This window comes from Emys orbicularis, chromosome 5 (genome assembly GCF_028017835.1).
Source record: "Emys orbicularis isolate rEmyOrb1 chromosome 5, rEmyOrb1.hap1, whole genome shotgun sequence".
In the NCBI taxonomy this organism is placed as follows: domain Eukaryota; kingdom Metazoa; phylum Chordata; order Testudines; family Emydidae; genus Emys; species Emys orbicularis.
In genome coordinates this window covers 110,316,537-110,382,696 of record NC_088687.1, presented here as the reverse complement: position 1 = coordinate 110,382,696, position 66,160 = coordinate 110,316,537, and the positions used below count along the sequence as shown (strand labels likewise).

Below are 66,160 nucleotides of genomic sequence, written 5' to 3'. Positions count from 1 at the left end.
GCCCGATGCCAACTCTGTCCACATATCTATTCAAGTGACACCATCATAGGGCCTAATCACATCAGCTATACCATCAGGGGCTCGTTCACCTGCACATCTACCAATGTGATATATGCCATCATGTGCCAGCAATGCCCCTCTGCCATGTACATTGGCCAAACCGGACAGTCTCTACGCAAAAGAATTAATGGACACAAATCTGACATCAGGAACCATAATACTCAAAAACCAGTGGGAGAACACTTTAACCTGTCTGGCCATTCTTTGACAGACCTGCGGGTGGCTATCTTAAAACAGAAAAACTTCAAAAACAGACTCCAACGAGAGACTGCTGAGCTGGAATTGATATGCAAACTAGACACAATCAACTCAGGGCTAAATAGGGATTGGGAATGGCTGAGCCATTACAAACATTGAATCTATCTCCCCTTGTAAGTATTCTCACACTTGCTTCTTATCAAACTGTCTGTACTGGGCTATCTTGATTATCACTTCAAAAGTTTTTTTTTTTTCTCTTACTTAATTGGCCTCTCAGAGTTGGTAAGACAACTCCCACCATGCTCTCTGTATGTGTGTATATATATCTCCTCAATATATGTTTCACTCTATATGCATCCGAAGAAGTGGGTTGTAGCCCACGAAAGCTTATGCTCTAATAAATTTGTTAGTCTCTAAGGTGCCACAAGTACTCCTGTTATTTTTGAGGATACAGACTAACACGGCTGCTACTCTGAAAACTAAAATGTAACTCCACCGATGTAACTCACCCACTACACCTTCTTACACTTACTTAACTCCATCTCTATGAGAGGCGTAGTGCTTAAGTCTATGTAGTTAGGTCAACGCAGTGTCAGTGTCGACACTGCGTTTCTTACATTGATGCCTCTCAGAAACTATCCTGCGATGCCCCACATTGGCAATTAAATCAGTTCAAGCGCTTCTAGTGAGGATGCACGCTGCTGATACCAGGAACGTAGTGTGGACATGTAAAACCGATTCAATTACTGCGGCTATACATCAATGTAACTTAGGTTGACTTTTGTAATGCAGACGTGCCCTCACCCAGCTCAAATTGCATTCTAGATCTCACACCAAAGACAATACTGAGAGCCAATTCTATTGTTACCTGGGGTCTTGCTGAACCCAAAGTTCTTGGGAACTTTACTCTTTGCGAGGCAGAGGCAGGAAATAATCAATGGGAACATGGCTGTTTGACCAATAGATAGTTGATGCAAGCAGGCAAACATAAGTGCTTTCATGCAAAGCTTCTACTTTATTTAGTCTCCAGCACTTAAATATGTCTTACAAATTACCCCCTAGATTCATATTTACCCAGGGTCATGAGGAGGTCTCGATAAATGCAAATGTCCAGTGGCTGGCTTTCCGTCTGCAGGGGAACTTGAGAGGTGTCTGAACATTCAAGTGTCCAGATTTCTTCCTGCTCAGCAGAAGCTATGTTAAGTGTGGAGTTTTCCAGTCTGTCAGGCAGGGAATTTTCCATTAGTTAACAAGCTGTATTTCACATAGCAATAGTTAACTATTGCCAGAATTTCCATCTTGCAAAACCATATACTTTGGAAAAAGCTCAATCAGAAGGGCACAGGGTCATGTTTACTCCTCTTGGTCATTCACTTCCCTCCCCCCCCCCCCCCCTTCCTGGTCTGTTAATTGTGCTAAGGCTTCAGAAAGGCCTCAACAGTCTGAGGTTTTCACCCAACATGTCACCCTCATTCTAACCTCGCTACCTCTATCAAAGCAACATGCTGGCAATGCTGAGTGAGCCAGATAGTGTGTGTGCATTAGGTTCTTACCCTCTGTTCAGCTGAGCCACTAAGGCTTCAGATTTCTAGTACAAGAGTTGACCAATAAATTCTCCTAAGGGAGATGTTCCACCTACAGGAGGAAGAGGAGGGGGAAGTATTTTCCTGTAAAAAGGGATTCAAGGGTTGCTTTATGAAGAATTTTATACAGAAGATAGTAAGAATTAAGGTGCAAATGCCCAGTCATTCCCTCTGCACATGAAAGGAGGAAGATTAATAGCACTGGGTAGGAACCCGCCTTAGGACAACAAGAAACACTGGCATAGCAGGCCTGATTTGTATTTCCTTCCTACCCCTCTTCAAATGCAAGTCAGCATAGAGGTTCAATACTGCCTACTATTTTGAGCCTACTCGAAATGAGGCCTACATAGGGCTGGTCTACACTAACCCCCCCACTTCGGACTAAGGTACGCAAATTCAGCTACGTTAATAACGTAGCTGAATTCGAAGTACCTTAGTCCGAAGTTACCGCGGTCCAGACGCGGCAGGAAGGCTCCCCCGTCGATGCTGCGTACTCCGCTCGCCGAGCTGGAGTACCAGCGTCGAAGGCGAGCACTTCCGGGATCGATTTATCGCGTCTTAACCAGACGCGATAAATCGAACTCAGAAAATCGATTGCTTACATCCGGACCCGGATGTAAGTGAAGACGTACCCATAGATAGGCTCATTAGCTCTCTTCATCACCCCACCTCTTATAACCCTCCCTACTTCCAAAAACGCCACCCTAAACTATTAGCAGGCTAGACCTTGCAAAGTTTTACCCCAAACCAGAAAGAGGAAACCTTATTCTACCCAGCAGCCATTGCTGCCCCAGCACACACATACTTTCATTTCTGTTCACATGTTCTTATTTGTGCCGCAAAGCTCACCGATGTAAAGCCTTCTCCCTTATTCTTGGACCGCTGTATCAAGTTATGGTGACCACCACTGACCTGCATAACTCTGCCTCTCTCTGAACAAGCATTAAGCTGGGAGCTTAACAACACGTTTCAATTTAAGGCTCCGTCTGATCAACTCTTTCCTCAGTCTCCTTGGCATGTTTCCTTCCCCACTATCCCCATCCTTGTTTACTTATGCCAAGTCCTGCAGTGCTTCAATTGGCACTAGATTCACTGGGAGAGAAATGGAGTGCACCGTTAGGGTGACCAGACGTCCCGATAAAATCGGGACCGTCCCGATATTTAGGTATTTGTCCCGCGTCCCGATCGATCTTCGGTCGGGACGCTGCACTCCACTTTTTTTTTTTTTCTCCGCCGGCAGCACTCGGCTGTTCTCGGCTTTTTTTTTTTTTTTTTTTTTTTTCCCCTCCGTCTCCTCTGACTGCCGGCAGCCCTCAGCTGTTCTCGGTTGGTTTTTTCCCCCCCTCTCCTGAAAACCAGAGGCTGAAGGTATGCATAGCTAAGGGAGGGTGCATAATCTCCTCTGACTGCCCGCAGCACTCGGCTGTTCTCGGGTTAAGCTCCCAATGCCTGATGGAGCAAAAACTTTGTCGCGGGTGGTTTTGGGTACATGTCGTCAGGCCCCCCTCCCTCCCTCCTTCTTTCCGTGAAAGCAATGGCAGACAATCGTTTTGCGCCTTTTTTCCAGAGTCCCGTCCGCCAGACCCGCTCAGCCCGCTGCCTGCCTGGATGATCGGAACCCCAGGCAGGCAGTGGGCTGTGGGCTGAGCGGGGCCAGCGGACGGAGCCCCAGACTGACAGCGGGCTGAGCGGCTCAGCCCGCTGCCAGTCTGGGGCTCCGTCCGCCGGCTCCTGCCAGCCAGGGTCCCGCTCAGCCCCATTCAGCTGGCAGACCTTGGTGAGGTCGATCTAGGGTGACCAGACATCCCGATTTTATCAGGACTGTCCCGATATTTGCTTGTTTGTCCCACGTCCCGACCAATGTTAGGTCGGGACACTGGACAAACAAGCAAGGCTCCCGCGCACAGGCGGAGCCCGGAAGGGCTCACGCCCCCCCGCCCCGACTCCGCCCCCTCCTTCCCCCATTGGATCCCTCCCCAAATCCCCGCCTCTTCCCAAGCACGCCATGCCCGGGAGACGCAGGGGAGCGCGGGGCCGGGGTGAGTATGAGTTTGGCCTGGCCCTGAGCAGGCAGGACTCAGGCGCGGTACCTGGAGGGAGAGTAGGGGGGCGGCCCGCGGGGCCAGGCGGCGGCTGTTCTCCCCACCTGGGCAGCGGGACTTGGGAGCAGCCGCTGCTGCAGCTCCCACTGCCGCGGGGGGAGGAAGCGGCCAAGAACGTGGCGCTCGGCGGCTGCGGCTCTGGTGCCCGGGCCCGAACCTGAATCCCCCGAGCCCGGGCCTGCTGCAGGAACCCAACAGCGCGCACGCTGCGCCCAGCCCCTGGCCAGTCGCGTCTGGGCTGGCTGCCCAGCTGGTGCAATCCCGCGGGCGGCCCTGGGGCGGAGGCATTGGCAGCCCCGTTCGTTCCCTGGCGGGACCCGAGCAGGATGGGGGGGCTGGGGCCTGCTGCCCCCACTCCGGGGCCGCCCGCGGGATTGCACCAGCTGGGCAGCCAGCCCAGATGTGACTGGCCAGGGGCTGGGCGCAGCGTGCGCGCTGGGTCCCCGCAGCAGGCCCGGGCTCGGGGGGTTCGCGGGCACCAGAACCGCAGCCACCGAGCGCCACGTGCTTGGCCAGCGGCCGCTTCCTCCCCCCGCGGCAGTGGGAGCTGCAGCAGTGGCTGCTCCCGAGTCCCGCTGCCCAGGTGGGGAGAACAGCCGCCGCCTGGCCCCATGGGCCGCCCCCCTACTCTCCCTCCAGGTACCAGGCCCGAGTCCTGCCTGCTCGGGGCCAGGCCGGACTCACACTCACCCCGGCCCCGCACTCCCTTGCGTCTCCCGGGTCTCCCTCCAGCGCTTGCGGAGGGAGGAGGAATTGGGGGGGGGGCGGGGGGGGATGTTTTTGTTTTTGCTCTGCCACCGTTTTTTTTTTCCTCTGCCGCCCTGCCCCCCCCCGCCCGCATCCCGATATTTGACCTGGGTGATCTGGTCATCCTAGGTCGATCGGGGTGCCTCGACAGACATGGTTATCCTCCTCTTAGAGCACCGAATGGGAGTGACTCCAGGTCATTCTCTTCTTTAAGTTTCATCTCATGGAGATTCAGTCCTGCCTGGAACATCATGCGAGCTGGAGGCTTCTGCCTCAGGCTGCTCTCCCAGCCAGTAGCACCGTGCAGTTGCACCTACCCCAGCCTGCCCCTTGCTCCCATGGCTCATGAAGCCTGGACAGTAGTAAGGAGCAGTTCAACTTGTGGAATGACAAATCCAGAACGAAGGATTGCACTCTATGGGTCACGTTAAGATTATTTCAGAGATCTAGATAGCATTTAGTCCCTATAAAAGGCTTCATGAAAATTTCCCCCCGGCCCTAACAAAAATGTTAATTTATCAGAGCAGCCGAAAGGGTAAGGAACCCAGGACTATAACTTAGAGAGAGCTTCTATATTATTTAACTCATAATTGATATAATTCAAAGTAAAATTTCACAGCGCGGTCTGTTCTAAGACTAAAAATGCAGGAGGGGAGTCAGAAAAAGGAACAGTGACCTGTTTCCACCCAGTTTCAAACCAGGGTCGTTTTGCGTGTTAGGTGAATGTGATAACCACTACACTACAAGCTTCTCTTTTTTTTGCCAGACTTTGCCAAATGCATAGGAATGTTTTCTCTAACTACAGAAGCTACCTAATGCAATGTCTAGATCTATGGCCTTCCTACTCACAAAACAGTCATGCCCCCGCCCAAGGCTGACACAGCATGGCATGCATGTGACACAGCAACCTGGCTCGGGCAAGATCGCTAGTGAGGCATGATACTTTTGCCGTTAAGCAACCACAGCAATTCTTTCCTGGCCTCTGCCACTGAATGCCACCATGCATTATGTTGTGCCCTATCAGTACGGGAGGACTGCATGAGCTCGGAAAACATGTAATCGCGAGTGCGGTTTTTTTGCCTTCTAATCTGCGATAACCTCAAGGACGGAGATGATAGGGGAGCGTAGAAACATTTTGGGGGGACTGCTGCGTTCGCCATGCTGGCCAAACAGGAAATGAAATTCAAAAGTTCCCGGGGCTCTTCCTGTGTACCTGACTAGTGCATCTGAGTTCAAAGTGCTGTCCAGAGTGGTCACAATGGAGCACTCTGGGATAGCTCCTGGAGGGCAAAACCGTCTAACTGCATCCACACTACCCCAAATTCGACCCAGCGATGTCAATTTCAGCATTAATCCCCTCATCCGGGAGAAGTACAGAAATCGATTTTAAGGGCCCTTTAAGGGCTGGTCTACACTAACCCCCCCACTTCGGACTAAGGTACACAAATTCAGCTACGTTAATAACGTAGCTGAATTCGAAGTACCTTAGTCCGAAGTTACCGCGGTCCAGACGCGGCAGGAAGGCTCCCCCGTCGATGCTGCGTACTCCGCTCGCCGAGCTGGAGTACCAGCGTCGAAGGCGAGCACTTCCGGGATCGATCCGGGGCACTTCCGGGATCGATCCGGGATCGATTTATCGCGTCTTAACCAGACGCGATAAATCGAACTCAGAAAACCGATTGCTTACATCCGGACCCGGATGTAAGTGAAGACGTACCCTAAGTCGACAAAAATGGCTTTGTCATGTGGACAGGTGCAGGAGTAAATCGATCTAACGCTGCTAAATTCGACCTAAACTCGTAGTGTAGACCAGGGCTTCTACTTGTTCCCAGCTGACTCAAACGAAGCTGCGCAAATCCACTTACACCAAGGGAGGAGCGTCCACACAGGCCGCTGCAGCAGTTGCGTAACCCGGTTTAAATCCCCCCTCCCTTGGGCTGGTATCGCAAGCGCCCCCCCTCCCGAGATAGGGGCTTTCTGTGGCCCGAGCGGCAGCGGAGGGGTCCCCGCCTGGCAGCACAAGGGGGGGCTCGCCCCAGGGCTCTGGCCTTCCACCCGCTCGGGGATGTGAGCGGGCCTTGGCTGGGGCCAGCGACCCCGTGTCCCGGGAGCTGCCCCAGCGCAGGCCTAGGCGTGAGGCGCTGGCGGGTGCCAGGCTCCCCGGCACAGGCGGCTCCTGCGCGCCGCACGGCGGGCTTGGGAGGCGGAGCCCGGCGGCCGCGCGGCGACGAGGGAAGGGCGGCTCGGAACTTGGGAAGGCGGGAGAGCCGGGGCGGAGCTGTCTCTCGTGGGGGCCCTCGCTGTGTTGTGTGGGCACCCGCCCGGTGAACCCGGGGTCTCCGCTGTCTGCTGGCTCCGGGCGCGGAGCGCGGCTGCCCGGGGAAGGGGATGGGGCGGGAAGTGGGGAGGGTTTAAGGGGGACGGAGATCGACGGTGAGAGAAGGGGGCTTCCGAGCAGGCTGTGCCCCGTGCCTGCGGGTGCAGGAGCCGCCCGCCATGCCTGCTTTCCGGCAGGTCGGGGAGAAGCAGCTTCCCCAGGAAATCATCTTCATGGCCTGGTCTCCCAAGAGGGATCTCATCGCCCTTGCCAACAAAGTGGGGGAGGTAAGGCGGGGCCGGGGGGAACGGGGGGCAGCTGGAGGGCCCGGCTCAGCGAGCTGGAAATGGTGGGTAGAGAAACCGCCTCCTTAGACAGGGCTGCTGGGATCTCCCTTGCTGGGGGGAGCGGGGTTCCCTGGCTGACAGTCCGTCTCCGCTCCCAGCGAGGGGCCTGCTGCCTGCCCCCTCCACGAGCCGTTCCCTTAGGGTTCACCACACAGGGCTCCGCTCCGTGGGTCCAGTCCAGTGCCCTGCCTCTGGCAGTGCCCCTACCTGGTACTCCAGAGGGAAAGAACTCTAGTCTCCCACTTGCCAGCTGGGCAGTGCTGTGCCGGGGGGGGGGGGGGGGGTAGCATTGGTTACCCTCAATGGCCATTACTGACATATCCAAAACATGCCTCCTTATTCCTTATGGCCTCTTCAGACACATGAATAGTGGTGCATAGCTGTCTCCAGTCTTAGTGTGGCATGTATCTGTATGAGTGTTGTTGTTTTTTTTTAACCCTTCACATGAGAATGAGTTGTTAAGTGCCCTGGGTTTACCATGTTGGCAGTTCCAAGGCATTTTGTTAACTGTACAGCTAGTTTAGCCAAGAACGGTGTTCTTCCATGCTGGCTGCATGGCACAGTTGCCAACATCTGTTCAGGAGAGACTCAGGTTTACAGTAGCTGCTTGATGTGTGTTGCAAGGCAGAATTTAGTGGAATAGTGGTGTGAAGAATCTGGCACAATGCCTGAACATGCTGTATCTGAATCTATCTCAAATGTTCAGTCTCTGATGACTTTGGGAAGCATCCTGTTTTCCTAAAGTGTTTTTAAAAATTACTTGCTGATTTTCTTCCTGTCTTGTGTTCTCTCACAATCCTGATGTTCTTCAGATGTGTTCTGGAAAAGGGGTATCATTTAAATGTTCATCCCATCACCACAAGATTCTGTACTCATCTTCAAAATGTTCAGGTTAAGATCCCTGGGAGGAACGAGCAATAGTTGCTGCTGGGGGTGAAGTGGGTATATTGTCTCTGTGTGTTTTTTAACTATATATGTGGGCCTTTGTCCACAATATAATAGTTCTTGTATATTGGGCCAAAAATACTTTGTGATAGGAGAATTTTCGCCTTACTTTCTATTTTTTTAACAATCTAAGTAAATGGTAAGTCTCAGCAGAATGCCTGTTTTTGTGTGTGTCCCAGCAGAGTTCTTGTTTTTGTGTGTGATTTAACAAGTGTATAAAAATTAATTTATATTTAAAATAATTTTAAAACCAATAAAAGCATCAAAAACTAGTTAGTGGTGCAGAGGCAGGCTGTATGTCCTGGAACAACATGTTGTATATCTCAGTTTCTTTCTTGAGGTAACGTAATTCAGAGCTTCCCTTGCCAGTTTGCCACATATTGCTTCTGATCTTATGGCAGTGCTGTCCGCTGATGACAGGGTAGGGGGGTTGCTTCGATCAGAGAGCGTTTTTTCTGGTCTCTCTCTCAGTTCCTGTTTTCCTTGTTTCCCTCTCTCCCTCCACAACACATTCTTTTTGTTAAAAACTCCACTGTCTACCAGTGGTTTTCAACCTGTGGTCCACAGACCCATGCGGGTCCGCATAGTATGTCTAAGATTTCCAAAAGGGTCTACACCTCCATTTGAATTTTTTTAGGGTGTCCGCAAATGAAAAAAGATTAAAAACCACTGCTCTACACTTTGGTCTCCTCATGATGAATCTGGCTATGGATGGGAAGATCAACTGCAATGCTTCCACAACACAGTCACTATCTGTGATGGGGAGGCTTCTCTAAATACCATATTATTGGCCAGGTTGATTGTAGACTTCAGGTCTTAACCTAAAACCTCTTTTCATTGCTTCGTAGTAGACAGTATGCCCCAGAACTGTGTGTGTGTATGTATGTAGAATGACTGCTTCCTTGATACAAATAGTTCTAGATCTGACTTTCAGGATGCGGGGATTTATTTAAGTCTAATAAAAAGGCAGGGCCGGCTCCAGGCACCAGCCCACCAAGTTTGTGCTTGGGGCGGCACCTGGAGGGGGGCGGCGCGGCGCTCCGGCCGCCGGCGAGAGCGGGGCCACGGCCGGGCTCGCCGCCCTCCCCCCGGCGCTCTGGCCGCCCTCCCCCCCGGCGCCCTCCCCCCTCTGGCCGCCGGGGGGAGAGCGGAGCCCTGGCCGGGGCTCGCCGCCCTCCTCCCAGGGCTCCGGCCGCCCTCCCACCCTCCCCCCGGGGCTCCGGCCTCGCCCCCCCCCCCCGCGCTGGGCGGGGGGGGGGAAGGAGGGGGGGCGGCCGGAGGCTTTTTTGCCTGCGGCGGCAAAAAAGCCAGAGCCGGCCCTGTAAAAAGGAGTGCATCTTTAGTGGCTGACTTACAAAATATTGTTAAAGGAGGAAGATGTTCAAGTTTCCTACATTTAATCTATCTGCTTTTCAGGTTTTACTTCACCGACTTGCAAACTTTCAACGAGTTTGGAGTTTGCCACCAAATGAAAATACAGGGAAAGAAGTTACAGCCCTTGCTTGGAGACCAGATGGCAAAAGTAATGTTAAATATATGATGCTTTGTGCTGCAATAAAAATGGTGCTGGAAATCAACAGATACCTTTAGTGAACACAGTACCAACTATCTCAAAAAGAAAATACCCACTACAAAATATTAAGAAAAGGGTAGCTTAATTTTATGTAGCAATACTGTTAAAATGATAGTGAAAGGTACCCCTTTGATGTGTGATGTAATGTATAAAGAATGGCCAGATTATTGTGGCACTGAAGTAACAGGTGACATCTAAAATCTGATTGCAATTATGAGAATATTATTATTCAAATTGCATGGCACAATTTTCAACTCTTAATAGTGCAAAGATGTTCCATGTCAATCATCCATCTGCATATGAATGAGCAGAATCTCCAATGAACTGGCATTCGTTGGGAATGAATTAGTTAAAAAAGATGAATATGGTCACGTAAATCCTTATGCAAATATTGCCCAATGAATATTCGTGTCAGTGTTCTAATCAAGTAGGGATGAGTTCTTGTGAGAATCTTAGAATTATGTTATGTTGCAATAAAATATCCTTGCTAATTGAACAGTGTGTCTCAAATGTATTTTTGGCACCAAATTTGCTAAGACTTTTGTCTATGCTTATCTTATGTTTTCTCCCATGAGTAGCAGTAAGCTAAGCATGGACGTAGGTTAAACATGGGCATAAATCTTTGCAGGATCAGGTTATTTGTCAGGTGTGATCCAATATGCCATTTTAAAATAAAAAGATTGACTTCAAGTCTGCTTTTTAGTAAAATGGTTTAAAATTAAAAGTGAAATTAACGTACTATAAATAGAAAAAGAGAAAATTGTATATAGTATTTGGATTTAATGACTGAAGAATCATTACATTTCCTAGCTTGTCGTATGTTTGAAGTAGCTGCAAAGTTTTGTGTGTTGATTGTTTCACATTATTCTGTTACTTCTCTAGTTTTGGCTTTTGGCCTAGCTGATACCAAGCGTGTGATCCTGTGTGATGCAGAAAAGCCTGAAAGCTTACACTCTTTCTCAGTGGATGCTCCTATTACTTACATGCATTGGATGGAAGTAACTGAAGAAAGCAGGTAGCTCTAAAACTTTACAGTTAAATAGTGGAATATAGTAGTTAAGCAAAAAAAAGTAACTTTGTCACACAGCTCAGTCACTTTTCCCACCTCTTCATTAAAAAACTCCCCTTTTTTTGTTTCTAGTGTAGGTTTTACATATATTTATTGATAACAATGCAGTTCTAGTGCTATAAGCCTGATATTTTTGTTTTCTAGTTATAAGAACAAGAACACGTTTAATAAGTATCTTGTGCATCCATTTATTAATTTATAGTTTATTATAGCTTATTTATTTAGATATATGAACTAGTATTGACTTGCATAATTGCTGCTCAGTTTATGTAATGGTGCTGTTCTAATCATCAATCAGTAATCAATATCAAACTTATTGCTGTAATCTGCTTCATTGTACCTCGTCAATGGAAAGTGATAAATTAAAATAATATTTTATCCACATTTTCAAGAATTTTAGTGATTTGTTTATTTTTAATGCATTGATGGAAGACCCATAGCTATTGGAAGTGCTGTCTTCATTACGTTTGTATCTCAGGACATAAGAGTACCCCCATTGTCTTGCAATTTGTGTGGCATTAGTCATAAATTGTGCTTCCGTTCACTCTGACATTCGCACAGATATATGTGCCCTCCATAGTTCCACATGCCATAGAGGAAGATGGGGGCATCCCCGCACACATTTCTGTGTCCTCACAAACCTTTCTACACTGGCTGTATTAAAAATCCAAGAAATTCCATAAACAAAAATTTTGTTTAAAAGGGATTAAGGCTAGGTAAGTGTGACATTCTTCCCCCTCCCCTCAAACACAAACCCTGAACCGGAAAGGAAATATTAAGCTAGGGGATATTTTTTAACCATAGACTAATGCCCTCGTGGCCTGTTTCCACGCTCAGCATCTTCATAAGTAACTTCCTGCAGAATACGTTGTGGGCTTCCTTAATCTCTCTTTACAGTAATCTCTAGATAATTTTAATTGCAGCCTCATGCTTCCAGCATAAACACATAAAATGCTGGACACTTAACTTATGGATATACGTTAACCTGAAATGAGGTAGTAAATAAGGCTTTGCTTTAGACTGAGGAGTCTTTCTGTTGACTTCAGTGGGCTTTGGATCAGACCCATAGACTTGTGCTAGGAAGTATTTAAAGCTCTTCAGAGCAGGATAAATACATACATATATATATATATACATTGTCTAGCACAGTGGAGTCCTGTGCTCCATGATCAGGGCCCCACACACTGTTGGAATGCAAATAATTAATAACGATGGAAGATTTGGGAAGCAAACCACTGAACCAGCAAATATAAACTTGTTCTCCCCCTTTCTATGTGGGAAATGCTAAGCCAAAAGGAGAGGATATAAAAACAAAAAGATAGCACACTAGCCATCTTGTATTGATGTGATTGTGTTTTTAAAAGTGTATATTTAGAAAACAAATGATATGCTTGTGAGATTTGTAACTCTTTGAACATACATGATATGTTAAATCTAAATTACTACCTGGCATTTTATTTTATTTTTTAACTTTTTACTATTTTAAAAGTCTGGCAGCAAAGGCAAAGCCATTCTTAATAATTTCTTCTTTTTCAGTGTTCTCACTTCATTTTATAATGCTGAGGATGAGTCAAATCTTCTCCTGCCTAAATTACCTGCATTGCCAAAAAAGTAGGTGTTAAATTAAAAAGCCTAAATATCTTAATTTGTCATTTGGTGTCATTTTATGGGTTCTTTATGTTTAATAGTACACAACTGTTCTGAAGTAAATAAGAAGACATCTTTACTGAAGGCACTTATTTCTCAAACTTTATTTTGACTTCAATTTAGCTACAGTACCACTGCAAAAATTTTCAGGTAAGAACTGATGACTTCATATGTTTTCTTATAATGATGCTTATGATTGCCTTTGGGTTACCATAAACACATTTTTATATTTTAGTGAAGAAAAATCAGATGAGATTATGAAGCTCTTGGGTGATGTAAGGTAAATATTGTTCTTTGAAATCTGTTTTAAAAAAAACAAAACAAAAAAACCCAGCAAGTTTGGATTTAAAATAATTTGTAACTTTTTTTCTTAATGGTGACCTACAAAAGGGGTGTGACTAATTTCTGTGACTTATTTGTTATCAGGCTAAATGCCCTTGTCCTTGGAGGCAGTTCTGGATTCATCGAGGTTTATGCTTATGGAATGTACAAGATTGCTACAGTAACAGGGGTAAGTGTGTTTTTTTGTTTTTGGTTTTGGTTTTATTTTTAACTTTCTGCGTCATTTCTCCTCTTAAAATACACCTTATTAGTTAACCACAGTTTTTAGTTAATCTTTGGAAGTGTAAAATATTGCAACTTCAGCACTTCAGTATTATTATGCTTAAAACCCAAAGAGAGGGATAGTTGTGTGGTTTTTATTTGTTTTTTTTATTTAGTATTCTGTCTGGAAAACTTCAAATCCTGTATAATTTGAAATAAAGTGCACTAATTTAATACTGATCATCCAAAACAAAACAGTAAGCACACATTTTTGTTTCCTCTCAATAGCTGAGACTTTTTCTCTTTTCAGTTGATATTTACACAGAAATAGAATTCTGTTTCTGTTTGAAATAAGGGCATGTGTTTAGTTAATAGATCAGCGTAGTATATGTACTTGTACTTATGGGCTATTGAGAAAATGAGATACTTTAACCCCTTTACATTGGACTCTTTCAGGTGGCAGGTTCTTGCCTTGGATTATGCTTTTCTAGTGATTTGAAATCACTATCAGTCATTACAGAGGTGCAAGTTTCCCCAGACAGTGCACCGGAGATTACTTATTTCCAGGTGAGTAAAATGGAGACTGCAAGCACACAAATAGTAGTGTTTTCTAAATGTTCTGTTAAATTATTAAAACTATTTATTTTTACTTCTCATATCAAACAATTCTAATATATTGTCCTCATTTCTATTTACATAATGATAAACGTTATTTTTATTTCCACCTTCTCTAAAGTTCATGTAATATTTAGGTTTTTTGGATTCTTCATTTTGACTCAAATTGTTGTAATACGTGACTGACAGTGATGAAACTCTGAAATGTTTGCATTTTTCTGAACAGCAGCCATATTCTAAAGCCTTTTGATATACTGTCTCCTTTCTGCCAAACTAACAACTAAACAGTTGTACTATTCCCTATTATAGTGACTCAGATTGCCAAGCCTTTCCATATTGACACAATTTAACAATACTACACTTAAGATCTCGGTTAGTCTGTGTCTCTTACATTGCCTCTATTCCAGTCAAAACACAAAAAACAAGTATCAGATTTCTAAAATGTATAACAAGGATTGGCATAGATATCTTAAGGAAATGTCTACTTCACCTGTGATCTAAACAACTATTTTATCTGTTGAGTTTAAAAGAGGGAAAATTTAAAATGGAGAATGGACAAGTTTTTCTGGTTTTTGCCTTAATGCACATGATCCAGTCTATTGTAACAGAAAATAAAAAGACCATCCATCTGATTATAACTGTTGCTTGCCTTGCATATTACAGCTGGACACCAGTCTGCTATCAGTTTATTTACCTGAGGTAACTCGAATGGCCAGGAAATTTACTCATATTTCAACTCTGCTACAGGTACATTTTTGTTATGAATTCTTTTTAATACCACAGTTATTGTAGGCATTGGATTTTTTTAACCCTATTTAGGTTGATTTTTAAGTTAATATAGAGCACAGCTTTAGAAATGTAAAGATAAGATTCTTATGAGAACATATGTATGTTTAGTCTGAATTTTAAAAAAGTCACTGCACTAACTTTTATTTGCATTGCAGTATATAAAGTTGTCATTGACATGTATGTGTGAGGCATGGGAAGAAATATTGATGCAGATGGACTCACGTCTAACCAAATTCGTACAGGTATTGTGGTATAAGCAATTATTTGGGGAAGGCAGAGAATGAATAGCTTTCTTATTATATATATATATATATATATATATATATATATATATATATATATAATCAGTTCTGTTTCTTTCATAGAAATCATAGGACTGGAAGGGAACTTGAGAGGTCATCTAGTCCAGTCCCCTGCACTCATGGCAGGACTAAATATTATCTAGACCATCCCTGACAGGTGTTTGTCTAACCTGCTCTTAAAAATCTTCAATGATGGAGATTCCACAACCTCCCTAGGCAATTTATTCCAGTGCTTAACCACCCTGACAGTTAGGAAGTTTTTCCTAATGTCCAACCTAAACCTCCCTTGCTGCAATTTAAGTCCATTGCTTCTTGTCCTATCCTCAGAGGTTAAGAAGAACAATTTTTCTCCCTCCTCCTTGTAACAACCTTTTATGTACTTGAAAACTGTTATCATGTCCCCTCTCAGTCTTCTCTTTCCCAGACTAAACAAACCCAGTTTTTTTCAATCTTCCCTCATAGGTCATGTTTTCTAGACCTTTAATCATTTTTGTTGCTCTTCTCTGGACTTTCTCTTAATTTGTCTATATCTTGTGTAATGAACAGCTATCATAGGATAATGGTCTCTGTAAATTCAGAGGCAAGCTGGAGTCCATTACAAATTAATGTTTGCCAAGTGCTTTGAAGTTGAAAAAGCATTGTTTGAGGGTTCAGTAGTATTATCCTGTGACTTTCTAGTCCGATGATGATGATATACCAATTGACTGTTGTAGATCTCATTATTTTAATGGATTCATGTTCATGCAGTAGTGATGGTTGTCCACTAATTATTGGCTGATAGCCTTCTTATTAGATTTGTGTTTTCTAGCCCACTGAATATACTTCTGTTAGTGATTGACCAGCCTGTCCATGAAAGTGTACAACTTGAGCAGTATGTTTACCCTCTTAATTTGTGAGTGGCTAAAGTTGAATTCCGTTTTTTATAAGCAAATAATTTCCTAGCACAGATTCCAATTATCATAACTATTGAACTGGAGCACCTGCAGCTCGGTTCATCTCACTGTCTTTACGTCAGGTAGGAAAAAGTATAGTAGAATCTGTATAAGGGAGCTATCAATGAGATGCTGTTGGAGTGGCATAAATTTTGTAATCCTTGCTAGTATTTAACAAATTAAAAAAATTGTTTGGTAACATAGATTCTGAATTAATAAAAATAATGTTCAAAACTCTTATCACTAATGGAATAAATGTGAAAGTAGTGAACATTTTTTCCTATTTTAATCATTGAATTTCCAGTGATCAAGAATGCATTTTCAGTGTTCAATGATGTATTTTGTTTCTCTGTATTTTAAATGAGGTGTTTGCAATTCTAATGTCGTAAATTTATTGGTAATTAAATAAAAATCATCAGTTTATTTCAGTAATTTTTGATTAACAGGAAAAGAATACAACCACTTCTGTACAGGATGAGTTTATGCAGCTGCTCTTGTGGGGCAAAGCAAGGTAGTTGCTGCTTGGGTTTTTACATTCCAGTTTCAATTTGTAAATGCATATTCAGATTAAAGAAAGAACACTTATTTTAATTTTTGTCACTTAGCCTTGAACTTCAAGCACTTTTAATGAACCAACTAACAGTAAAGGTATGGTAATGTTTACTGTCTTTAAATGGTCTATTTCAGTATCTTTCATAAGTGTCCTATTAATATACTGTAATGAAGCATGTCTCTTTTCTATCAGGGTTTAAAAAAGCTTGGTCAGTCCATAGAGTCTTCCTACTCCAGTATACAAAAATTAGTCATAAGTCACTTGCAGAGGTAAGTCATAGAACACATAATGAATTACAGAGATAAATTTATTAGTAAACATTCGTTTAAAAGAAACTGAGCCCAACAAAAACATGACCACTTTCTTGTCATGCAGAGTTTAGTCTGTTGTTATTTTGTGACATCAGAAAACTATAAAATGTAATTTGAATATTAACTCTTATCTCCCTAAATACTGTAAGGGAAAAAATACTTGATTTATGTAACTGATTAGTTATAGAAAAGTCTAACACTGTACAGGAAATGTGCTGTAACTGATGTTTGGGGGCTGTGATTAAAAAAAAAGTAGGTAATACTTTTGGACAGAATGCTTGCTTTCTGTAAAATGAGGATAATGATATATTTGAAAGAACTTTACAAAGTAGGGATGAGAAAGTGCTGTATAAGAGTAAGATATTATGTATAAAATATTTGTCAGTTAAACAATGAGTCTCCACTTGATTTAAGAAATTATGCTTTTCTGTAATAGTGGCTCTGAGGCATTATTGTACCATTTGAGTGAACTGAAAGGAATGGCATCATGGAAACAAAAATATGAGTCTCTTGGACTAGACGCAGCAGGAATTGAAGGTACAGTAATTGGCTTACTACTCATCACACTGATGTTCATTTTGAAAACTAAAAATGGTTGCTCTCTTTGCAGATGCTATTACTGCTGTGGGCTCCTTCATCTTGAAAGCAAACGAGCTTCTTCAGTAAGTATTTATTTGGAGAGTTGCAACACAATTTTATTTTCAATAGGGCTGTCGATCAATCGCAGTTAACTCATGCGATTAAACTCAAAAAAATTAATCGCACTGTTTAAACAATAGACTACCAATTGAAATTTATTACATATTTTGGATGTTTTTCTACATTTTCAAATATATTGATTTCAACTACAACGCAGAATACAAAGTGTACAGTGCTCACTTTATATTATTATTTTTCCTTACAAATATTTGCACAGTAAAAATGATAAACAAAAGAAATAGTATTTTTTCAATTCACCTCATACAAGTACTGTAGTGCAATCTCTTTATCATGAAAGTTGAACTTACAAATGTAGAATTACATGTTAAAAATAACTGCATTCAAAAACAAAACAATGTAAAACTTTAGAGCCTACAAGTCCACTCAGTCCTACTTCTTGTTCAGCCAATCTCTAAGACAAACAAGTTTGTTTACGTTTATGGGAGATACTGCTGCCTGCTTCTTATTTACAATGTCACCTGAAAGTGAGAACAGGTGTTCGCATGGCACTTTTGTAGCCAGCGTTGCAAGGTATTTACATGCTAGATATGCTAAACATTCATATGCCCCTTCGTGCTTCGGCCGCCATTCCAGAGGACATGCTTCCATGCTGATGGTGCTCATTAAAAAAATAATGCATTAATTAAATTTGTTACTTAACTCCTTGGGGGAGAATTGTATGTCTCCTGTTCTGTTTTACCCGCATTCTGCCATATATTGCATGTTATTAGCAGTCTCGGATGTTTGTTTTAAGAACACTTTCACAGCAGCTTTGACAAAACGCAAAGAAGGTAACAATGTGAGATTTCTAAAAATAGCTACAGACTCGACCCCAGGTTTTAAGAATCTGAAGTGCCATCCAAAATCTGAGAGGGACGAGGTGTGGAGCATGCTTTCAGAAGTCTTAAAAGAGCAACACTCCAATGCGGAAACTACAGAATCCGAACCACCAAAAAAGAAAATCAATCTTCTGCTGGTGGCATCTGAGTCAGATGCAGAAAATGAACATGTACTGCTTTGGATCGTTATCGAACCTGTCATCAGCATGTTACGCATGTCCTCTGGAATGGTGGTTGAAGCATGAAGGGACATATGAATCTTTAGCACATCTGGTACGTAAATATCTTGCGACTCCAGCTACAACAGTGCCATGCGAACGTCTGTTCTCACTTTCAGGTGATATTGTAAACAAGAAGCGGGCAGCATTATCTCCTGCAAATTGTAACCAAACTTGTTTGTCTGAACGATTGGCTGAAGTAGGACTGAGTGGACTTGTAGGCTGTAAAGTTTTACATTGTTTTATTTTTGAATGCAGTTATTTTTTTGTATAAAGCAACAGAGAGTCCTGTGGCACCTTTAAGACTTAACAGATGTATTGGAGCATAAGCTTCGTCAGACGCATGCCAATACATCTGTTAGTCTTAAAGCTGCCACAGGACTCTCAGTCTGGATCTGTAAAAAGCAACAAACACGGCTACCCCTCTGATATTTTTTTGTAAGTTCAACTTTCATGATAAAGAGATGGCACTACAGTATTTGTATGAGATGAACTGAAAAATACTGTTTCTTTTTGTTTATCATTTTTACAGTGCAAATATTTGTAAGGAAAATAATAATATAAAGTGAGCACTGTACATTTTGTATTCTGTGTTGTAATTGAAAGAAATATATTTGAAAATGTAGAAAACATCCAAAAATATTTAAATAAATGGTATTCTATTATCGTTTAACAGCGCGATTCATTTTTTTAATTGCACGACAGCCCTAATTTTCAAATATAAAATTCTAACATATAGCTGAAATGAATGTTTGAAGATTTTTCTATGTCATTTCATGTATTAGAATAATCCCCTGCAGTAACTGTCCTAAGACCTCCTTTATTTAAAACATATCTGAAATGATCAAGTGAGATATTGGAGTGATGAACAGGGCAACCAAAATGGATCTTAGGAAAAGAAGAAATATAACTGGTACAATAAAGGCATTTTATTCTACAGTGTGAGTACCAATTTTGTGGACACTGGGGTCCTTTGGAAAAACAGCATGTGATCATGTAATTGGAGACTGTATCATAATGCACATGCACTTGACTTTGCAACCTTAATAATAGTTAACATTAATCTTTTAACCTAGCTAAATTTGTGGGTAATAATATAAAATTTTTGATATTGTTTAGTCCACAATTCATATTTCAACAAAATTAGTTCTCTTAATGAGTAATTTCCAATGACCAGAGTAGTTTTAAACTTAGGTATATAGCCACTAACTTAATTTTCCTTTCACAGAGTTTATGTATGTGCAGTTTCCTAGGTTATTAGAAAAGTAAACTGAAAAAAATAGAAATTCCATTAGGTGGCATCATCTTGATACTCACAGGGATCATCAGCAGAGTTGGAACCTTTAGATCCTCTGCCACTTGAGGTAATGGAGTAACAGCAGTAGTAAGCTGTTACCCTCTGTATGGACCAGCACTACAAAAAGATGAGACACACATTTTGCCAATGGGCATCACAGATATTTACTGACGAGAGGAATGGTGAAACTTAGGAATCTTGAGTTCCATTCCAAGCTCTGGAGGGGAGTATGGTCTAATGGTTAGACACTTCTGTCTGTTCTCCCAGCTGTGATCCCTTCTGCACCATCCCCTCCAACCTGTCTCAGTCCTTTCTCTCCCCTACCCTGTCTCCTTGTCCCAGTCCCTTTCTCTTTACTTACCCAATCACCACTCCTCAGACTTCATCCTAGTCCATCTCCTTGCCCAGACAATTCTAGGATCCCCCTTTGGGCTTGCTTTTGGAATCCCATTCTTCCACTGACTACCAGTTTCTCCACTTACCCACACCTAGTGCCAGTCTCCTTTCCCAGCCAGTACCTGACCCATACCTCTCTACCTCACCCCAGCTCCTTGTTCAATCTCTCTCCTCCTTTCTGCAATTACAAGAAAATTCTAACTTAATCACTATAGCCCTGGACTGGAGGGAGCATGCGCCACTGCTCTGTGGGGATTGTACATGCACCGTCCTGTCATCTATAGGAGCTTTGAGGGGATGGAGCATGCTCGGTGAGGATGGAATCTACAGAGATTTTAGCTGTTAGGCTCTAGCAAATCTGTACTGAGCATTTGTGAGCTGTGATTCTTCCCCCCCCGCTCCCCAGGCTTATAATTTGACAAAATATTGGGTGAATTCTCATGCAGACCGCAAAAGGCATACCCCTGACACAAGTATCTGCCCTCCTTCCAAATTTCAAGTCCCTACTCCAAAACATGAGGGTGCTACAACATATCAAAGAAAAGGTCATCAGAAGCTTTTAACTGGGAAACATATTTTTCCCTAGCCTCGTTCTCCAAAATGACTGAACCAGTTTGGCTGAAATTTTCCAAAACAATTCAGCCTGAGGCAGACATCTAGCATGGAAAGTTCAGCTCAAAGAGTTAAACTTTGGCAAAGTTATAAACAACTGAAAGTAGTCTTGTAATGGGAAGTGTAAGGCATTGCTACCATCCCCGCCTATAATACAGTTAGAACTTCTGCATAAACTTGCAGCTTGTGGCCTTTGTTTAGATCAAGTCTTTTACCAATTTTCATTTTCTTTTTTTATACAGAGTTATAGACAGTAGTATGAAAAACTTCAAAGCATTTTTCCGATGGTTGTATGTGGGTAAGTTTAATTATATCCTAAGTATTTCATATCTGCTTTATATTTTAATTATTTGCTTTGGAATTGTCATAGTGTAAAAATATTTGCCTGTGGGTTAATCTGTGGAATTGACTTCTAACAAATGTAGTGTGATAAGCTCTAGCTTTTTAAAAAAGAAATTAAATGATGAAAAGAGCCACTATTATATTTAAATATTGAAATGTTGGCAAAAAATATATTGACTAAATCCAATTGTGGAGCTGGTGTTATGACTGTCTATTTATTGCCATCCTGGAAATTCATACAAGTTAAAGTGACTTTTTTCCTTTATATAGGTGATTGGGGAGCGGGGGGAATCTCTGGCTATGGTTTATCTCCTGTATATTAACAGTGGCTGCTCTTGGCCAGTTTAAATGAAGAGCAGTTGCTTAATTGAGAAATCATTCTCTCCCCTCATTTCAAAACCTATATTAGTACTGAATCATACTAATAAATAAAACCTAAGAATCTTGATTCCTTGTCCCCTGCGCTAGTCAATATTGCATCTAAAGAGTAAACTTTCCTGCTCTATCATCTTTATCTTAATATTTTACCTTAGGAAAATGTTACGTGTATTGGAAAAATAGCATTTTTGCTGTTCTTATTTTTCCCCAGCCATGCTGAGGATGTCAGAAGATCATGTTCTTCCAGAGCTGAACAAGGTAGTAGTAACTTCTTCCTAGTAGATGCTTTTTATAATATTGCAATGTTAAGTCTAATTCTGAGGGTAACCAGTGGTTTAGTGCAGTTAGAAACAAAAAACAACCTTTTAAGGTTGTTTCTTTGAAGTAAATTTAATTTAAAGAATGATGCTGTCCATGCTAGCCCTTTGGGATAGTTAGTGCATGAAATGCCCTCAGTTGCACATTATCAGCTGTAATGTGGCCAGCCTTATGTCTAATACTTTTCTCTTTGAAGTTGAGTAAACTATGTTGACCATTTTAGTGAGTAGGCTGTATAGTGGATCTTTTCACCTTTTGAAGGAGGCTTACTCTTTGCTCCCCTCTCCAGTGGGCACCTTGGCCCTGACTGGGGTGTCTATTTCCGCCCCTCCCCTCAGCATTGCTTCTGTTTCTCTGGGTCTAAGCTAATATCACTGCTGTTGCATGATCTTATCTGCAACAGTCCTTTACACACTATATGAAAGCAGTTGCTGCTCATGTAAACTTTTATTAATGTGAAGCTTTGTGTTTGATTTCACTTTGTTTTGAAGAAAATTGTTGCTTCCCAGCAAATTTCTTCACCAGCAAAATTGCTACTCTGCTGCTATTAAGGTATAGTATATAGAATCATAGAAATAGGGCTGGAAGGGACCTTGAGAGATCATCTAGTCCAGCTTCCTTCGCTGAGGCAGGAACAGGTATACCCAGGTCATCCCTGACAGGTGTTTGTCTAATCTGTTTTTAAAAAGCTCCACTTATGAGGATTCCACAACCTCCCTTGGAAGCCTGTTCAAGTGCTTAACTATACTTAGGTTAGATATATTGGGGGGAAAAATAAATTCTAAGTCCCCTTTGCTGCAGATTAAGCCCATTATTTCTTTTCCTACCTTCAGTACACATGAAGAACAATTGATCACCATCCTCTTTGTAGTAGCCTTAACATATTTGAAGACTGTTACAAGCTTCCCCCTCAGTCGTCTTTTCTCAAAACTAAACACGTCCAATTTTTTTAACCTTTCCTCATAGGTCATTGTTTCTAAACCTTTTTATCATTTTTGTAGCTCTCATGTGAACTCTCTCCAGTTTCTCCACATCTTTCTTAAAGAGTGGCACCTGGAATTTGACACTGTACTCCAGCTGAGACCTCACCAGTGCCGAGTAGAGTAGGATAATTATCTCCTGTGTATTACATAGGGCACTTCTGTTAATATACCATATAATATTTGCCTTTTTAGCAAGGACATCACATTGTTGACTCATTGAATCTGTGATCCAGTATAATCCCCAGAGCCTTTTCAGCAGTGCTATTGCTCAGCCAGTTATTCCCCATTTTGTAGTTGTGCATTTGATTTTTTTTTTCCTCCTAAGTCTAGTACTTTGCATTTGTCTTTGTTGAATTTCATCTTGTTGATTTCAGATAAATTCTCTTAATTAATCAGGGTTTTGAATTCTAATCCTGTCCTCTGAAGTGCTTGCAACCCCTCCAAACTTAGTGTCATTTGCAAATTCTATAAGCATACTCCATTATTTAAGTATCAGACCCAGGACAGACCATTATGGGACCCCCACTAAATATGTCCCCCCCCATTAGATAACTGCTCTTTGATTAGTCTTTCAAACAGTTTTACACCCACCTTATAGTAACTTCATCTGGACCACATTTTTCTGGTTTGTTTATGAGAATGTCATGTGGTACTGTGTCCAAAGCCTTACTAAAATCAGAGAAGGAAATTAGGGTGATTTGGCTTGATTTGTTCTTGACAAATACATGAATGCTATAACTTCTGACCCTGTTATCCTCTAGGTGCTTACAAATTGACTGTTTTAATAATTTTGTTCCAGTATATTTCCAGATATTGAAGTTAGGCTGACTGGTCTGTAATTCCCTAGGTCTCTTTTAGGCAATGATAGGTACTATGTTTGCCCTTTGTCAGTTCTCTGGGATGTTACCCATCTTCCATGAGTTCTCAAATATAATTGAGAATGGTTCTGGGAATTTTTTTTTTTCCAGCTAGTTTCTTAAGTACCCTAGGGTGCATTTCATCAGGCCCTGCTGACTTGAATACATCTAACTTATCTAAATATTCTTTTACCTGTTCTTTCCTTATTTTGGCTTCTCCTGGTTTAATATTATTTGTGTTGTATCTGGTCATGGTTTACCTTCTTAGTGAAAACTAAAGCAAAATTTGCATTAAACACCTCAGTCTTCTTGATGGTGTCCATTATTAGCTACCCTTCCCCACTAAGTAGAGGACATAAACTTTCCTTCCTTTTCCTGCTAATGTGTATATATAGAACCTCTCTGGATTGCCTTTTATGTCCCTTGCAAGGTACAACTCATTTTGTCCTTCCATACTTGTGCTGGTTTTTTACTTATCAATTTTCCCATGTTTCCACTTTTTGTAGGATTCATTTTTGATTTGCAGGTCATTAAAGAGCTCTTGAGGGAGCCATATTGGCTTCTTACCTTTAATATTGTGCCTTTGAGACAACTTCCAGCTCTCCTGAACTTCTTTTTCCCTCTGATTTTTCTTCTTATAGGACCTTACCTGCCAGTTCTCTGAGTTTGTTAAAATCTGTGTTTTTGAAGTCAATTTTTTTTTTATTCTGCTGCTCACTCCTTCCTTTTCTTAGAATCATGAAATCTATCATTTCATGATCACTTTCACCCAAAGTGCCTTCAGGTTCACAACCAATTCCTTCTTGTTAGTCAGAATCAAGTCTAAAAGGGCTGGTTACTTCCTCCACCTACTGAAAGAAAAAGTTGTCCCCAACACATTCCAAGAATTTATTGGACACTTTGATTTGTCTTATTACTTGTCCAACAGATGCCTGGGTAGTTGAAATCCCCTATTACTATGATGTCTTATGTTTAGATAGTTCTGTGGTTTTTTTCTAGAAATTCCTCACCCACCACCACTTCCTATTTGTTGGTCTCTAATAGATTCCTGTAATGACATTGCCCCAGTCCTTTCCCCCCCTCTTATCTTCACCCAGAGGCTTTCAATTGGTCTCCCTCTCTCGTCCTTCTGGACCTTCATAACAAGTGTGTATTCTTGATGTACAATGCAACATCTCCCTTGTTCCTCTGTGCACCTTTCCTGAGCAAGCTATACCCCTCTATACCAGTGCTCTAGTTAAGAGATTTATCCCACCAAGTCTCTGTGATGCCAATTAAGTAATTTAGATTATGGACTAATACTTTCAGTTCTTTCTGTTTATTCCCCATACTCTTTGCATTTGTGTATAGACATCTGAAATGGTAAGCAGAGTCCCCCACTTTGCCCTCTTGTTGCTCTTATGACTTTTTTGGAATTTTTCATTTCTCTCTCCCAACTTTTAGCTCTCTGTTAAGGTCACCTTTTTTTTTTTTTTTTTTTTTTTTTTAATATCTAGCTGTAGTCTTTTGTCACCTGCCTCCCTGGAACCTATTACATTCTACATATGTTTGAATTATGGTTATTTTATAGTCTTTCCCCTTTTCATTTCCATTAGATGACTCAAAAAGATATCACATTTGTTGCTGATTTTCTTACTGAACACTTCAATGAGGTAAGGTATTTCAGTTTACTGAGTGCTTTTATGCATGCACCCTAATTCTGTCTTGCTTCAGACAACTGACCTGGAAAGGCTGGTTAAACTAAATTGTTTGGTTTTTTTTAAGTGTCTCACTATGAAAAATCATCTAATTCCCCTTGTCTTAAGTACTGTCAGGTCAGTATTTTGTGTTTAAAATTTGTTTTATGTTTGGTTCAGGCACCAGAGCTCTACAATCGTAAAGGAAAATACTTCAATGTAGAGAGAGTTGGTCAGGTAAAGTATCAGGCTGTATATTGAGATAAGAGAGACAAGGTATATGGACGAGCACCAGCTGGGGAAAGAGGAACAGGGGAGCAAGGGCTAGAGTATTAAGATTATGTAGTTACTAAAGAGCACTCCTTCTCACTCCCTTCCTGCTGCTCACAACACACACACACAGTTGTTAAGAGTGGAGGATATTATTTTATCTTTATTAGGGAAAGATTAATTAAAAAGAAAATTAATTGGATTAATATCTTATACATTATTTTCCTCATTTGTGTGGTGTATTTTAAAAAAAAAAGGTGGAACATGGTTGAAACTAATGTTGATGGAATGAAATTGAAATCTGTTTGCTTGATGTGTTCAAAGCATGGGGCCACTAGTATTAGAATCTGAAATTACAGTTTCAAAGAGAAATGGTTTATAACTATCTCTGATAAGAAGTTCCACAGCATTTTGAGTAACTTGTTATAACCTGATTTAGAATGGACAATAAAACATTTTCTAAAGACCTGGGAAGAAGGCCCCAAAACTGGGTTATTTATTTTTTTAAAAGGCCAATTTAGTGAAGATATTATGACATGTATTCCTCCAATACAGTCCTTCAGTGAATGTGTCATAATTATCTTGTTTTTAAATGTTTACTGCATGGATCTGTCATTTCTTCCAGTACTTGAAAGATGAAGATGATGACCTTGTATCCCCACCTAACACAGAGGGAAACCAGTGGTTTAACTTTCTTCAAAACAGCACACATCTTACAGGTATTGCATGCTGCTATTATACTGTGAATCAAAGATACATGTGCAGATTTGACAATATTAATAATACCTGTGTAGGCAGTGCAAGTAGATTATACTGTGTCAATGGTGTAGAAATAAACATGCAGATCTCATTGCCCTATAAAGTGGTTTCCATACAGCTCCCTGCTCAATCTAGAATAAGATCAGTTTTGGAAACTGTTTTTCCTCAGGTATTATGGAATCCCTCTCCCTTTTACATTCTTCTCTCACTCATGTAACTTAGACGTCAAGTAGTTGATGCTCATAGTAATTTGTTTTTGACTGCCTTGGTGGTCTAAAACTCTTCCATAGCATGGACCAAATTATAACAGAGAGACTATCTTGTCTTTCTGCCTATTCACAATCATGTAGCATCCTTATGGCAACTACAGCAATTGTTTATATGACAAAATATATCTGGAAAGTTATGTAATATAATTTAGGTATCTTTTCATTTGATTTAGTGGCTGGAAATAGCCAGCACCATGTAACCAGCCAGCTTTCTGCCACCAGCAGAGAACGCTGCACAGTTTGAGAATGATTGTACAGTATAAACCAGCTTCTTGTTAGTATCACAAGTCAGCAAGTATTAAGGCATTCACTTGCCTGGTTATCTGCATAGAACTGTGAGCTTGAAGGAGCTAGGAACATAAGTGGTTTTGTGAGTGATGCTATAGTTCCAGTTTTTGGTAGTTTATATTACCTTCTAATTCAGCGTATATTTATTATTTTTCCAGTAAAATCTTTGTAGAGAAATGAATTAGATATACTTCAGAAGATAATTAGTAACAAATAAACTTAAATGTGTGTGCATGAAATGTATCATGTCTCAAAGCAAGGAAATTCAAGCTGAAAATATTTCCATAGTAGATTCGCTAAGAGGAAAGAAAAGTTTTTAGTATAGCAGGATGCTTCATGGCACATGTATTGCTAGCTGTTGGCTGACTGCAACTCCCCTGTTTATACTATTTGAATTAGTTGGTGGGGAAGAGAGCTACAAAGGACAAACAAGACTCCAATTCTGATTTCTATATCCAGACCCACACTGTGCTTCTGCTACAATGCAAACTCATTTAACTGTATCTTTACAAAAACTGTATTTTTCACTAAAAACCTAATTATTTGTTTACAGAAAGTCCACTGCTGTTTCCCTATTACCCTCCAAAATCACTGCATTTTGTCAAAAGGCGAATGGAGGGGATTATTGATCAGTGTCTACAAAAACCAGCTGTAAGTCCTGTTTGTTACAATCGGTGTGCATTTTGGGACAACAATTGCTGCTGTTTTGATCTTTTGATTAATTACTCTAAATTGTTTAAAGTGAATTTAGTACTCATTGAAGGTGCCACATTGCATGCCTTAAGGGCTGAAGTCCCCTAATTAGCCGTAGACAAGGTGTACCACATGGATGGCAGTAATGCAGCTTCCCTTTCCAGTGTGTCTCGAGCCTGTCATGGGGCTGAGAAGGTGGTTAAATCTCTCTGCCTGTTCAGTTCTTTGCTTCTCACACACACAACTAGTATCCATTTTTAAATTTAATTCATTTTATTTTCCAAGAAACAGTACAGTGGTTTAATAAATAATTTTTTTAAAGTGTGTCAAGTGATACTAGATTTTGTGACAAGGACATTTATTCAGAAGGAACTAGGCTGAGTCAGTCTGTTTCAGGTAGGTTGTGATTACTTTAAAAAAGGTGGGGAGGGGTGTGTGTGTGTGTGTGTGTGTGTGTAACTGAATATTTTTTTCTGTATTTTGGAATGTTTTAATGGTGTGTTTCAGGATGTGATTGGAAAATCAGTACATCAAGCAGTTTGCATGCCTTTATACAAAGGATCTAAAAGGTACATTTTCCCCCTACATTATGTTTAGTGTTAATTAGCATAGAATTATTGTAATTGTTACCTTCTGACTTTTTTTGGTTTGCTGTTTTAGTGAGGACTCTACACCTCGATTATTTAAATTACCCTTTATGTAAGTATACTGCTCTTCTTACTGTATTTCATTTACCATGTTTTATGTTTTGGTCTAACTTTTTTGTTTTGTTTTGTATTTTAGGTGGAATGACAAATCCTCCAACTTACATTATGTTCTCTTCACCATGTTAGAAAGTTCTCTTTCTAAAATTTACATTTTGAGGCGGCACACGGATGTTTCCAGGTAAGAAATTGATTGGAAATGAAAAAGTATGCTCTTGGGGCCTGATTTTGCAGCCAGATGTATCTAGATCCAGTTCCAGGCTTAGGACCTTGCTCTTCGTTGCTGGATTGAGTTATTTTACTCTTCCGTGATTGTATGCTTCTTTATTCAAATGGAAATGTGTCAAGTATTCTTTGCTCCTTCCTTCCAGTGAGGAGTAATGGTAATGTTAAGTGGGTTCTTCATCTTACTTTATAAATATTCACCTTGGTCAACTCCTCGAACCTTGTGATAGACTTTGTATAGTTATTACAAAGCTTATCACAGTCTGTAAAAATGGGAAGATGATCTCAGTGGTTCGGACAGGTTATACTCTTAATTTCTTAGGCTAGGTCCACACTACCCGCCTGATTCGGTGGGTAGAGATCGATCTTCTGGGATCGATTTATCGCATCTCATCTGGACGCGATAAATCGATCCCAGAAGCGCTCCCCCGTCAACTGCGGAACTCCTGCTCGCCGAGAGGAGGAAGCGCTGTCGACGGGGGAGCTTGCCTGCGCCGCGTGGACCCGCAGTAAGTAAACTTAGTTCGATCTAGGAAACGTCGACTTCAGCTACGCTATTCTCGTAGCTGAAGTTGCGTTTCCTAGATCGATTCCCCCGCCCCAGTGTGGACCAAGCCTTAGAGTAAATTGCTTTGTTCCAGTGATTAGTAGCTCCTGATGCCAAGGTCTGCAATGCAATTCTGTAACTTCAGTCCTTTCATCCATATTGTCTTTTGCTTTTCTTCTTCCACACCCCATCCTTGAGAGTGGAAGCAACGTATAGTGAGCCTATCTGTTCACATCGAAATAGGCTGTGCAGTCTGGTCCAGTAGTTGGGGTAAATCTTCGGATTCTGGTATTTTGGCATGGAACTTTAAGGACGAGTAACACAGCTAGTTTTCTCCCTCCTTTAGGTCTGCTAATAATGGACTACTTGCTGTTGATTTTGGAAACTTCTTGAACAACAGTATAAATGAAAGCTCAGATACAAGGTTAGTATATCTGGGAAACAGGGTCTTTAATAATTTATCAGATTATGTTCCTTCAAGGGTTTGCTTATTCTACTTAATATTTTTTTCAGCTGTTTACACTTAGAGCAACTTGCAGGATCAGGGTCTTTGTGGGCAGACCTGGGCACCTGCTTGCATTCTCATTGAACTTACAGGATTTTGGGCAGGTGGCTTACTTTGTACTTGAACTCAAGTTCAAGGAAACTATCATAATTTGCTAGATGGAAACAAAATTAGTTTAGTTCTGAAACTGCTCTTGCCTAAACATGGAATACTGACACTTAAAAACAGTGACACAAAATAAGATCTTAACAAATAGTAATATGCATGAAGTGTGTAATGGTTGGGCATAATTTCCTCAATGCAATGTTTTTGGGGAATTCTCTTCCCAGGATTTCCCTTTTCTCTGCTCTCCACATCTCAGAAAAGCCATGTCAGGCCAACTTCTCCTTCCAGCAAGGGAGAGCTAGATACAGCTGCCTTCAGAGCTAACCAACCAACACCTGTTTCAGCAATACCAAATATTTCCTGGGTGCTTGGCTTGCTGTTTTTTAGTATTCCCATTCCCTGCCTTTTTGTGTAAAGGATCACACAAACTTTGGCCCTGAATATCTATCACCTGCACGTGGCATTGCCATAAAAACAGTGGACTGCCAAGCTTTCTATAACCATAGGTTCATGACTGCGTATTTTTATGACCTTTTTGATCAATAGCCCAATACCAGGTTAAGAACACTTCATTTGTGGACTGAGGCAAAACTTGGATCTAAAATGTGAAACATAAATACTGATCACTTACTTTAAGATCTTTCAGTATTTATTCATTCAGTTTATTCATTTACTTTTTGTAAAACTTGATGGAATACAACTAAACACATAATCTGTTTTGCTATAGCTTCTACAGTTGTGTAGATGCACATTTTTATGATGATGAAACTATAACCGTGGTTCTTAAGGAGAATGCTGAACAAGAAGGCAAAGAGAGAATCTTGGCTCAGTTGCCTTTATCTTCAGTGTACGTTGACGAGGACCAAGAAAGGGAATTCAGCTTGAATTCTAGTAAAAGGTATGAAAATATGACCCCCTGAAAATTAAGAGCCGAAAAGCAGATTATACAAGTATCTGATTTGTGTACAGTTATACACTTAACACACATGTATTTTAAAAAGGGAAAAAAATAACTTTTCTTCCTCTGAGGGAAGATGATTACAGTTGATTACAACTTACAAATCTAATGTTTGTGCATATTTAAGATTGCATGCTACTTATAATAAAAGTTCACATCTCTTTTTTTTTAACAAATGGGAGAGCCAATTTTGAGAATGTACTGAGGAAGTAGAAACGTTGTCTGTTTCTGTGTAAGAGGATTTGAGCCTCACCACTCACTGGAGTACTAGAGACTCAGGAACAGGAGTGAATACACAAGATCTGCAGTTGCACTGAGAGGGATAGGGTAATAAAAAGTTGAGGGAATATTTCTTCCTCATTCTCCCAGTGTTTGTACTTATGAGTATTATCACTATCTGCTGAAAGAACAGAACTAACTTATCCCTGGAATGAAAGAGCAGGATCAATGCCTTCCCATATTTATTTATATTGCCATAATGGTTTCAGGGTGAGAAGAGAGATTTTGGGTATATTGTAAAAAAAAAATATGTTCAGTAACAGAAATTTAGAATATATGCAGTAGGATAATCACAATGCTTATAAGTCTGTTATCTGTGGTGCAGTGAAATTTTAATTCTGTCATTTTTGTCTGAGATTACTCAGGGTAGAGTTGCTGCTTACACACACAAACAATGAATTTCTGTTTTTTACTACATCTAGGCTGGATGAGCAATCTGATGATATTCCTACACGTACTGTCTTTTTGGAGAGTCAGTGGAGAGAACTGGAGAATATGAAAGCTCAGTATGTTGCTGTGAATGGCATTCGGAAAGTTTCTTGTGTGGTAAGTATCATGTTTACAGTCTAGTATATAAATTATTAAGGGAAATAGTTTGCCGGTGCATTGACTGAAGAGATTGATACTCTGCATCTGTTACTCTTAGGGCACTTATCATATATACTCGTTCATAAGCCAAATTTTTTTTAGTAAAAAAGGGAAGCACCAGAGACGGGGGTCGGCTTATGAACAGGTATAGAGAGGGAGAGGTGGGACACAGCCCCTCCCCCCAACAGAGGGAGCAAGGAGAGCAGCACAGCCAGCAGAGCCAGAAGGGAAGAGGCGGGGCCAGAGTCTCTCTGCTTCTGGCCACGCTGCTCTCCCCCCAGCCTCCGAAGCAGCTGTAGCTCCGGGGCTGGCAGGCTCCAGCCGTGCCGCTCGGCCTCGCCCCCCAGAGCACGCTGCGGCCGTGCCGCCCGGCCCAGCCCCCTGGAACATGCTACGGCCGCGCCGCCCGGTCTGGCCCGCTGGAGCAGGCTGCAGCCATGCTGCACAGCCTGCCGGAGCAGCTCCAGCCAGGCCAGAGAGATCATCCCCTGGCCCTCCCCAGATAAGGTGGGAAGGGATGGGATGGGGAGAGTGTGGGGGTCCCAGGCTAGGGGTTGGGTCATGTGGGGGGTGGTCACAGGGGTTACTCCCTTGACCCCCAGCTTCTCCCCCCCCCCCCAGTTGCTGTCCCCGCCCGTAAGGGTAAGCAGCTGGCATGCCAGGACACTTTGTTTACTTAGGTTTACCTCCGTGCCTGCGGACACTCGAGGTAAACAAACCATCTCGGCCCACCAGCGGCTTATCCTGATGGCCCGGGAGCCAAAGTTTGCTGACCCCTGAATTATAGGGTCGGTTTATGAATGGGTCATAAAAACTTCTATTTTTACTTATCCATCTTGGGGGGGGGGGGGGTGTCGGCTTATCAACTAACCGGCTTATGATCGAGTATATACGGTAATTTGTTTTGTAAAAAAATGTTTTTTATACCTGTATTCTGCAAGATCCTTAGAAAGAAAGGAGGAGACAACCTGCATCTTCTCTCCAGAGTGTAAAAATTTATAATTATAGAACTTAAATGTTTGCTTGCTTCTGTGTAGATAGATTGGTTAGTTTAGTCATATTTATCTTATTCTAAATCAGCCATAGCAATGAAATAGGTTTATCACTAACTTGTTACTTTACTTCACTCCATTTAAAAGAAAATCAAGGTTTTGGTAAGTGCTGTTTTTAAAGGCATTGGCCAACATTTTCAAATCATTTTTTTTCTGTTAATTTTATTAATGAAAACTTCTAAATATTTCCATAGCTAAGTTCGAATCTCCGTCATGTCAGAGTATTTGAGATGGATGTAGAAGATGATGGAGAGGCAGAGGAAGAGGAGGAGGAGGAAGAAACAACTCCAATTGTGGGTGGTGAACATGATGAGCTGAATCTGTCTGCAGTTAACCACAATAGTATGTGTGGTGGTTCTGCTGAGGTGGCAGATGAAACAGAAGAACATGAATCAAGCCTGGATTCTTGACCTGATCCTTGATATTTGTGCCTTCACTATAACAAAGAAAGGAGAAGAGACTAAAAGCTAACTTCAAACCATTGATACTTTTCTTTGTACTGTACCAAATATTATATTAATGTTGTGGATGTTGTAGAATACTACACGACGCCTCAAACAAAACCCATTTGTTTGCTCCAGAGTGTGTTTACTGAATGTCCATTCTGTTACAATTAGTTTGTAACAAGCACAATAGTTTCTTTCTGGAGTATTGCAGTATTGAATATGTGTGCGGAAAGCGGTGGTGGGGAGGGACAGCTGGAGTTTTAAAGCGACATAACCAATCTGTGTAGCCCATAAATTTACGTACCTGAGGAGAACATGTTCTAGGGGTCAAATTTTCAGATGTATGCTTAATGTTTATGTCCAGTTGAGGGGTGCGAACACTCTGTGCCCTGGAAGCCAAGGATTACATACATATTTGACTAACACAGGTTTGCAGAGATGCATTGGGTATTTGGCTATCCAAGTTCAGCTGGTGCACATTTCAAAAGTTTAACTCATACTTTTGTAATTCTTGTTTGTGTTACAGGGAACCCAAAAATTGTTAAAACAACCACCTCTGACCCACCCATTAAGGTTGTTAAACCCCAACTATGTCTGTGTTACATTATATGCAACAGAAATATATTGCAACCTGTGGTGTGGTGCATGAGACAATTCTTGAACATTTTCCCTTGTGTATTTTATGATGGAAAATTATATTATTACAGAGAATATATTTTTCTATCCTGATGTGTTTGTATGTCCCATGTATGCTTTCAGTTTTGCCATAGTCATCTCCTTTATTAATTTATGTTTATTGTCGGAGTGTTGTGGTGCTCAATGTGAAAGCTAGAAACTTGTTTAAAATCTGAAAATGTTTGCCTGTTGCTGAGTAGTTGGCCTCCTTTGTTCTATAACTGCAGCTCAACTCTTTGAATTAACAGTGCTGCTAAATACATAATACTATAAAACTGTGTGAGTGAATTTGTGTAACTTGAATTGGCGAAGTTAACTCTTATGCATGTGTTCCAGTTCTACACTTTTTTAAAATAAAAAACAATTACTATAAAACATATACAACTATTCTCTATAAATTGCTTTTCTTTTATTGAGTTGGTGTGTCTAATGCCAATGAGTGATTCTAGAAATTATCATTCCCACCTTATCAATATGTAATTTGATTTCTTTTTTTAATGGACCCTTATTGGATGTATAATTCTTAACTTCTAAAGAAAGTTTGTGGACCTTTTACTGGCAGAGAGAGCTTTGTAAACGTAAAGGGATAGGTATGGTTTGAGAGGTTTTAGTATAGAAAGCTCCTTAAAAATCAGCTCCCTCCCATCTCCTGTTGGACTATCTAAAAGTTCAAAGGCTGCTGTCTGCAGAGTGGGCTTGCTTATTGAAGCATTCACTACTGCTGGAGAGCAAGCTCGGTCCAAGTCTTCCTTAGATTTGAACTGTGAAATGGCCTAGTTTGAGTGTTCTGGAAAAACAAGTCACCTTGATCCGCCTTCTTTTTAAGTGGCTGTAGTGCTTGGGGTTTGAAGCATTGCTTTCTGCTTTGCCACAGTTCGTTTTTCTAAATCTCTGTAATAGGTCCTAAGTCCTGTACTACAATATGCTCTTTAGAAATACTCAATTATTCCATTCATCTTCTCCAGTCTTCCTAATCCAGTGTATACAGCACATATATGCAAGGGCCCAGTCCTGCACCCACTAAAATCAATGGGAGCTTTGCTGCCAGCTTCATTAGGTACATGACTGGTCCCTAAATCTCTAGTATGCATAATACAAATGATGTGTCAGTTTAGAAGTATTTCTCAGCCTATTTAGGTTGGCGACTCGTTAACTAAAGTAAAATGTTTTCATGACCCCCTTACATTTACTATGGAAGTAGGAGTACAAAAGATAAGCGTATATAATTTGTGTGTGTGTCTTTCGAGAGGTTGACAGAATACTTGACCTCGAAGGGTTAGAGTGCACAACAATGGGGGAGCAAAATTTTCTTTGTTTAAAATTTGTAATATATTTTTCAACACCTCACAGCTGCCTTGATCATCTTTTCTGACCCTCCTGGGGTTTACAACCCACTGGTTGAGAAACACTGGATTAGAGCCTTTAGTCTTTCCTGATGATGTTTCTTTGCAGGCAGTCCTCGGACTTACAACACAATTGGTCCCTGAAAATCGCATCTTAAGTCAAAATGTCATAAGTCGGAACTGAGCATGTATGAACGTAGATTGAGCGTCATAAAGTTGAAATGGTGTCAATTTATAAACGGCGTAAGTGCTGTTCATTGTAACTCAAACATCGTAAAGTCGAGGACTACCTGTACCTCTGAATCTTTGTACTGAATCTGATTGTTGGAGCCCATCACCTTCATCAGACAGGGCCCCAATCAGCCCATTTGTTGCTGTCATAACTTCAGTTTTGATGGGTGGTATGTGGCCAGTCATTTGATCTTATCTTCTCTAAGACTTGCTTGTATTCCTGGGGGAATTCTGCGCCACTGCGTGTGTGCAGAATTCATGTCCCCGGCAGATTTCTTTGCTTCCCTGTAGAAAACTGACTTTCTGACAGGGAAGCAAAGGGAAGCTGTAGGAGCAGTCATGCACCACTCCCTAGCTGTGCATGTACATAGTTTCTGGCACCCGGAGCAGCCGGCGGAGAGGTAAATCACTGCAGCGCTGGGGACACCCCAGCCAGTGGCTCCTACCGTGAGCCAGGATCAGCTGCTAGTCCAGGCTGGGCTGGAGGCAGGAGAGGACGGGACTTCCTCTTACCCTGCAAGGAGTGGCTGGGGCTGTGTCAGACCTACCCCTAGAAACCGCTCCTAGCTCCAGGAAGCTCAGCATCCTCCCCTGCTTCCTGTCCCCATCACTCCTCAGCTGCGGGTGAAAGGGTCACGGTAGGGGGAGCTGCTCCCCCATGCATCTGGACCTCCCATACCCAGACACTCCTGCCAAGCCTCACCCTGTACACCCAGAACCCCCACTAGTCCTCTATACCTGAACCTCAGCCCATTGAACCTCAATCCCTGCGTCTGCAGCCCCCTGCACCCAGATCCTCTGCCTCTGGACCACCCCCCCCCCCACTGATCTGCCTGCACTCAAACCCCCACCCCCATGAGCTGCACCCTCTGAACCCCCACATACCCCAACTAGATGCCCCCACCCCACCAAACCCCACTCCTCCAGTACCCAGACGCCCCCTTGCTGAGACCCCCACACCAGATCCCTCCGCTGAGCCCCAACCACTTTCACCTGGAAGCCCCTTCAGCATCCCATCGCCCCTGCACCTGGACCCCCCCCCCAACAAGCCTCTGTGCATCCAAATCTCTCCACACCTAGCCCCCCCAAACTGAGCTGCCTGCACCCAGATTGTCCCACACAGAATTCTCTCACCCCACACCTGGATCTCCCCACACTGAGCCCCTCCGCACTTGGATCCTACCTGGTTGAGCCTGCCTGCCCCACACTTGGCGCAGAGGGGCAAGGCCCCAGGGTGTTTCTGGGGCAGGCCCAGGCCTTGTGCTGTGTCAGGGTCAGGTGCAGCCTCACCTCTGAGTCCATGTCCCAGGGTGGGGATGGGGAGGCTGCAGGGTGATCTCCCACTTTCGTACAGCCAGTGACCTGTGCTTCCCACAGCCATGCTGGAGGCTTTGCATTTATTTATTGACAAATAAAACTGGGAGAATTTTGCAGAATTTTAAAATATGCACAGAATTTTAAATTTTTGGGTGCATAATTTTTAAATTTTTGGTGCAGAATGCCCTCAGGAGTAAAATTTCTTGTTCTCCAATCACTCTAGTTGCATTTCCACTCTGGGTGCCATCTCAGCTCTTCTAATATCATCCCTCTGCCATGTAGCCCTTCTGTGATTTCACAACTGCTGTTCTGTCCCCACTTTCTTCTTGCTACACTACTGACTCAGCTGCTAAGTCCCTCTATTCTGCTTTCTCCTAAATTCCTTTGCCTCTCCCTCCCATTTTAAAGCCTGTCTCTTTTACCCCCAACATCTGGTTTGTTCCATTCTGTGCCACTGAAGGAAAATCCCTAGTTGATGCAGTCTTCCTCTACTACAGATGTGTTCTTTCCTCCTTCAGTTTTAATACCTTCTTGGTCAGACAGCACCATTTCAGCAACAAACACGCCCACAATCCCAGTTGCTTAATGATAACCTTTTATTCTAAAAGCTGCTGCCTCCTTTCTTACATTCTTCTCCCTGCACTTGATCTTTCCAGCTTCTTCAAAAAATTAGACAAGATCTACCATATTTTCCTTCCTCTTATTCTATCACCAATACTGGGGTTCTTCAGTTGTTCATCTCCTCTAACCCTCAGTCTGCCTCACTGTCCCTAACCCCCTCCTAATTTCACTAGCTCCCATGCTGATCATATGACTTTCTTTCCTTTTCAAACCCTTCTGGTCCTCTGCTTCCCTTCAGAATACAAGCATGCTATGTACAATTCATGATCTTATAGCTCTCATTACTATGGCATCTGATCACCTATGCTACCCCTTCAAAAATCCAACCTTTGACTACGTCATACATCATCTGTTTTTGGAGGTGGTGGATGGGGGAAAGACAGAACTTAACCCCCTGAAAAACTAAATACTTTTAAACCAGCCCCACAGTCTGTTTTTTCCATCCTGCTAATGATAACTTTGGAGAGTTTTCCAGGTTCATAGACTCTAGACCTGGGCAGGAAACAGTTTTTCAGCTTGCAAAAATTTGAGATTTTGAAAAACTTTCCTGTTCCACAATGGGACAAAAGTGTGACCTTTTGAAGTCTTTCTGCAAAAACACAGAGCAAGAGAGAGTCTGACTCTAGACTAGCCTATAGCATTGGCAATGACCTTGGATTTGCAAAATCCAGTTTCAATTCCCATCTCTTCCTGACTTGAACTGGGGTCTTCTCTCATCCCACCTGAGAGCGCTAACCACTAGGCTATAGAGTCGATTTCCAGCTTTCTCAAATTCTCTGGCTGGAACTGTTCCAAACTCATACTTGGGGTAGCACACTAGACCTGCCTCTATAGCCAAGTGGTTAGGGAACTCAAGTGGGACATGGGAGACTCAGATTCAAATCCCTGCTCCCAAATTGGGCAGAGCAGGGACTTGAACCTTGATCTCCCACATTGCAATGGCGTGCCCTTACCAGAGGGCCTTTTGGCTATTCTGAGGTAGGGCTCCCTGAGGTTTTTGATCAGCAATTCCATCATGGGTCTGAGAAACCATTTTGTTGAAACTGATTCCCACACACCTTTTCAGTTTTGATTAATCTACATTTTCAGAAAAAAAGACCAAAACAAAAAACCCCACCACACACATTTTGTTGAAAAATACTTGACCAGCTTTACTTACCAGGGATGCAGATTTAAGGCTCCGAATAATGAAATTCATTTATTTAGACACAGTTTGAGTTTGGAAGTGTGAGAAATGAACCTTTTGCCTGTTCATGTTTTCAGAAATTTTTGAGAGAAGAATAATGGATTTTTGTAAACTCTACTACTCAAGAATATGGACACATCACTAAGCATTGTGTAATTATATGAACAGCACGTGCTCCTTTGTGTCAGACTCTTATGTATGTTGTTACTGCAGGAAGCCTGTTCTTCTGCTCTCAAAAGTGTCCATGCTAATCTAATTTAAAAAAATTCTAACCCTTTTCTTGTCGCAGAACAAAACCTGCAAAATATAAACCTAGTCCTTGCTAGATCATGTTACACTGTAGGTTTTTTTAACTAAAAACCATGAATTAGCCATGGTCCTCCTACTGCTGCCCAGTCCAAGCCTTTGGCACCCACACAATCTATGGTAGTAGATCACCTCCATTTTGTTGGGACTCCTGACTGATCTGTGGATGTAGGAGCTGCTTAAGCTTCCCCTGCTGCCACTTGAGAAGAGCTCTCTTGCAGACTCAAATGGGCCATCTGCATCAGCACTAGTTCCTTTACTGAGCTGATTTCCAGCCCCAAGGACTCACTCAGTATCATTGCTGGCTCAGACAGATGAGAGCTGCAGTAGTAGCCCTCAAGGAAAGGATACGGAGGGAAGAGGAATGGAGTCTTCACCTCCTGCTGTTGGGACCCTCCTTGGGGTCCGAGTAATTAGAAGAAGGATGAACCTTATGAGAGGAGAGGAAGAAAGCTGTTGCTATATGGAACATCTGAGAAGGAGAAATTGGAAGAGAATGGAGAAAGGGAAGCTTTAAAGGGGAGAGAGAACAATAAGGAGAAAAAGAGAATGGTGTGGAAGTGGGAGAGGCAAATTTTGACACCCTCTAGGACAGCCCAGACCTGAAGAAGAGCTCTGTGTGGCTCGAAAGCTAGGCTGTCTCACCAACAGAAGTTGGTCCCATAAAACATATCTCACCCACCTTCACCCTCTAGGTTAGTGACTTGTATTTAATTATATACCGCTGTAGTATAGCTACCCAGGCAATATAGTACAATAATGTCAGACTGACCCCCAATGATACCAGGAAATCTCCCAAGAGACTTCTGGCCCCAGCAAAAGTGCAGGTTTAAAGTAATTTATTCTATGGTGTTAATGAGGACTGCGTCTTAAAGACAGACAGAACCAGGACTCCTGGCATTCTCCCTGCCTCCAGGGGGCACCATGCACTTGCCTCCGTATCTTGGAAGGTAGCAGCTTCTTAGTGTCTTGGGTGTTGTGAGCCCAAAAGGCCCTGCGGTGGCGGGCAGCACTGTTATCGTCTCAAGTGAGGATCCAGTGCTATGGGGCCAAAGGCACTTAGGGAGAGGGCAGTAACCACACCTTCTAGCCTATGCCCTCGCACTGTGTGGCAGAATGAGCTGATAGGTGGTGACTAGGAGCAGAGGTAACAAGGAACACAGCCTTGCAGTCAGAGGACGCCGAGGTAGGTGAGAAATCAGCCTGGGAAGTACCTGCAGAGAAGTACCGAGGGAGGGGGCATTGATTTTGGGGGTTGATTTGATTTGTGGAGGGTCTTTTGATGGGAGGAGGAAGTGACAAATCTGACTGAGTGGGGAGGATTTATAAGACAGGCTATGTTGGAGGTGAGTGGGTCAGTATATGCATAAGGAGAGAAGAGGGATGAGCCACTCCACAAATTTTCTATGTGCTGTACTGAAATGTATGTAGCAAAAGCACCTAACTAATTTGTAGAAGTCGCTGGAGATGGGTAGTGGAGGGACTGGAGGATTTGGCAGCTGAAGAGGCAATAACCAGGGATTTGGCATTTGAGAAAGTACTTGGATTATTGACACTCTAGAGCAGGGGTCAGCAACCTTTCAGAAGTGGTGTGCTAAGTCTTCATTTATTCACTCTAATTTAAGGTTTGGCGTGCCAGTAATACATTTGAACGTTTTTAGAAGGTCTCTTTCTATAAGTGTATAATATATAACTAAACTATTGTTGTATGTAAAGTAATAAGGTTTTTAAAATGTTTAAGAAGCTTCATTTAAAATGAAATTAAAATGCAGAGCCCCCCCAGACCGGTGACCAGGACCCAGGCAGTGTGAGTGCCACTGAAAATCAGCTTGCGTGCCGCTTTTGGCACACTTGCCATAGGTTGCCTACCCCTGCTCTAGAGGTAGCTTTAGCCTTTTGGCAAGTGGGAGGGGCTGGATCTCCTCTCTCCTTATAGGCATAGTCTATGGCAGTGACTCTCACCTTTCCAGACTACTGTACGCCTTTCAGGAGTCTGATGGTCTTGCATACCCCCAAGTTTCACCTCACTTAAAAACTGCTTGCTTACAAAATCAGACATAAAAATACACAAGTGTCATAGCTCACTATTACTGAAAAATCACTTACTCTCTCATTTTTACCATATAATTATAAAAGAAATCAATTGGAAGATAAATATTGTACTTACGTTTCAGTGTATAATGTATAAAGCAGTATACACAAATATTTGTCTAAATGAAATTTTAGTTTGTACAGACTTCAGTAATGCTTTTTATGTAGCCTGTTGTAAAAACTAGGCAAATATCTAGATGAGTTGATGTACCCCTTGGTAGACCTCTATGTACCTCCAGGGGTATGTGTACTTCTGGTTGAGAACCTATGGTCTATGGTGACTTTAATTTTTCTGGAAGTGCTTGAATGCCTTCATCCCCACCACAGCAACCATCTTATCCACTGCATCTGCTCCAATGTCAGCCACTGCAATCAGTAACAATGATAAAGCCAATTAGTTTAGATATATTGCTAAAATGATGGCCAGCTAATATTGTACAATGTTATTGGTAAGCTTCACAGTCAATACCACATGAGCAGAAGGGGAACAGTTAACATTGCTCATTAAGCTGTTGTTTCAGGCTCTGTAGACTCAGGAAAACAACTTTGTATTAAAAACAACTTTGCATTCAGTTCATGTTTGGGAGGTTTTCTTCCCAATGATGAAGTCTAGAAACTCACATTTTAACTAAAAGCTGGATTCCATGCAGCAAATTCAGTAGCCCCAGAAGTGTGTAATACCTGGGGCTCTGCTTATGTTACATCAATATTACTGGATTCTACAGTGACATAGCTGGAGGTAAAGAGAGAAATTCACCAGAACAAGCCCAAATTCTCCAACACCTGGGCCTTAGTAGCGACCAGCCCTCCAACATAATTGCAGACTGGTGTCTGCAACTGGTGTCTACATACACAATCCTTAACAGAAGTAGCTGGGCTTCCCTTATGCTGCAGAGGAGGCACTGGGGCCCAAAAGATGCCTCCTCCTTGAAAATGAATTGGTTAAATTCAAGAATTTCCTCAGAGACTTCTTTTGCTGGACCTCCCAGACATCCATAGGTGAGCTTCTTTATAAGAGAGTCTATTAATCAAGCTGTAGGCCTTTCCTAGGATGCATTCCACATCCTTCTCTTATCTGGTCAATATTTACAGATAAGCATTCAGGGACAAAGGTAATGAAATATCTAGTGAGATATTTATTTTAAACTAAATTTTTGATGAAGTAACCAACCATTTCCTTAGGCAAGCTCAAAGATCAGCTGCTTAAAATGTCATTGTGAACTGAAGAATAATAAACTTTATCTCTTGGATGTGGAATTGATTGACTTCCTATTTATCAGTTGCTGGGGGGACAGGAATGACTTAGATTAAAACAAAATAGATAAAATTATTCAGATTTCTCTTTTAGATACATATTTTTTATTTTTTTTTTGTCCTACAGTAATACAACTATATTAGAATCCACGTCTCCATCCTTTAGACAGTCCTCAGAATATTGGGAGTTAGGTTTGGGATTTTATGATGTGATATTGTTTTTAAATATGGATTTAAATTGTTTTCAAAGTGGGTTCGTTTTACATGTTGATCATTTAAATGAAAGTATATGTAATCAATACTAACTTTTAATTATTTTTTAAAACATTCTAAGGTAAGAAAACAAGCTGGTTAAGTAAAACAGATGAGAGTTGAAATGGTATCATTATAGTACATAAAAATAATCTCCTTTAAATTGGCCTGTTTTCCAGAGCTTATTTCAATATGTATTAATCCTTTGAGAACCTGAAATTATATTATATAACAAGGTACATGGGCATACTGTTAGATTAAACACAATTTAACATTATTGATTACTAAATTCTAGTTAGTAGCTTTTTTCATTTCTTGCCCTAAATAGCTGTGTAGTTTTGCTGTGTATTGTTAAAAGTTGCGGAGTTTCTCTCCAGATGTGATGGGATTTGCTCATAGATTCATAGTTTCTAAGCCCAGAAGGGACCATTATGATCATCTAGTCTAACTTCCTGTATAATATAGGCTATAGAACTTCCCCAAAATAATTCCTAGATCACATCTTTTAGAAAAACATGCTGAGATATGTCCAGAAAAAGGTCATTTGAAACCTTAGATCAGTTTTGGAGAGAAAATAAAATGAAATTGGAGAACAGAAACTTGAGGCAATGCTTGTTAATGGTGTGTTTGATGAGATCCCTGTGGGAGAGAAAGGGGTAGTCCAGGGTTGGCTTTTAGGTTTTTCTATAGTATCTATCATCTTGGTATCTAAGTGTTGTTGCATTGGTTAAACAGAAACAAACCAGAAATCCGTGCACGCCAAATTCAACCCTCAGTTATATATGTAACATCTCACTGAAAATGGCTGGGTAACTGAAAACAGAATTTGGCTTTAAATCCCTACTATCTTTGCGACGACAGTCTTTGGTCTCATCTCAGGATTCACAATAAGTGACTGTAGCTCATCTGTGAAACTCATGATGGGAGATTCCATTATCATTCTTATTACAACAGTCTAATGCAGTGGTGGGCAACCTGCGGCCTGTGGGTCGCACACGGCCCGTCAGGGTAATCCGCTGGCGGGCCGCGAGACAGTTTGTTTACATTGACACGCTGCTTCCCGGAGCTCCCATTGGCTGGGAACGGCGAACCGTGGCCACTGGGAGCTGCGGGTGGCTGTGCCTGCAGATGGTCGATGTAAACAAACTGTCTCGCGGCCTGCCAGCGGATTACCCTGATAGGCTGCATGCGCAGGTTGCCCATCACTGGTCTAATGTCTATAGATTTGTTTTAGCTGCACCTGACCAATTTATCAGTGTTGGTTCTTACTGATATCTTTCACAAAGATATGCAGTACTTGCCGTCACATTGAGTCAAGGACACAACAACTTACAATAAAACAGAAGAAATCATTTGCTGATCTCTATGTTATTTACATAATATACTGCGTCAATGTCCAGACTGCAATAAAAATATAGAGATAAAACAGAGCTGAGTACATGTTTTGAAATTAAAAGGCTGCTACCACATTTAAAATGTTAGATTAACACTGTAATACATGACTAAAGCGTTCAGTTTCCAAGTACACATTCCACTTCAATGCTCCAAGTTCCAGCTCTCTGGCTTTACAGATAAGGCTGTATCCCTGTCTATATGTGCTGATGGAACCTGAGCAACTAACTTGGCTTAATAGCTGGGCTTTCACTTTTCTGTCATCCCACATTTCCTTTTCTTTCACTAGGGGGTCACGCTTTATCATTATTATTTATATTACAGTAGCAGCCGAAACATGCTGGGTCCTGTACAAACAAATAGGAACACTCAGGGTATGTCTATGCTTAAAACATTACAAAGGACAGCTGTGCCACTGCAGTGTTTCAGAGTAGGGGTTCTCCCATCTCTGTAGTTAACCCACCTCCCCGAGAGGTGGTACCTAGGCCGACGGAAGAATTCTTCTATCAATCTAGCACTGTCTACACCAAGGGTAGGGTCGGCATAGCTACATCTGTCAGGGGCGTGTATTTACCTAAGACACATAGCTATGCAAATGTAAGTTCCCAGTGCGGACCGTCCCACAGTGCCTGAAAAGCTTACAATCGAAAAGGGAAAAAAATACATAAAGGCTGCTGGAAAGGGATGTAACATGAAAGCAAACCACACAACTCTGCAAATAGTTGTGCATCTGAGTAACTTATTCATGCAGTTAGTTCTGTTTTCTTTAATGTGGACTAATCATGTGAGTAAAGTTGCTTCCCTGTGCGAGTGTTTGCAGGCCCAAAGTAATCAGTGCGGTCACTGGTCTTTGTAGCGCCCAAGGCTTTGTGAGTTTTGTTATATATCTAATTAGTTCCACTGTCACTCTTTCTAGCTAACCTTTGTTAATGCCTCTTTATTTCAATAATCTAATCAAAGCAAACACAAGGGATGGAGGCATGGATGCAAAGATACTGAGACCAAATTTGGCACGTCATCTTGGGCCCACAATTTTAGTAGTATTTTTTTTAAAGATTTTTATTCATTTATCATCCCCCCCATTCTTGTTTTCCTCCCCTCCTAATTCATCTGCTCCCCCTCTTATGGCCACCCTTCTGTTGTCTGATCTTAAAAATATCTAAGGTTGTGTGGTGCCCAGATGGATGCTAGCTCAAAAGCCTACTGTATGGCCTTATCTGTCCTTGTTCCTATGAAATTCACTTACTTCTTCACATGCTGGTTCTAAACTCACCATCCTGTACTCTGATCTAGCTACATTCAACCCTTTTAGTTCACCCTGTATTTTGCCTTTTCATATTTATTTGGCCGCTACTTAGTTCCCTCCTTTTCCACCACATTGTGAATGAACTTGCCCTTCTTCATGCACTTCCTCCCAAAAGTCAAACTTTCATCCTTGAAAAACAGCTCCCTGAGCTACGTAATCACAAGGGGCCTCAGGCTGTGAAGAAGATGCTGCTGCTGTTAGCAACTTCTGGCTTTGCTGTCTCTTCTCCTTAGGGAAAGCACATCCCTTTTAAGGTCCCATAAGTGGTTGCAAGGCTCATGCTGCCTCTGCTGCTCCTGGGTGGAGGAAATCTCTAATGGGACGAATGCTCCATTGGCCCAATTAGTGGTGCGGAGAGAGAAAAAGTAAAAAATTTCATTCCACAGCCGCATTGTATCTTTGTCCCTAGTATGTACAGGTCACTTCTCCAATTGTTTCTGCTGACAAGAGAACACAAAGGCCACTATGCTTCTTTGCTTAGCCAGCAGGGGTTGCTATAAGAGCAGAATAGAGCAGTTTGATGCACTTATCCCATCAGTCCTTATGTCTGTTCCAGCAGAAGGGATGACTGAGTTTTGCTTTCACTCTCATAATTCCCATGGTAGTATGCTGTGTTACCCTGAACCAATTGTGGGTACGCCCCAAAGTCTTTTTGACTTTAATGTTTTCTCACTAAGTACAGCAGTCTCAAATGTTAGCATTCAGAATTGCAGAAGATTTAGCCACAAAGGGATTAACGTAAGTTTTGTGCTTAAATCCCCTGTAACCCTGAACATTTAGCATGTTATGTTTAAAACCCAAAGACAGTATGCTGGATTTATTTACATCTTTTAAAATGTTCTGTTACAAAAATGTACATAGAAAAATCTTTCTTTTTATAATTAGGCCTTTTAAAACTTTGTTTTGTATACATCCTCTTAAGAAATGAATAGGGGAGAAAAGGCCCACCAACTGCTAATTAGGTGCAAATTACACCATTTTCCCCACTGGTGTCAATTTTCTGACCCATATACATCTGGTGTTTAACTTCTATGGGAGTTGCACCCGCTTCCAGCTGCATTAAGCCCTATATGACAATTATATGTTGTCTATTTCTAAACAAATAGTTGTAAATAACTTCTTGTAGAGCCAATAAGCTCCACAGAAAATTATGGGTGAAGAGGGCTAAGACTGATCTTGAATAGTTAACCTCTGTCTAGGAAGATCAAAAATATGTTTCATCTTGTGTTTTAAAAAAAATCAACATAAAGTTATGTCAGCTGTCAAGACGCGAGCATCATTCCTCAAAGTACCATACCTGATTGTGATAACAAGATAGATTTTAGACCTATTTGAAAAGATTCATGCATGGATATTAGTACATCTGTAAGGAAAAGACTATCCAAAACATATTGGTTTCAGATAATTGAAAGACTAACTGAACAAGTAGGTGCTGAGGTGCAGATGGAAATCAATCCAATTTAAAAATATCAGACACGTGACTACCTCCTTACCCACTTGTCCTGACTGAACTTGTGACTACATATGTTGCTGCATGAAAGTTGGAATATGATATGCTTAGGCAACTTTGGAGGGTTTATGAAAATTTGGTTGCAATTCCCAAGTAAATTATTTTTTAACTGTAGAGTTGGTCATAGACATTGAGGGAATTTGGGCCAGGGTGAGAAAATGATAGTAGCTCAGTGAACTTAAAATGCCACCTTAAAGTTTAACTTGTTTAGTATGTAGATGGTACTATGGTTTACATTAGACTATTGTATCTAATAATAAAGAGTTCTAAAATGTATCTGTTGCTCTAAGTACCTAGAAATAATTATTACTGTATATGCCCCCCTGCCAGTTGTTAATTTTGGTTGTCTGGCTGTTTATTCATTTATCTATGTGGGGACACACTTCTTACTCTGACACCATCGCTCAGCATTGATGCTGCTATTATATATATAATATATATATAATCATGAGATGAGCAGAAAAAAAAGCAAGTCTGTAGTTTAGTCTGTTTGAATACTGAGATCACCAATTAAACTAGTCTGTTACAAGTTCTGTCAGCTCTGTTTTTCAGCCTTCACATCCATGAAAACGTGTATATTGATACACACACCCAAACATTAGTAAAATGTCTTTGAGGCAAAAATTATTTGTATCCCAACGATTCAAAACCTACTTATATTTTAAGGAATGCTGAACTCTACTTAGCTGTCAAGTCTGCCCAACATTTATTCTATCCATCTGCTGTATAAATATTAAAGATTTTAATAATAGATATTCTGTAGGTAAGTTTCATGTAATTGTCTGAGCTAAGTTGCCTGTGCAAAGAGCCCTTCTCCATTTCTGTGGTAATAAAGTACTTATAAAGGCATCAGTCAGAATTCTGATCCCTTATGTCTATTAGACAGGCTGTGCCTTTATAATATTTCCTTTTTTATTACAAAGTAGCCAATAAAATATCCTTTCATTTAAGGTAGCTTGACTCAAGCCTTTCAACTAGTAGGTGGTCACTGATGGGTGTCTCAGAGAGAGAAATGGAACTCTAACTCAAGGGTGACAGAGCCAGGACTAGAGTACAAGGTCATGTGCATGTGCAGAAAAAGTGCCAGTCTTCCTTCCCCAAGAGTGCCAAAGGCTATTGTAGACATGGAGAAAATGAAATGACCTTAAAGATATCAGGCATATCATATCAAATCATTATAATAATCTTAACATTTATTTAGAACCAGCAAAAATGGCAGGTTTTGTCAGTGACAATATGATAAAACCAGGATAAGATGAAAAATATTCCGCCTCTATGACAAATATTCCAGAAGCAGAACCCTTGTGATTGTAGATGGGATATTGTAAAGACATGGAGGTAGATTCTTCCTTCCGTGGCTGTGAAGTGTTGGGAAGGAGTAAAAAGCCCACCTGTTCCTCCTTTGTACAGCCTTGTAAGTAAAACTGAGTGAAACTTTTTCAACTGGAATGTTTTTTGGTGAAAAATGCAAATTTAGTGGCATCAAACTGTATTGATATAGATTTAATCAAATTGTTCATTTCAGAAAAATCCTAAAATAGTCAGAAGAAAATCTAAACATTTTGTTTTGACGCTTGTGAAATGAAATGTTTCAGTGTTTTGGTTCAAAACGATTGATTAGACATTTCCTTTAGTTTCATTTTTTTTAAAAATCAAAAAACCTTTAAAAATGCTCAACAAGGAAATGAACCATTTGTTTCAGATTGAGCAAAACATTTCATTCAATCCAAAACAATTTTTTGATTTTTTTTATTCACTCAAAACTTTTCTTTGTAGTCTGACCAGGTATGATTTTTTTATTTTTCAAAATTGCCAGCAAACCAAAATATCTGTTATTCACCCAACTCTACTTCAAAGTGCCAGGCAAAAGTGCAGTCCCTGGACAAAATGTCTCCATAACTTCCCTAGGCCAGGAGAGCTTTGTTCCACATGCCCCCCAAATCATGTTTGTGTCTATGAAGTACAGTCTAGCGATAATTATTAGTAAGTTAGTTATGTTTTCATGGATCAAGTGACTGATCCCACTGAGCTTTTTCCTTGAAAGTTTGGTTGCGATCAAAAAATGGACTGCAAAATGTTTCCTTCTTGCCCCCTTTATGTCTGAATCATATTTGCTTACTCTAGGGATCTAACCACATTTTTGATTCACTTAGTGCTGTGCACCTGATACAGCTATGGAAGTGTGAGCTTTCTAGTCACTACATCCTCAACAAAATTGCCAGCTAAGTTCTGAGTACAGAATCTTTAGGCTTGTCAAATTCATTATGTTTTGTCCTGTCTGAATCAGCCTTTGTTTTTCAATATCTGCACTCAAGTTTCTGGCCCTCTCTTCATCTGGCACACGGTATCAAAAACCAAAGAGATCTGTGTGGGTGATGGGGGGCGGAGGGGGGGAGAAGAGGCTGTTTGAGGGACCAGCATGTCAATGGCCAAGGCCAGGGTAGACTGGTAATGAGTCAGCGGGTCCTAGACTTCTTGTCCTGTGAGTGGGGTGCTGTCCCTTAGCCGGTTTTGGAATTTGTTGCACTCATCAGTCTTTGTGATTGAATCAGGATGGTTGGTCTTGCTTTTTGCCTGGTCAACAGAAGGTCTCTGACCACTGCCCTAATGATGTGATGGGCTGTCCAAGATAGAGGACATCACAACCCAGCCACCATCTTGACATCTAGGCTGAAAATCAGAGACAGGGTGTGACCGAATGTGTGGGTTGGGCCAGAGATGATCTGTGAAGTACTAGGGAGGCAAGTGAGGAGATGAATGGTTTTGGGCTTTTGCATCTCTGGCCTTGTCAATATGCATGTGCCCAGGACAACAAGTCTGGGGTATTTCACCACCATCGCCAACAAGGTATTGGTGAGCTCCTTTATGAATTCTTTTGGCTGTGGTGGTCTGTAAGTGAGCACAGAATCAATATTAGCTTTGATTCTGGTTTCTACTGTCAGATGAATCAATTTAAATAAAATTGTGGTGCCTGAGGCACCTTGCTTGTATTAGGTGTTTGCAGAGAAGATGAATGCAAGGTGGCCTGCCTAACTGTCCTGTCTAGGTCTGTGAAGTACTGAGTATCCTGGGGGGAAGAGGTCTACTAGCTCTGGGCTTGCATCATCATCCAGCAGGGTCTCAGTGATGCAGGCTATATTAGGTGTTTCATCACTCATAAGATCCTATATTGTTTGTTGTTTATTGGCAGCAGATCTTGTGCAGATCAGCATCAGTTTTACTTTGTGCTGCTTTCTCCTGTCTGCTGTGGGTTTTAACCTTAATCTTTTTAATTGGTCTTAATCTTCAAGGTCCTGTTGTTAGGATCTGCCAACATCATGATCCATCAAGACAGTTGCATTCTTTAGGGACAATTCAGATAGCAAAGTCCAAAACAAAGCTTGTGAAAGTCAGATGCAAAGTGTTCTTGGTTGAGAGTGGTCTAGTTTGGAACAAGCTACCAGAAACGGTAGACTAAATTAAACTCTACCTTTTTTCAGAGGACTCTGCAAAACTCATCTATTTTTCCATAGTCCTTCATGCTACTATCAAAGATAAGGAATTGCTGACATTCAAACATAACCTCTAGATTCATTCTCATACGCACCATCTTCTCCCACCAATAATCCTAAAAAACCCCACAAAAAACAAAAAAACGAAACAAAGCAAAGATTCCGAGAGTTTAGGAGAGGAGAAAAGCAGGATTCATTATGAAGTCTGTTTTGGACCATGATATGTTAATTTTAGTGTATTTAGTGCTTAGATTGTGTGGTGATGGATTTTCTAGAAATACGTAGAGGTCAAACATCCATCCTAGTAGTTCTATAACTATTTGCCAACTTTGAAACCATCTATTATGCAGATCTGCCAAAGGGACCTAGCTGGTTATATATAATAATGGAAGAGTGTCAAGCTGGCTTTGCTCTCTTCTCTCATATCCTACCAAGTTGATGATAGGCAGCTGCTTCTGTTCAGCTCATTATAGAGTTCTGCAGGTCTCAATCTTGTCACTTCTCCTGTTTAACAGACAGTATATGTGAAGCCACTGGGGGAGAGTATAAGATGCTATGGGTTGCAGTACCACCAATATTCTGAAAACACCTACATCTGTATCTTCTTATAAGCACAGGCAATGCTGACTTCTTGCTGTCCCAGTATTAGGAATCTGGATCAAGCTCAATCCAGATAAAATGGGGACATGATCTTGGTTGGCAAGAGGAAACACTTTGACAAGTTAACAAGTGCTCTGAACACACCCTCAGTTAATAGCAGTTGCTAGAACTGTCTTTCTTTTGTCTGTCTGGCCAGGAGATTGCGCTGTTATCTCATGAATCAGGATTGTACCACATGTTGATGCTAATGATTTTGAGTCAGGTTGAAATGAACTATTGCAATGTATTCTACTTTTGTTTGACCTAAAAGCCACTTGGAAACTACAAGTGATTCAACATGAACAGATAGGAACACATCACACTATAGAATTCTAATTCACTTCCATGCCTAGGTTAACATCCTTTCCTTATTTCTAAAGCTCTAAATGTACTAGAACCTGGCTACCTTGACAGCTTTTTTCTCCTCCTCTGTTTTGAAAGTACACTCTACAGGAGTGCTACATATGTGCCCAGCAACTCTCAGGACCCAGACAGTTGGTATCCTCAAGTCAAGGACACACTGCCACGTGTTGAACCTGAGACCTTGTCTACACTATGCGGGGAGATGGATTTAGGTTACGCAACTTCAGCTACGTGAATAACATAGCTGAAGTTGATGTACTGCGGGGTCCACACTACGCTACGTCGACGGGAGACGCTCTCCCGTCGACTCCCCTTGTGCTTCTCATTAAGGTGGAGTACAGGAGTCAACGGGAGAGCGATCTGCGGTCAATTTAGCAGGGTCTTTAGACCCGCTAAATCGACCGTTGATGCATTGATTGCCGCCTGTCAATCCCCTGGTAAGTGTAGACAAGCCCTGAGTGTTGTAGTCTCTAGGGCAAGTCTCATTTCTATCTGAAGGCATCATCTGAATAATCAAATGAGCTGTGGCATGGACCCAAAATTCTGCCCCCCAAGTATCTACCTAAATCCTAACTTCTCAGATGCAACAATGTCCATAAAAAGAGAGGAGAGTTTCCTTCTAAATTGTATATTGGTGACTTGATACTAATCATGATTAGAAATGCATATATAAAAAAAATAAATTGTTTGTGTATAGTGTATTCTCAAAATTTTATGCCTCTGGTGGACATATCAAAAGTGTTCCCTGAATTTTAATTTTAGTTAAAAAGGATTTATGTGCGATCCATTAAGTTAATCTGAAGTCCAATGTGAAAGAGTTACACTTTTTTTTTTCAGTTCAAAGATCGGCTATAAAAAGGTGGACTTGCTCCAAGTTCTTAAGTTGGCATTTGTCGTATCAGTGAGTGACTATACTAACATTCACTGTATAACTCCTCAATAAACTGACAAATCTGCTAGGGGAGAGAAAGCATCATGGAATCAGATATACTGTTTATGAGCCAGTGCACAACAGAAATCCATTCTGTTTGCCAGGAAATATTGGCAAGAAGGACCCAGAAAATACTGTAGACACAACGCAAAGCTGATTAAATTGTTTTTGTCTCAGCCAAAAGGTGTCACGGCAGCAATTTTGTGCATCCTTTCATTATGCTGGCTCTGAGGGAAGGAAATAACATTCTGTGTTAAATATACTGAGATGTTAAAGCTGGCTGGAAGGAGTGCATCACCTTGTAAATCACATTTCTGTCTGAAATTTTTTTTTACTTGCTGTCGGTACATGTGTAACCTAAGATTAGAAGAAAACATATTTTTCTCTATTTTTGTAGTTAGTTTATTTTGTGCATTTGACAGCACTTTGCAGACTGTTCTACTGTTTCCCCTTTATAGTCTATAAGTTTCCCCTGTTTGTGTGTGTGTATATTTCACACGTCAGCCAGGGAGATAGAGGGGAGAATATCACTGGAATCTGAACTTGGGGTCAAGGGTAAAGCCTGGAACTGGCTGGGTGAATAATGGATGTTTTGGTTTACTGTCAATTCTGAAAAATCCAAAGAAGTTTTGCTTTGGGTTGAACTGCAAATGAATTTCCCCCCCCCAAAAATGTTTAGTGATTTGAAAAGTAGAAAAAATTTCACACTGGGTTGAAACGAAACATTTTGATCTAATTTGAAATTTTTCATTTAGATTTCAGGCATCTTGACAAAAGCAAAGGAGGACTAAATGCACAAAATTTCAGGTTACTCACCTGAGATGTGGTAGACCCAAGTCTGTGCCCCTGCTCCAATGACTATTTATAAAAAGTGGAGAGGCTTAAACCCCAGACCAGAGTTTTCCATAGTCCAGTGGTTAAGGCATGTGCCTGTAATGTAGGAGATTCCTGTTCAAATCCCTTCCCCAAAAAGGTGGGGTAGGAATTGAACCTGGATCTCCTTTGTCCTAGGAGAGTACCCTAATCACCAGGATAAAGGAGCTTATCTTTCTTCCCCCAAGCATTTTGTGAATCTAGTCCTCCTTTGCTTTTGTCAAAATGCCCACAATTTAAATGAAAAAATTTGAGTCAGGTTGAAATGAAATGTTTTGTTTTGTATTGTATATTAGCAAAACATTACAATTTTTTTGCTGTTGAAACTATTGAGTGAACTTGATACAAACTCATGAATAGTTTTGTGTTGCTCAAAACTGCATTTTCAGCAAATAAATTATTATAATTAATTTTAATAATGGTCTAGTGTGTCTTTAATGAATGCCAGATCAGTGCTGTTCATCCAAAACACACACTGTTACCATAGTTAAGCCCTGTGTGTGTGTGTGAACTGTAAATCTTTATTATAACTTTATACAGCTGCTACTAAGTACAGTCTGATAATTTTCCAAGTACAGTAACTGCATTGCTGTATTCTTGGTACTGTACGTTATTTATTTACTAGCATGCAGTAAATTGGTTTACCTTAACCAACCTTATGGCTCAGCCTCATGGAATATTTTATCATTGGGTGCAGCTGTACAATTTCAATAAAATACTCATTTTTTCCTCTCCTTTGCCTAGATGACTGATTAATCCATTTATTTAACTTGTTTAGTTTAGTGTATCCATCCTCTACTCATAATAATATTATACGAGCGTTCTGATGATACTGATCAATTTTACAGATTGCAATACGTCAGCATGTTCAATATGATTCCCTTAGATCTCTGACTTATTTTTAGGAGCTTATAACGCAGTGTTATTCTCCAAGTTCCCTGATAAGCTATTGGTCCATCATGGGCTCCACAGCCCATTCAACACTGAGGAAATCCCATTCCACCACCATGGAATTGGCCAGAACTTTCTTCACTCCTTCAGAACCCTCTGAAGACAGGATGGAAGAAGCATTGCTGACATGGTGACCGGAGATGTAGATCTCCCTCTCTGACCGGGAGCAGATACAGCCTAGCAGGCAGTCCAAAGCCCAGATCAAGTGCTGATGGTGCCTGAACACTGACTGGTCACTGACAGACCTTTGCACAGTCTCTAGAACAGTGGTGGGCAACCTGCGGGCCTCACGCGGCCCATCAGGGTAATCTGCTGGCAGGCCGCAAGACAGTTTGTTTACACTGACTGTCAGCAGGCATGACCGCCCACAGCTCCCAGTGGCTATGTTTCACTGTTCCCGGCCAGCAGGCTGCAAGTGCCCCTGAGGAACCTAGGACAAGGTCAGCCTCTCCTCGTAGACCTCAAGAGAGTCACTGCATTCAGCAGGCACCTAAGAAACCCAATAAAGGGAGCAAGCAGGAGGAGAGAGAAACCCAAGATGTCCCACGTGTGATCTTGTCCTCTTCACCAGATGAGGCCAAGATCTCCGTTGTTCTAACCCAGCCTGATGACTATAAGATCATCCAGGAACTTTCTGAAAATCCCAGTCGAGAGAGTGCAAGAGAAGTCTCCTAAATTTCACAGCATGGTTCATTTGTTGGTCCCCAGTAGATTGGCAATGCTTGGCTTATTGGAACTGGCCAGAGACTTTTGGCAGACATCTGTCTCTATAGTGCCTACATCTAAAAAAGCAGGCAGGTGCTATGAAGACCCCTCCGAGGGTTTTGAGGATTTCTTCCACCAGCTAACACTGGGCTCTCTAGTCATAACCATGTCCAAGAGAAGTCTATATATCCCCATAAGCATCTCCCAAGGGTAAGGAACCAAACAATGTTGGACCCCTGTGGCCAGAAGTTGTATTCCTCAGTCATTCTACAAATGTGCGTTACGAACTACCAAGTAATCCTGGCCAAATATGACTTCCTGAATTGGGACCTGTTTCTCAATGTGCTGACAGACTCCTGAAAGAAAAACAGAGAGCAGATCAAATCTCTGATGCAGGAAGGACAGCTGGATGCACGTACCTCATTGCAGGCCACATTTAACATATCCAATATAGTGGCCAAGGATATGGCTCCTGTGATAATGATGGCAGGGGCTCCTGATTGCAGTTCTTGGGAACACTGAGGGAGATTCACATAACAATCAAGGACCTCTTGTTTGAGGGTTGCAACCTTTTCAGTACGAACACTGATGAACATTGAAGGACTCAGGGGTTACCATGTGTCATGGCTTCCAGAAAGAGACAGTACAAGCCTCAGCATTATTAGCGGTAGAGGCAACCATCCTCATACTACTAAAGTAAGCAGATATTACCTGAGAATCTGAGGAGACCCTCTGCCTCTTTCTCCTCTTCTGCTGTACACCTGCCCATCTACCTCACAACAGCAGGTTTGATTGTGCCACCGAGAGCCTTGCAGAGCTAGTGGATCCAATTCCGTCTCCTCTCCTCTCATCTATGGGAAGTGTTTTTAAGTTTTGTTTTGGGAGTCATGAAACCAGATTATGTCAGACCAGTGTATCCTAAAGATTGTAGATAAGGGATACTCTTTCTAGTTCGAATCCCTCCTGACCCCTTTCCCCTTCGGGCACCCCACTCATGAAATATTGCTCACAGAGGAAGTGGACTCCCTCCTGTAACTTGAAGCCATGGAAGAAATGCTTCTGTAATTCCAGGGAAGGGAATTCTAGTCTCATTATTTCCTGGTAGCAAAGAAGAAAAGGTGCTGGCACCCCATCCTGGACCTCAACCATTTCACCCGATGATTCAAATTCAGGATGGTGCCATTGGTATCCATAATCCCTACACTAGATCCTGTAGACCGGTTCACAAGTCTCAATTAATAAGACAGGTTCTTGCATATTGCTCTTCAGATGACCCACAGGAAATATCTCAGGTTTCACATATAAAAGTCTCACTACCAATCTAGGGTGCTCCCTTCAGTCTCTCCATGCTCCGGAAGGTATTCACCAAGTGCCTAGCAGTGGTGGCAATAGTCCTGAGAAGGCCAGGGATCCAAGTCTACCCTCTCGACAACTGGCTAATCTGAGGCCAGTCACTGCAACAGTGAAGGTCTCAATCTGAGTAATCCTGGTCCTTTTAACTGAATTTGGCCTCAGAGTCAATAGAGCAAAGAGTTCATAGGGACCGTGATGGACTCCTTATTGGGAAAAGCTTATCTGCCACATAACATTTCCACCATTCTAAATCTTGTCAATCAGCTTCAATCTCACCCAAGAAACATCAGTCAGAACTTCCATGAAACCCCAGGGTCACTGGGCCCCTTGCACCAGTATGATGCCATTTGCTAGGCTTCACCTGTGCTCCATACTGAGGTGGTTGAAATAAGTGTGTATGCCAGACAGCCATCACATAGACATGTTGGTCATTTCCCAGGAGGCTCTTTCCTCATTAAGTTGTTGGAAGGATCCTCTGCACATCTGTAGCAGAGTCCTTCTCGCCTTTTTCCAACATGATACTGGTCTCAGGTGTGTCCACAGTAGGATGGAGAGCTCATCTGGGCCATCTTGGGACCCAAGGCCTCTGTTCCTTCCAGGAGATGAATCTTCACATAAATATTGTGGACTTGAGAGCCATTTGCTTGGTGTGCATGGCTTTCCTCCTGACACTTTGAGGTGCAAGTACAGATGCTCATAGACGACACCACAGCAATGTACTGTATTAACAAAGAAGGAGGAGTTTGCTCGTTGTTGCTGTGCCAGGAGGTAATCCACCTCTGGGAATAGTGCTTTATTCATTGCATCTCTCATTGTGTCACACCAGAGGCCCTGCACCTTCCTGACAGTGGCTAGATTTCCTGACAGTGGCTAGATTTCATATTTTCTCATCAGTCAGAGAACCTCCACCGTCCTGGGACTTCAACATAGTTCTAACAAGTTTGATGGGACCTCCCTTCAAATGCTTGGCTACCTGCTCCTTGTACCACCTCTCCATTAAGACTGTCTTCCTAGTGGCCATAACCTCAACCAGACAGATAGGAGAGATTCGGGCCCTTGTAGTGGGGCTACTACATACGTTTTCTTGTCTCAGTTTTCCACAAGAATAAATGACATTAAAACCTCATCCTTGCCAATCTGGCATATGTTTTAGCAAAGGAACTGGGCTTTATGACCTAAGCTACAGGGAGCCAGAGAGTATGCAGAGTGCATACGTGGCCCCAATGAACACTGGTACTCGAAAAGATTCTGATCTTATGTCTATGGATGCATGCGCACCAGAAATATAATAAAGAACCACAGTTGCTGCAGCATAAATACCCATTCGTTTTCATATTAGGTCTTTGGACCACTTATTTGTGGATCACCAACTAGACAGCTGGTCACATAATGCTTGTTCTCTTCCCTTTTCCAGCTGTTAGCAAGCATTAAAGATAGCTAAAAATACATCAAATACGTTGCCATATTAACAATTGCTGTAACTGCCAAAGAGATTTTAAAGAGTGTGAAATGGCCAATGTGATCTTGGGTGGGTAGGATTAACAACCTCTGTATTTAAATGTAGTCCATACTCTGAAAAGAGTAGGGGAGGAATGTGGGATTAAGCGGCCTGTCATAGTTTGGGGAAACAGGAGGGGAGAGTTTTTGGGCTGATTGCAGCCTGGGGAAGTGAAGGGGAACTGGCAATCAATTTTTTTCACAGCGTATAACATACTGTAAAGTTTTTTAAGTTACTGAGAACTTCTTGGTCTAAAGCTGAAGAAACAACCTTATCTCTTCATTGAGCACATTTACAGAGTGTTTGCAGATCCACAGCACTAACCAAAGTCCTGTGCCAGCATGTCCTGGGCCAGTAACACTGAGACAGAGACAGTCTCTTTTTAGTTGGTCTAAAGTCCTCCTCACAACTCTAATGAGGATATTCTGAGGCCCTAACAATCCCTGCCCCCACCCAAATGAAATCTGACTGCTAATCTTTATGGCTGGTGGCTGCACAAGCAAAGTTTGTAATAGAAGTGATAACGGACATCCCTGTCTGGTGCAGCTAAAAAGATTAAGGAGAACAGGAAGCAGTAATCCTTTAGAGTTAAAGATATCCAAAGGAAAAGACTAGAGAGCTCCAATCCATGCAGGAAAGCAACCTGAAAAGCCAATTTTTTTTTTTATTAAAACCCTAAACAAGTGTTTTAATGAAAACATGAATTACACTTACATAGAAATCTATCAGGAAGTCTAATTGCAAAAGCTACCAGCCAATCTCCTTTATCTGTTTTAGTTGTAAGAGCTATGCCAAAGTCCTTGCAGCCAGGTTGGAATCGAGCCAGGATGTAAACTATGATCAATTCAGATTTCCCCCCCTTTAAACTTAGAAAATACAAATTTAGTTTGTGAGTTAATTTGCTGTGAAAAAGATCTAAATACTGCCATCACTGCTGTTTTCCTGGGTGGTGAAGGGGCATTTGATTGGTTGAACAGGATGGTGTATACACCAGGAGCAGTGAGAAGGCATTGGTTGAGACAGAGGATTTAACTTCCTGACAGGGATGCCCTTCTTCCCCTCCTGTTTATATTGGCATTAGCACCTGCTCATAAATCTTCTGTTTGTACACATACGACTCTGCTTTTGATCCCCAGTCAACTTTAGTTTGCTGGACAATTTTTAAAAATGGATACAAAATAAATTGGAAAAAATCCAAAGTTTGGCCTTTAAACCAACTGTGTAGTAAATCTCTGTTCTTTCCCCCTCTTAACTAGCTTCGCAGTCACTCACAGCAAAAATAGGTGGTGTGCTATCTTGTGCTAATTTTGAAGATACCATCCTGCATCTCAAATCCGCTACATTTGGAGTATATTATCTTTGCCTTTTCAAAATTCTAGCAAAACAGTGAATTAAGCTAAAGCAACTTAAAGCCACTTTACTTCTGAATGAGAAAATCCACATGGAAGTTTAATGTACTTTAACTAAGGCACTTTAAATTCACACCTTTATTTAATTTGGCTTAACCTCCCTTGTAGTCAAGCCATTTGATTACACCCCCTCTTTAAGCTGCCACTGCTGACTCTATCTATTACTATAAATTAGCCATATTAGAAAGAAGAAAGATTAAAAAGAATGTGACTTTTCAGTTTGGAAAAGAGATGACTAAGAGGGGATATGATAGAGGTGTATAAAATTGTAATTGGTATGAAGAAAGTGAATATGGAAGTGTTATTTACTCCTTCACATAACACAAGAAGCAGGGGAACCCAATGAAATAAATAGACAGCAGGTTTTAAACAAACAAAAGAAAGTATTTCTTCATGTAACACGCAGTCAACCTGTGCAACTTGTTGCCAGGGGATGTTGTGAAGGCCAAACCTATCACAGGATTCAAAAGAGCCATTGATGAACCTATCCTCTATTAGCCAAGATGGTCAGGGATGCAATCCCATGCTCTGGGTGTCCCTAGCCTCTGATTGCCAGAAGCTGGGAGTGGATGATAGGGGATAGATCACTCGATGATTGCCTGTTCTGTTTATTCTTTCTGAAGCACCTGGCATTGACCAATGTTGGAAGTCAGGATACTGGGCTAGATGGACCATTGGTCTGACCCAGTATGGCTGGTCTTATGTTCCTATATTCACTAATCTATTTGATCACCCCTGTTATTTTTTTGACCAGCTTCCCGTAACTAAGGTCACCTCATCTTTATCTGTGTCTCTGTGGCATAACCCCTTATTTAAAATTTACCTTGTCAATATGTGTTCTGCAAAACATTTATATCTATGGTATAATAACTAGATGGTGCATGACATGTCATCAGCAGAAGTAGGCCATTGCTGTTCATCTTGATGATGCCATATTTACCAAGTACTCTGTCATGTAGAATCATCATGCCAACATGAGCATTAAAGTCACCTACAATAATCAACTTGTCTTCATGGGGAGTCAATTGGATCAGGTTCATTAGTTCAGAATAAAATTGCTCCTTCCCCTATCAGAATTAGTCATTGCTGGTGCATAAGCACTGGTCAGTGAAGTGTAACATCCACCTCTCACGGGCAGTTGGAGCTTCATTTATATCGGTACACTCTCCAAATGAGAGACAAGATTCTGTCTGATTACAAAGCTGACTCCTGCATCACGGGGCTTGTTTTGTGGACGTCCCTTCGAGAAGAAAGTGTACCCAGCAGTCTCCTCAGTCAGTTGAACCTCTTCAGCAAATGGCATCTCACTTAGTGCCACAATGTCGATACAATATCTTTCAAATTCTCAAGCAACCAGAGCAGTCTGCCTACCAAGACGATCAGTTTGATTTGGATGATCAAGGTGTGTTCAGACATTCCATGTTGCAACATTAAGATGGAAAGAAACTTTTCAAGGCTTATTTGAATTTTGACCGCATGATGGGACATCCTGCAGCTGCAGTAAGCTGCTCAGGGCTGCTCAGGATGAGCAATTTGTAGGGCACATTTTCTACCCTCATCCTCAGATTGAGTTCAGCTGTGCTGTCCCTGAATAGAGCACCTGAGTTGATCAAGATGCTGCTGGAATACTGTCACTCCATGTCAATGTAGAGTGACCAAAATCTTGACCTGGCTGCATGCAGGTTCATGACTATGACTCCCCAGCAGTGTCTATTGCCTGTCACTTTCATCATTTCCCCCATCGCTGCAGGACTTGTTGGATTGCCAAAGGCTGCCTAAGAATTTATTTGAAGTGAATGAGCAGTTGTGTACCAACTTGCACTCTCTCTCGGCCAACAGGCCATTTCCAGTGGCAAGGTAAGTTAGACAACTGAAGGACTTGCTGGCTTCAGGTTTATTTTGTCAATGAGAAGACTGCCAATTGGCCAGGCTTATAAGCCTGGTCTACCCGGCCAGAGCCCCATTAGTGATGGTATTTTGGAGTAAATCCTGGTAGGCCTTCATGGCTACTGCACTGGCCCGGCGAACAGAGCTTACCACCATACTTCACCCTACAAGGCAATTCCCTACTTGCCCTGTGTCCACCACACGCAGGAGGGGTTGGGCTTATGAGACTTATTATAAACAAGACTACCAAAAATACAATACACCAAACTCTCGCTTACATCATTGGCATCTGATAGACTGTGTTGGTTCAACAGAGGGACGTACAAAATGTGCTCATAACTTGGATATTACACAGAACTGATTGTTGGACTGCCCTCTCTTGTTTGATCAAAGCTTTCCCCCTCTATTTTGCCAAAAATGCGTAAAACCCAGTCAGTTAAGCATGTAAGTACTGCTCAGCTGAAAGATCTGTCAATCGCCAAACAATTTTCAATGCCGCTAACTACTATTTTAGAAACTCTTCCAACGATCAGTGAGGATGTATCTGCCAAAGAGGTATCCTGCATGACACAGACTGTAACACTGTTGTGGATTGTGTTGGGTAGGTGAAATGCCATCATGCAGACTGGTTCAATGGTAATGATCCTGAAATATTCAATCTTGTTGATATCAAGTGACAAGCACGTGCCACGCTCTTAACTGACCTGCTCTGCGTCTAAAAAGGCCAGATATAGGGCAGCTTGCAGCACGCTTCAACGCAAACTCCACCAAATGCAAAATATGTGATCTGACCATAAAGCGGATGAAGTACAGGCCCTTACATAAGAACATAAGAAAGGCCGTACCGGGTCAGACCAAAGGTCCATCTAGCCCAGTATCCTGTCTACCGACAGTGGCCAATGCCAGGTGCCCCAGAGGGAGTGAACCTAACAGGCAAGGAGCAAGTGATCTCTCTCCTGCCATCCATCTCCACCCTCTGACAGACAGAGGCTAGGGACACCATTCCTTACCCGTCCTGGCTAATAGCCATTAATGGACTTAACCACCATGAATTTATCCAGTTCTCTTTTAAACTCTGTTATAGTCCTAGCCTTCACAACCTCCTCAGGTAAGGAGTTCCACAAGTTGACTGTGCGCTGCGTGAAGAAGAACTTCCTTTTATTTGTTTTAAACCTGCTGCCTATTAATTTCATTTGATGACCCCTAGTTCTTGTATTATGGGAATAAGTAAATAACTTTTCCTTATCCACTTTCTCCACATCACTCATGATTTTATATACCTCTATCATATCCCCCCTTAGTTTCCTCTTTTCCAAGCTGAAGAGTCCTAGCCTCTTTAATCTCTCCTCATATGGGACCCGTTCCAAACCCTTAATCATTTTAGTTGCCCTTTTCTGAACCTTTTCTAGTGCCAGTATTTCTTTTTTGAGATGAGGAGACCACATCTGTATGCAGTATTCGAGATGAGGGCGTACCATCGATTTATATAAGGGCAATAATATATTCTCAGTCTTATTCTCTATCCCCTTTTTAATGATTCCTAACATCCTGTTTGCTTTTTTGACCGCCTCTGCATACTGCGCGGACATTTTCAGAGAACTATCCACGATGACTCCAAGATCTTTTCCCTGACTTGTTGTAGCTAAATTAGCCCCCATCATATTGTATGTATAGTTGGGGTTATTTTTTCCAATGTGCATTACTTTACATTTATCCACATTAAATTTCATTTGCCATTTTGTTGCCCAGTCACTTAGTTTTGTGAGATCTTTTTGAAGTTCTTCACAGTCTGCTTTGGACTTAACTATCTTTAGCAGTTTAGTATCATCTGCAAACTTTGCCACCTCACTGTTTATCCCTTTCTCCAGATCATTTATGAATAAGTTGAATAGGATCGGTCCGAGGACTGACCCTTGGGGAACACCACTAGTTACCCCTCTCCATTCTGAGAATTTACCATTAATTCCTACCCTTTGTTCCCTGTCTTTTAACCAGTTCTCAATCCATGAAAGGACCTTCCCTTTTATCCCATGGCAGCTTAATTTACATAAGAGCCTTTGGTGAGGGACCTTGTCAAAGGCTTTCTGGAAATCTAAGTACACTATGTCCACTGGATCCCCCTTGTCCACATGTTTGTTGACCCCTTCAAAGAATTCTAATGGATTAGTAAGACACGATTTCCCTTTACAGAAACCATGTTGACTATTGCTCAACAGTTTATGTTTTTCTATGTGTCGAACAATTTTATTCTTAACTATTGTTTCGACTAATTTGCCCGGTACAGACGTTAGACTTACCGGTCTGTAATTGCCGGGATCACCTCTAGAGCCCTTTTAAAATATTGGCGTTACATTAGCTAACTTCCAGTCATTGGGTACAGAAGCTGATTTAAAGGACAGGTTACAAACCTTAGTTAACAGTTCCGCAACTTCACATTTGAGTTCTTTCAGAACTCTTGGGTGAATGCCATCTGGTCCCGGTGACTTGTTAATGTTAAGTTTATCAATTAATTCCAAAACCTCATCTCCTCCAAAACCGCCCTTGCTGATAAACACGATGCTAAAGGTTTTTATTATGCCTTCAGAGCTGTATATGGCTCTACCCGATTGGCCTTGATATTGCTAACAAGTGTCAATCATGAATCTCTCATCACAGATCACACTGCCATCCACCAATGGTGACATGAACATTTTAGTGAATTACTTAATCTGTTATTTAGTGTTTCTGATGAGACACTGGATAATGTCCATAAATTGCCCACATCTAAAGCATTTGCCAATCCACCCACATGAGCCCATGCACTGAAAGCTGTTCAAGTAATGAAAAAAATAACAAAGCTCCTGGTCCCAATGCCATTCCAGCTGAAGTTTTCAAATGTGGAAGAAATCTTCTCATTGACAAGCTTTTCAAATTTTCCCCACATGTCTGGCTTCAAGAAATCATACTGTAAGAATTGAAAGATGCCAACATCACTATCTATAAGCATAAAAGCTCAAAGAGAAACTGTGGTAATTACCACAGTATCTCTTTGCTCTCCATGGCTGGCAAGACTCTTGGACAGATCCTCCTGAACTGATTCCTGATCCAAATAATTGACAAAGTTCTATCTGAGACACCGGGCAGCTTTTGTGCTCAGCAGAGCACTGTTGGCATGATTTTCATCATTCAACTGTTGCAGGAAAAATGTCGTGAACAGCACCAACATTGTCACTTTATCCAAGACATTTGACACAGTCAACTGGACTTCCCTCTGGAAGTTGCTCACTAAATTTGAATGTCCAGACAAATTTATGAAGATTATTTGGCAATTCCATGAAGTCATGTCTGGAAGAGTTAGCATTGATTGTGATCTAACAGCTCATTTCCATTCACAAACAGGGTGAAGCAAGGGTGTATCCTTGCTCCTAATCTTTTTGGTCTATTCTTTGCTGTGGTACTAAAGGAAGACCTTTGTGGCTCTTCAAAGACTTTTTTTTTAATGTTTCTGCACTGGAAAGCTCTTCAGTCATTCCCATCTACCTCAGAACAGCATGGGGATAGAAGTGTTCAGGCAGGAACTGCTCTACACCAATGCCTATGCCTTGATGGTACACCCTGAAGTAGCACTAGGAAATCTTACAAACTGCTTTGGTGTGGCAGCTCATAGCTTTGGCTTCACCATCAGCCAAATAAAAACAGAGGTTATGTACCAGCCAGCTCCTCAACAACCTTTCCCAGACCTCTCAGTAAGCTTGGAAGGAAGCAAACTACATACTGTCAAACAGTTTGCTTATCTTAGCAGCAAGTTGAACAACAAAGCAACAATTGACCACAAAGTGGATGCACAAATTAAGAAAGCCAATGCCGCATATGGTCTCCACTATCACCAAATCTGGAATCAACGTGGAAACTATCTATGGACAAAAATCAAAGTCTATAAAGCTGTTGTCCTCTCACGGCATTGCTCTACAGGTGTGAAACATGGACCAGTTAGCAGCAGCACATTAAGAACAGTTTTAATTTGCGACACCTACAATGATTGCCAGCCATCAAATGGCAGTACCAGGTTTCCAACATGGAAGTCCTGGTGAAAGGACTGGTTTGATCTGCGCCCAACTGAGATGGACTGGCTATGTAATTTGTATGCCTGTGATGCATCTATCAAAACAAGTCTGATAAATAAAGCTTTAATAAAGACACTCTGAAATTTTTTTGCTCAAAACGAACATCTTTGACTTGACCTTTGAGCAACTGGCGATTGATTGTATCACATGATGCCCTGCTGTAGAGGTGGGTGTCCACAACTTTGAGGAGAATTGTGTTTGAGCATCTGAAAGCACAGCACCAGGTATGGAAACAACATGCAGCTCAATCCGGCTCTGTGGCCAGTGTGGTAAATTTTGTTCTTCCTGATTTGGTCTATGGAGTCATGTGAAGACCCATTAGTACAAACTATGACTGTCAATGTCGTCCTTGAAATAGAGGTGACTAGCATCATCGTATCTATGGTGGTGTAGAATAGGATGCTGATAATCTCCCATAAAAGATTAGTTTGGAAAAGTGAAGTTTTCAATAGCTTCTGGAAAATCTTGTCATGCACACAGGGTGCAATCCACTGGAGAGGGGGGTTCTGAAAATGTAATGATTCCATATTTTATTGGCTGATGTTGATGTGATGTATCTGGACAGTTTGGTGGTAAAGTTCTGTGGAAGTTCAATACTTCCTATTTATTTCCAATCTAAGACACTTGGATCAGGGAATGTCTTTGGATTCTTAGGGCAGGAATTTCAAAAGCACCTAAGAGAATTATGTGCCCAACCCCTACTGAAAGTCATCTTTTGAATTACCAGCATTTAACTCTCAGCTTGCTGTGATTGTGCTGCCTCCACAGTATACAAAATGTATAAAATAGGATATCTTTAAGTGTTCAGGTGTCAAAAGATTGTGGGGGAATATTTTCAGTGTAGTCACACTCAGCTGGAACTGACATCTGCTCATGCAAATGATGTGAGGATTACATATTGTGCAATGTGGCTCCTACTAAAACTGAGCAGCTTGGGTTCCTCTAGTGTATGGTGTTCCTGTCACAATACTGTTCGCTCACTAGTCACCCCTTCCAAAGGTGCAGTGTGTCCAAACCCCTTATTCATCGATGGGACTTTATCTGAGGGGTGGCTACATCTCTGTCCTTTGCTTGAGTCACTCTGAAACCTACTGGTTAAAACTGTCTAGAATGGCAAAGGGACCATTGGATCTCTTATTAACTGTTGCTCAAAATGAAATTTTGATCAACTGAAAAGACACAACGCATCTGTCAGTCAGTGGTTGAACTGAGATGACCTATTGTGTAAATTCAAGAGTGGCTGCTAGCAAGAGGCTATCCTCACCATTTCCCTTCTTTATTCTCCTCCACCCCATGACCCTCATCTGACTGGAATCCTGAACTTCATACCTTTGGAGTTCATCAACACCACTTCCTGAGCTAGCCAGATGGTTCACTGCAGCGCCAAGCAAATTCCCCCCTCACTGACACCCAAGGGACTCAGTATGCTTTCTCAGAAGTACTCCTACCCCCTACCACCTCAGAGAGGACAGCCTAAGCTTGGATTTAAATAAACAAGACATTAAAGAAGAATTAAGATTAGAGAGAGGTTGAAATC

General features: G+C 41.7%; 1 protein-coding gene across 2 annotated transcripts; it reads left to right on the top strand.

Annotated features, from left to right (window-relative positions):
• The first annotated feature begins 7,186 nt into the window (after positions 1-7,186).
• ANAPC4 (anaphase promoting complex subunit 4) lies at positions 7,187-33,952 on the top strand. 2 transcript variants are annotated; one of them, XM_065404786.1, is made up of 28 exons: positions 7,187-7,294; positions 9,716-9,821; positions 10,755-10,887; positions 12,478-12,552; positions 12,712-12,738; positions 12,824-12,868; positions 13,015-13,099; positions 13,588-13,698; positions 14,410-14,493; positions 14,691-14,777; positions 16,216-16,280; positions 16,375-16,417; positions 16,515-16,591; positions 17,070-17,170; positions 17,244-17,295; positions 20,937-20,992; positions 21,626-21,672; positions 25,168-25,224; positions 25,429-25,485; positions 26,144-26,237; positions 27,388-27,485; positions 28,035-28,096; positions 28,188-28,226; positions 28,311-28,412; positions 29,350-29,427; positions 30,341-30,511; positions 31,273-31,396; positions 32,685-33,952. In XM_065404786.1, the coding sequence occupies exons 1-28, from the start codon at positions 7,187-7,189 to the stop codon at positions 32,898-32,900; spliced, it is 2,400 nt and encodes a 799-aa protein (XP_065260858.1). In that variant the 3' UTR covers positions 32,901-33,952. The 2 variants fall into 2 exon arrangements, with proteins under 2 accessions (XP_065260858.1, XP_065260859.1); XM_065404787.1 differs by having other exon boundaries at positions 7,226-7,294; positions 21,626-21,675.
• The last annotated feature ends 32,208 nt before the right edge of the window (positions 33,953-66,160 follow it).

Coding starts and splice junctions, on each gene's coding strand:
- ANAPC4 (XM_065404786.1), top strand. CDS start 7,187: ATGCCTGCTTTCCGGCAGGTCGGGGAGAAGCAGCTTCCCCAGGAAATC. Junction 13,100..13,587: donor AGATTGCTACAGTAACAGGG/GTAAGTGTGTTT, acceptor GGACTCTTTCAG/GTGGCAGGTTCTTGCCTTGG. Junction 17,296..20,936: donor AAAGCAAACGAGCTTCTTCA/GTAAGTATTTAT, acceptor TTTTTTATACAG/AGTTATAGACAGTAGTATGA.